Source organism: Cynocephalus volans, chromosome 8 (assembly GCF_027409185.1).
Source record: "Cynocephalus volans isolate mCynVol1 chromosome 8, mCynVol1.pri, whole genome shotgun sequence".
Taxonomy (NCBI): Eukaryota; Metazoa; Chordata; class Mammalia; order Dermoptera; family Cynocephalidae; genus Cynocephalus; species Cynocephalus volans.
This window is the reverse complement of record NC_084467.1, coordinates 124,236,756-124,300,890: the sequence shown is the minus strand read 5'-3', so window position 1 is coordinate 124,300,890 and position 64,135 is coordinate 124,236,756. Positions and strand designations below refer to the sequence as shown.

The window sequence follows — 64,135 nt, the reverse complement described above, 5'->3', positions numbered from 1 at the left end:
AAAAAAAATACCAGATATAAAGAATGGTGAGGGTCCTCTGAGAGATAGATATTGGGAGAGTGCCACAGTGCAACTAAAGAGTAGTCATTGCTTGTGGCCAGGGTTGCATATCTTTTAGTAGAGGTGCCTCTGGACAATCAACTGGGCAGTTGTGCTCCCTTCGACCTCCCCTCCCCCACACTCACACCCCATGGTGATGGTCAGTTGGCAGCCCTGAGTGATATAAAAATTCTGTGAGCTCCATGAACTTCAGATAAGCTTATAACCTACCCTTCTCCACTGTACCCACCCCAACCATCACTACAATCAAAGCAAAGCCGATAGCCCAACAGTTCGCCCCTCTCATCCCACACATTCTATAATCTCCCCTTTATCCATTCATCCATCCATCCTTTTGTCTGTCTGTTTACAAATGTTTACTGATTACCGACTATGCATCAGGCACTGTACTTGACCAAAGTTAGTAAGACACACAGCTTAAAGTTGTCTTTCTTCTTAGCGAGGTAGAACAATGCCTGCACACATTATCATTAGAACTGGCTGAATGAATGGATGAGCTCACATTTATTAGGAGGAATGAGACACAGACCAAAAATAGTTCAAGCATAAGAGGGAATGTAGTCAGTTTCCTAAAAGAGAGCCAGAGTGCTGCATGAGTTCAAAGGAGGGAGGGAGCCCTTCTGACTGAAGAAGTCAGGAAAAGCTTCCTGGAGGAAGTGGTGATACAGGAACTGCCTTTCAAAGGACAAGTTAGGTTACAACAGCAGATATATTAGGGGGAAGGAATTTCAGAGGGGATGGCATGAAGGAAGTTTTGGTGTAGGGAAGTATGACTTCTGAGTGTGAAGAGCTGTCTAAGTTGGTCAGAGCATGAGATGCATATTGTGAAAGATAATTTTTGAAAGGTAGACTGCATTTGAGAACAAAGGCTAGAATACCTTAAAGTCCAACTGAAGGAGCTGGATTTCTTTTGCTGGGTTCTACAGAGTCAGTGATAGGACCTAAGCAGACAAGTGACATCATCAGAGCAGTGTGTCGGGAAGACTGACTTGGCAATAATATAAAATGTTACGGCTGAAAAACTATTACATATAATAAGAGAATTCAATAAGGTGACTGAGTAAAATATAGTAAACAGAAAGCAATAACTTCTGTATGTCAACTAAATCTAGTAGCCACAAAGGATTGATAAAATAAATTATGGAGGAAGTTCTGAATTCATAATGCAAAGGCACACTGGGAAAATATTTGCAATACTTTTCACATCCAAAAGTTCATTTCCCTAATATATGAAGAGCTGCTAGAAATTAACAAGCTAAAGCCCAACAACCTGATAAAAATATGGGCAAATGAACTACCTGGTCTCAGAAAAGGGAATATCATAGAGTGGAATATTATCATCCATTGAACAGAAGGTAGTAGTGCTACATGTACTGATACAGAAAACTCTGTAAGATATTTTGTTCAATGAAAAATAAAAAAGAAAAATCTCCTTCCAGAACAGTGTATAATGCATACTATCATTTGTATATATTCTATCGTATATATAGAATATCTCTGGAAGAAATTGATAACAGTGGCTGCTCTTGGGGAGTTATGTTCCCCACAGCGTTATCACTCTTAAGTAGGGTGACCAGCATCTCCATTTGCTTGGGACCGAGGGAGTTCCCAGGATATTGGACTTTTGGTTTGAAAACTGCGACAGTTCCAGGCAAACTAAGAAAAGTCGATCACCCCATCTTCCTCATTTACTTGTGCCCTCACTACTTTCCTGACCAGATTATAAACCTTGAGGATGGGGGATTCCTGTCTTCTTCATGACTGTATCTCTAGCATGGTGTGGTGTGGGGATTGCAGGCAAGGAGAGGTAGGGGAACCGATCATATTGTGTCTTGAAGTGTTTCAGCGAGTGTGGGCAACACCCCTCTTTTACTAGGTTGGAACCCTACCTCTGAGATCATTTCCCTTTTTATTATGAGGCGACAGTTTCCTGTCAGTTATAAGAGGCCCACACCTTAGTGAGAAGTCAGGGACTTTGTACACCTGCTAAATAGGGAGAAGGCAGGGGAGGTGACTAGTTCAAGGGGGAAGTAGAGAAGACTCCTCCTGGGATCTTCGCTGGAGTAGGTGGAGCACGAGCCCCACAGGTGAGCTCATCCGCCAGTCCAGCTGAGGGGCGGGGCATGTGGGCCAGGCTGGGCAGAGTGGGCAGGAAGAGGGAGAACTGCAGGGACCTCAGGCTGGGCCAGGCTAGAGGCTGTCGTAGCTTTAGCCAGTCAGCCCTGACCTGTCTGGTGCCTGCCAGTGCCAGGCTGGGTTTGGGGCAGAGAGGAAGCCAGACCATGGTGAGGAAGATGAGGCCTCTGCTGTGGACACTCTGTGCAGGTGAGTAGGCGCCTTCCCTTTCCAGGGCTCAGGGTGGGTGAGACACAGGAACTGAGGGCTGAGGCAGAGGCTTTCCAGGAACCTCCCCAGGAAGGCCTTCCAGGGACATAGTTGTGTTGGGCAGAATTACACATTCTGTCGTTCAGGCAGTAGTTTCCAGGCCACTGCCCAGAATCAAAATGATTTTTATTTGCATATTAGTACATAAACTTCAGCCCATGGCTGGAATAAAGAATTCAAAGTACTCTCAAGACCATATTTTTTCCTTAATTAGGTCATAGGGTCAGACAAAGATCTGACAATGGGAACAACTTATTTCAAATCAGGGTTGTCCTGAAAAATCCAGGATGTATGTGTGGATCTAGATACATTCACTATCTAGGATTTTAACTGTTGCCTTAAAACCAGAGAGAGAGAGACAATGCTAAGAGTGTTAACATCTGTATCACATATAGGGAAAGTGTGGGAGAGAGACAATGCAACTTACCCGGTATCATTCACAGAGCGAGAGAAGATTCAAACCCTTCGAAAAAAACCTAGAAGGCCCTTTCCAGAGGCCAACTCGTCAGCCCTTCTACTCTGGTCGTTGAAAGGTCTGAAGAAGGGAAACCCCCCAAAATAGAAACCAGACATTCATGGATATATGGTTGAATCCAAATCAAGTGCTAAATCAGCAAAGTCGTTGTGTGGGGACTCACAGAGTGTCTAAGGTTAGAATGGAAATCTTGGCAATAGGGTGTCTGGGCATGGGAACGAAGCAGAATGGAAAGGGGGAAGTTGAGAGGTGGGGATTTGGGAAATCTTAGCAGTATCTTTAGTTCAGTGTATTTGGCCCATCAGCTTGCAATTCAGAAACTGTTGTGGGCTTCAAGGATCTACAAGAATGGGGTGGAGGTGATGAGCTATATGAGGACTCCCAAGCTCTGGGGAAGTAGAACCAGGAGGCTTTGGTTTAGAGCTCATCTTTCAAACCTGGCCTTGGAGTCCCAGAGCGGAGTAAACCTGGTGCTGAGGAAGGGCTGGAACAGACAGTTTAGAGGTAGACCCGGAAAGATCAATCAGCTCAGGCAGGCTCACCCTCTGCCCGGAGGTCCATCTGACTGGGAGCAGAGGGCCCTCAGCAGCAGCTTAGGTGGGCTGGCTGGTTCATTCCTTCATCAACAGCTCTTTACTGAGCACATAGTTTGTGCCGGTGCCATATGAATGAGGAGTCTGGAATGATCACAGTCATGAATGAGTTTGTCTCAGCCATCAGATCTAGACAGGAGGTGGCTGACACCGCTCCCCCAACCTCCCCCCTCCCCCCACATATCCTTTCATTTGTAGTCTGGCTGAAACCCATGCATAAACAGAAAGAAGTAATTTTGGTTTAGGAAAAAAACAAAACAAAACAAAACAAAACAAAGTGCTCACCTGTCTTACAGTGAAAAGTGGCCTTAAGTCTGAATTGCCTGGAGCGGGACATTTTGCTTCTTCCTGTGAAAAGGCATGTGACCCTTGGGTGAACTTATCCAGCAGAACCAGTTCTTGGGCAAGTTTTCAGACCACTGATGAAGTGTGTCTTCTGCCCCCACCCCCTTCTCTCCACCCACCCAGCCAACTCATCACCATCTTTCCTTCCTCCATACCTTACACTAAGGGAAGGGGCCAGAGCAGTCCGGAGGGGAAGACAGCTCGAGATGCAAGGACAGAGTTTGCCACGTGGAAACATTTAGTGGTGAAATAGCCATTGCTAACCACAGCTGCGTGAGGAAGGCCTTCAGAGATCAAATGTGAAAGCAACCAGGCAGCCCTCCCCAGCATGCCTCATGAGAGGACACCAACTTTGCATACAAAGAGGCCCAGGCAGGAGCAGGGAAATTAGAGAAGGCTTCATGGAGGAGGTGGAGCTTGAGTTGGGTTCTGGAGGACCTACTGGCCTTTTCCCTTCTTCCTTTCTCCATCTGAACTTGCCCAGTAGTAACTTCAATTCTGCTGATGGCCTGAGCTGGGAAACACTGAGCTGATGAAAACAGGTCCCAGGACTCACTGGACTTTAGGAAAAACAAGAGGTATCACATAAGGTTATATGCAAGGAGTGCAAGCATAAGTTGGTGCATTAGAGAATTTAAAAATAATAAAAACCAACTAAAAGTTGGTCTGCTTTTTATTATTACCATATGCAGACAGTTCTGAACACAGTCAGTGACAAAATACATGCTCCCACCCTCCATCCTGGCACTCCACTGCCATCACAGGTTCTCAAGGGAGGCTGACCCCAGCCCTGCTCCATTAACTGACTGTAGCATGGACAAATTTCTTCATCTTGCTAAACCTGTTTCTTGGTCTGTGAAATGCAGAGGGTAATTTACAATGTGTAAAAATGCACATTGTACATCCCATAGAGTTATTATGGATAGCAAATGAGTTTACACATGTAAAGATCTTGAAACAGTGACTGGCACATAATAAGTACTCAATAAATGCCAGTTGTTATTATTGTTATTATTACTGTGGGCAAGTGTAAGTTACAAGAAATTAACTAGACTTTGGTGATTGATCATCTGATAGCTCTGATCTGGCAGATGTGCCAAGAAAGGGAGTCAAAGGTCACTATGGATGAGTCCTAAGTTATCACAAAGAAGCCACCATGTGCTATCCCCCTCCCAAAGGCTGCAGGAGAAAGCTCTCCAATTTGTGCACAAAATCAAGGCTCTTCCACCACTCTGAGAATTTCTGTAGCTACCAGACTCCATGAAGATTTGATGTGATGGAAGGGGTAGCTACATGAAAAGAGATGCATAAAGAGGAACCCACCAGGAAAGCTCCAAGGAAAAAAAAAATCTCCAGCAGCTCTGCCTGGAGCCACAGAAATCTTTGAAGACCCAATAACACACATATGCACACACACCCTTTCTAGAAGTAGAAGAAATCTTGTTTTTCTGAGTTAAATTAGAAAAACTTAAGAAAATATTACTTACCACAGAGAAATAAGGAAATCCATCATCCCAAAATAGTGTAACAGATGAGAAAAAACATTTTTCTCCCCCCATCTAAAACAGTTTCAATAAACCCATGGATGCCTGATCTAAGACTTTTTTTTTTTTTTTTTAACAAATTACTATCTTTATTATAATCTTTATTTTTTTATTTTAAAAAAATTGTGGGAAAATAAACTGAACAAAATTTACCATTTTAGGGAGGGGACAAAAATTTTTTTTTTTACCATTTTAACCATTTTTAAATGTACAGTTAAGTGGCATTAAAAACATTCACACTGTCCTGCAACCATCACTGCCATCCATCTCCAGAACTTTTTCATCTTCTCTAAAAGAAAGTCCATACCCACTAAACATTAACTTCCCATTTTCCCCTCCTCCACCCCCTGGTAACCTCTATTTCTTTTTATTATTATTATTAAGTTCAATTTTATTTATATTTATTTTTGTAGGGTACAGTGTTGTTTCAATACATGCAGAATGACTCCCTTGGGGTAGACAGCACAGTTTTGTCCCCATTAGTCCACCCCTAATCTTGCCCCCTACCCCCCACCCCTCCCAGCCTCTGGTAACCATTATTCTACTCTCTGCCTTTTTGTTGCTTTAAACACACAAACATCCTTATTTGCAAAAAGAACTCTTAAAAAAAGGATTAGAAAAATCTAAGCAGAAATTTGGTGAAGGACAAAAGCAGATCCGTCACACACCCGAAAGAAACGCAGGGGTTAATAGGTACAGTGCAGGAGCTGGTTGCGGGTGGGGGCGTCTCGGGATCCCAGGCGACGGCGGCTGGTTCCAGTGCTGGCCCGGATGTGCAGTGCGGGCAGGGCTAGGGCCCTCGGCCCCATCTCTAAGGACGGGTGTCGGGCTGACTTCATTGCTGGCGGGTGGCAGGGGCGGAGCTGAGGCCCAGGCTCCTGTCTCAGGATTCCTGGACAGGCGTTAGGCTGGTTCTGTTGCTGGCCTGGATGTGTGGCAGTGGGGGGCGGGACTGAGGCCCACGCCCCTGTCACTCAACCCCCCCCCCGCCCCCCGGCGGGCGTAGATGATGAGCTTTTTATGGGAACTAAATTTCTACCTTGCTGACTTTTTGAGCCTTCCCTGGCATCTTTGTTAGAGGCACAATTCCCAGCATGATGATTTTCCCTAAATGTGTCGCTCTACACTTGCCCACTCTGAAGGGGCCACATTCCTGTTGGTCACACAGGCTTGGTTTGTTCCCTGGGGTCTGCCCTATCAGAGTGGCATATCTGAGCCCAGGGTCCCGTACATGTCTAAGCTCTATGCAGTGGCCTGGCCCAGGCTGTGTGGTTTAATTATTCAGGTTCAGAAGTGCACATCTGATGTGAATCAGCTGAGAGAGTGGCCTTGGGTCCAGTTAGTCTGGATCCTAAGAGAGTGGGATTCAGGACAGAGCCAGGGTGGATCCAGCCTGCCAAGTGCACCTGCAAGATGGGCAGCCTGCACTCCATATGTTTGGTGGCCCTGGGTCCTGTTGCCATCCAGTCCGCAAGACCCACCTGGGGCCTGGGTACCACCTGCTGGCACCTGAGCACGAGTCAAAAGCCATGCTAGTGGGAAGGGCTCATGTGCCTGGGGCAAATGACATCGTCTGCCTGTTGGAGATGCTATCAGGATTCATATGTTCTGGTCCAGTCCCAGCTTCAAAGGGGAAAGGCTGTAATGAATGATCAGTTTAAGGGGGGTACATGTCAAAGAGGAAGGAGTGATAGTTTAGGTAGTTTAAGACAGTGGCTATCAACTTGGTGGCCCATCAGAATCACCTGGAAAGTAAAGATACAGATGTCCAGATTCCCCCAAACCTAATGGATCAGAATCCAAGGGGCAGGATCTGAGCTTCTCTCTGAGCTTTGTAAAGTTACCTAGATGATTAACAGAGTAACCATTACTCTTTCAGAGGGAGAGAAGAAATCTAGGGTAATTAGAGGGGGGAGGGGGAATGAGAGGGAGAGGGGGAGAGATTGGACAAGGGGCACAAAGAATAAGTACAATTTGTAACAATATATATCCTAGTAATATTGATTTGATCAACATATATCAACATTGAATCCCCAAAATATGTATAATCAATTATGATTCAATAAAAATAAATAAATTAATTAAGAAGAAAATTTACGTAGATGATTCTGATGCGAGGTCTAGGTTTAGAGTTACAAATTGAAGTTTGCGGGAAAGGTTTAATGAACACCTCTGATGCTCTGCATGTGACTTTTGGCTCAGTTTGGTGTTGGTGCCTCAACTCAGGGGGCGCAACTGCATGTATTCTCATGCTTTAGCGTGCATGTAAGTCGCTTGCCTGGGGATTGTGTTAAAATGCAGACTGATTCAGCAGGTCCAGCGTAGGCTTGAGATTCTGCATTTCTAATGAGCTCCCAGGTGATGATGCTGTGGACCAGGGATCCCAGTTTGAGAAGCAAGGCTCTAGGGACAAATTGGTGCATGGGCACAGGTGTGATCCTCATCTTGCCTTTGCCCTTCAGAGTCCCATCCTAGGGCTTCTTGGTAAACCAGCCACACTGCTCACTGTGAAGTTGGTCACCAGAAGACCTGGGGGAAAGTGCACCCGGCCTAGCATGTGCCTGTATCCTGGCAGTGTTTGACCCTGCTAGTCTTTCTCTCCTTCCTGAAACACTCTGCTCTGTTGGTTTCCACACTAATCCTCTTCTTATTCTCCTTCTACACCTCTGGCCTTGTTCTTTTCATGTCTCCTTTGCAGCCTCATTCTCCTCTGCCCTGCCATGAAATGTCAGAGCTCCTCATGCTCATCCTAGACTCTCTTCTGGTTTTACTCTACATCACAACCACATCTACAGCTTTAGTTGCCACCCACTCCCAGCTCACTCATAAATTTGTCTTCAAACCCGACCTCTTTCCTGAGCTACAGTCCACAAGTCCAATAGCTCACATGACTTCTCAACTTAGATATCTCGAAACACTTCAAACTCACAAACTGAAAACCAAACTCATCATCTTTGTCCCCAAACCTGTGTCCTTCTCAGTGATCTCTCTCTCAGTAAATGACACTCCATCCATCCAGGAATGAAGGCCAGAAACCTAGCAGTCATCTGTTACTGTTTTCTACTGCTATGTAATGGACCATCCCCAAATGTAATGACTTAAAAGAATAATAATCATTTATTTTGCTTGCAAATCTGCAATTTGGATAGGACTTGGCTGGGACAGCATGCAACATCCACTGGAGTGACTTAACTGGGGTTAGAAGAGCCACTTCCAAGATGACGCCCTCAGTAACTGGCAAGTTGATACAGACTCTGGCTCCTCCCTCTGTGAACCTCTCCACAGGGAAGCTTGGGCTTCCTCACCACATGGTGGCTGGATTCTAAGTGCAAACATCTAAAGAGACAGGAAGTGGAAGCTGCCAATTTCTTCAGGCCTAGGCTCAGAAACTGATGCAGCCTCGCTTCTGCCAAATTCTACTGGCCAAGCAGTCACAGAACCCAACTCAAGGGGTGGGACACGAACCCCACCTCTAGAGAAGAAGAGTTTCAAAGAATTTGGGGGCCATATTTTAAAACTGCCACATCACCCTTGATCTCTTTATCCCCCACCTACAAATTCTAGTTATCATTATGCCCTGAAGATTTTAGCTCTCCAACATCTCTTGGATCTCTCTACTTCCTCTGCCACCTCACTGGTCTAAGCTGCTCTCCTAAGCTACTGCCATAGCCTCCTAACTTGTCCTGTGAGCCTGTTTGCCCCTTCTCCCATCTGTTCTTCATTCCCATCTGTTCAGAATGAACTTTCAAAATAAAATCACAACCGTGTCCTACCCCTGCCTAAAACCCTTCAATAATTTCCCATTAGCATTAGGATAAAGACAACTTGTTATCATAAGGCTTGGGCCCCACCACATTTCTGGCTATGCCAGCAGTGGTGTAACTCCAGAGCTGCTTTGTAAAAGGATCTTGGGGAAGGTACGTGGGCAGGCAATCTGGCTGAAAAGAGAGCAGATAGCGGGATTTGTCATAAACTGCCCTGATAGGACAAGTTCACAGTTTTTACTTGGCCTGCATGTTTATTTGGAGTGATAGTGGGATGCTAAGGGATATTACACAGGGGGAATCACACACCCCCAAAACACCCCCTTGGTGCCTTTGCTACACACTGGCTTGTCTTCATTTCTGGTACACACCCCACCTCTCCCCAGCCCCTGACCTCAGCACAATGCTCTTCTCTCCCCCTGCTTGCCTCCCATTTTCTCATGGTTCACTCCTGCTCATCATGTGATCTCAGCTCAGAAGGTCCTTCCTCAAGATAACCTCTTCTCATCCCTCAATCCTCTGTTATATCCTTTCATCGAACATGTACCACTTGTTCCCACAGTGGTTCTACACTTATTTCTGTGATTATTTATTTATCATCGTCTGACCAACCCAGAGGACTGAACACTGTGACAGCAGGAGCTATGTCTGTCTCTTCCTGCCATTGTATCCCCAGAGTCTGGCATGGTGTCTGGAACACAGGCGCCCAGCAGCCACTTGCTGGATGGATGTTAATGCATGAGGACTTATGCTTTTGAACCTCCCTAGGCAGCAAGCTGGCTTGCTGTCACACTCCTATCCCGTCTCTCCTGCTTTCCCTCCTTCTCCAGGCTGCTCCTTGCTTCTCTCCAAGCTCCATTTTCCTAATCTCCCTTCCTTCTCTCAAAATTTGCCTGTCTCATATCCCTTTCCAGGGTTTGATGGATAAGAGAAACTAGCAATGGAAATGATTCACCTTGCAGGATAAAGGGAGAGAGTCACTCAACGTGTCTTCCTCCCTCCCAGATACCACCTGCACTTTAGCAGGTGCTTTAGTGCCTTCCCTCAAATGTGGGAATTTCAGCGTTGTCATAGCTGGTGGAGGACATGTTGGACATGGAGGTGAAGTTTACTTGCCCCTCCCACTGTCCCATGTTGGCAGCTCTCAGGCTTTGTCTGCATTGCCTTCTCTCTGCCTGCTCTGCAGGGCTTGTCTCTGTTCCAGGGCTTGACCCTGAGGCAGCTCTCACCAACTGTCACACTTGTTACCCACCTCCTTCCCGAGGTGTTTCCCACTTACTCTGCTATCCAGTAACCTTTGGGCTGCTTCCTGGTTTTCTGCCCTGGTGACTCAGGGATGCTATAAACACCTGGCATGGGCAGAACCTGTCAACAGACGCTTCCGATTAGGATTGTCACAAAGTTCACTGGGAGAGGGTCATAAAATGGATTATGCTCTAGAGCTTGCTGCCCCATACCTGCTCACTGATTTCTTTCCATCTGCACCCAGGGGAACAGGCGACACTTGCTGTGAGCCAGGCTAGTCCTTCACCTGTGCCCTGACCCGACCCTCCCCTACTGTCCCCATCCAGGCTGAGGTTTTACTTCACCAGGCTTCTTCTCTATTTTCAGTCTCTTTCTTCCTAGGAGCTCCTTCCCTGTAATCTACAAGCCTACCCAAGTCTTTCCATCTTCAGTCCCAGAGGGGAATAAAGGAACCTTCTCAAGATCCTTTGTGCCCCTCTAGTTTCAGCTTTCTCGTCTTCCTGTGTTAGGTGAGCTCTTTGACAAAATAGGCTGCCCTCACTGTCTCTACTCATCTCCTACTTGGCTTTAGAGGTACGAGAGTAGCTGGCCACTTGGTGAGGGACAGTGCCCACACAGAGACCCGCATCCTGTCAGAGTCATGTGTGCGTGGGACACATGCTGCCTGAAGGGTTCAGGACAGCCATGGAGTGGTAAGGGCTGGGGTGGTCCCAGTGGGCTTCCAGAGAGGTGGGGCATGAACATGCCTTGCACTAAACTAGAACTTTAGGAGAAATTTATTGAATGCATCTGAATTTGTAGATTACTAAAGATCCATGTGGAGCAAACAGTTCGGCAAGCATTTATTGGGTTCTAAACCACCCCCTTCCTGCCTCTCAATCCCTCCTCCCCCAGCTGCCAGTTTGAGAGCCCGCAGGGGCTGTTCCCACCTAAGGAGATGGGGAAAACCAACCTGCATGTGTGAACTGCCTCATTCTCCCTAGAGACCAGCACCTTCTCAACACTAGAGCATGGTGTCTAGTCCTGGGGTAGGCTGGGTCCCTTCTGGACTCCAGCATCTCCTCCCTAACTAAGGATGTGGTTTCTCTGTGCAAATGGCTTGTCCTAAGTGCCCGCATTACTGCTAGTTTCCCAAGGGTTCCCATAATGTGCTGTGTGTGCCTCAAGCAGCCAGTTCCATCAAGCATTTCATTATCCTCCTCAGATCTATTACTTTCAGTTTAGCTCTCAAGAGACTGTTTACTATCTTCTTAACAAAGCTTAATTATTTCCAAGCAATCATGGAGGCCTCAAGCTGGGTCTCCACACCCCACCCACTTAGGGAGGTTGAATGACCTCTTCTGTTTCCATCTGGGGTGTCTTGCAGACTCAGCTTCCTCTCTCTGGGGCTCCTTTGGTCCTTTATTTTATTTGGGGGCAGTTTCCAGCAATCCATGAGATAGGTTCTTCCACCAAGTTTCTGTGGTTATACATTCTACCCATCTTTTAAGCTTAACTAGTTCCTTTGCTGTCAAACAGCACTTATTTGAGCACCTGCTCTCTGTTAGGCACTTTGCTGAGCCCTGAGGACACGAAGATAAAGAAAACACAGTGTAGCAGAGGAGAAAGATGACAGTGTGCAATGCATGTAGAAGTCTTGCTCATATGCACTTTATGTTAAGTTGTTCAACCCTCAAAACAACCTTGAGTTAGATAATACGATTATTCTCATTTTACAGCCAAGGAAACTGAGGCACAGAGAAGTTAATTAAGATGCCCAAGGTTTCACAGCCAGGAAAAGTAAGAAGGAGGATGCTAGCCTGAACAAGTTGGCTATGGTGTTTGTGCTCTTGGCTAGTCTACCATATTGAAGTACAAAGAGGCAGGTACTCATGGGTAGTAGACTCCAGAGTTATCTATCTGCTCTGCTTGGGAGAATTAGGGCGGTTTTTTTTTTTTTTTTTTTTTTTTTAGGGCAGTGCATGTGCTCAAAACATCTTCTGAAAACTACTATAGTGCTGGAAAATTTTATGATTCTACAGGTGAAAGCACTTGCTCTTTCAGTGTGTACATCCCTGGAAGTGAACACATCAATCCATTATTAGTTATTGACACCTTATAGTAAAGTACCTTGTCGAATGGATGCTCTTTTTGAGCATCAGGAGAGCTTAGCCTTGAGAAGAGAGTAGGGGAATGAGGAGGGAAGAAAGAAAAGAAAACTTCTGGAGCATGAGGGGCACAGGCCAAAGGAAGCAACAGGGTGGGAGAGCTGCCAGTGTTGGGAGGGGGTGGGTCCTGGTCAGCAGAAGGGTGATACCCAATGCCCACGACGTGCACACAAGGAAGTAGAAGGGAGGGAGTTAGAAGGCTCTAGAAATGAACTTCTCCACTTCCAAATTTTTCTAACCGCAGATTAGATGTCCTATCTAGGGCTTTCGTCTCATCCACTGCGTAGGGATACAAAGATCCTATAGCAGTGAAAGTGGGAGCCGCAAAGCTGGTAAACATAAGCCTATGGAAAGAAGTGAAAGGAATCGTATTTATTCCGGATGGAGGTGAGAGAGCTGGAGATTTCAAACACTGGAAGCCTCTGAGCGTATAATGGAACATTTTTAAGAAGTCCTGCCAGATGTCTTCGTTGCCAGTAACATCAGAACAAGGGGATATTGACTGGATCAGTGGAAGGGATTTAGGTTAGCTATGGAGGATTCCCAAGACGGCTGCTGGCATAAAGTTCTTAAATATGGGATAACTTCTCATCTAGGATTATGGAAAATGCAAGTGTGCCTCGGAGCACAGGACCTGCCTTATTAAGATCCTTCTCAGGCTTACAAATAACATCTGAATAGCACTCTACATTTGTGGAAGGTTTTCTTTCTACATAAGCTCTTTCTCATCCATTCATTTCTACTTCTCTCACAAATCTATTAATATAAAATGATTTTAACTCACTGTGATTATGATCTCTAAACTGATCCATTGTTCAGTGACATCATTGGCAATGACTATTCCTTTTTGACAACTCGTCTATGGTGATGGTGGGTGGTTGTCTCTTGTGATTAACTTTTACCTACCAAGGATGCATCTCAACAACAGACTATGGGACGGGAAAGTAGAAATGGTTCTATGTGAAAAAAAAATGTAATATGTAACAGTAGCTATCATTTGCTGAGCACGGATTATGAGTTAGGAACCACTCTAAACAAAGTACACGTTTCATGTCACTTAATCCTCACATCACCCATTTTTCAAGTGAGGGTTCTGTGGCACAGAGGCTTAAATAAACTGCTCAAGGTTACACATTTAGTAAATAAAGCAACTGGAATTGCAGTGAACGCATTCTAGCTCCAGAGCCTGTGCATTAAACTCTGCACTGTGCTACTCCTTCCTGAGATGGCCATGGACAGGTTGTGCGATAAGTACAGAGTGATACAGATAAAGGAATTGAAGTTTTCAAGGGACATTTCTCAATTAGAAGAAAGGAAGAGTTGGGAGAGGGACAGAACAGGTGCTGGGAGTGGCTGATTAGAACATAGTGCCCTCCTGGGAGGGATATTCAGAGACTTTCTGAATCCAGCCAATCCAGACTGTTCCATTTGGCAGAGGCTCACCCCAAGAATGTGAAGCACCTGGGGACCGTGAGGTGCTGACAAACAGTGGGTGTTATTTCTGTGAGGTTACCAGCCTAGTTCTCCTCCTGCACAAGGCCCACATTGATTCCTCTTCTGCAAGCAAATATTGTACTTAGAGTTTGGTGACGAAGACTCAGCTGTGTGTATGAGTCTAGCCTATGTCCATAACCTCTACCAGGGTAAGAAGATGACTTTATGGGCAAATATCTTATCTCCCAGAACAGAGGAGGGAGCTGGTTCTATATAGTAGGCACATTTAAAATACTTGGTGGTGGACTGAAGAAACGTAAGAGTTTATGTGACGGGGTGAGGGGAGTGATGTGGTCAAGGGATAACATAGGAAATGGATTCTCTTTGCAGCCAGGACAAATGCCTTCCAAGGCCCCCCCCCCCCGCCCCGGGCCTTGCAGGCAAAAATTAGCACTTTGCTCTGATAGTGGGGCCACAGCATTATACCGTCAGTGGGGCCGCCTATATCAGACGGACTTGCTGGCAGCTCTGCTGTTTGTTAGCTGTTATATCTAGATAAAGCAAATTGCTAAACTTCCCTGAACATTTTTTTAATATATATATATATATATTTTAATTGAATCATAATTGATTATACATATTTTTTGGGATCAATGTTGATGTATGTATATTGATCAAATTAATATTAATAGCATATATATTATTATAATTCATAGCTTTTCTTTATGCCCCTTATCCAATCTCTCCCTGTACCCCTCTCCCTCCCTCCTCCCACCCTGATAACCCTAGATTTCTTCTCTTCTTCTGAAAGAGTAATGGTTACTCTGTTGATTTGTTGCCTAGATGGTCTGTCCGGTGCTGAGAGAAGTGTATTCAGGGCCCCCACTATTATTGTAGACTAGATGCTTCTTCTGTCTCTCTGGAATGGGCTTTGTGGACAGAGACATCCTCTTCTTTTCTTTGGTCTCTGCTGGTGACTCTCCTTGTGTCAATACACCTGAGTGACTGGCGGGCCATCTGCATGGTGGTTGTGGAATCTAGCTGCTTTTGTGGCAGCTGTGGCTATTGTGGTGGCTGTGGTGGGCCACCCACATGGAAGTGGTGTTTTTGGTATGCTCCTCCTTACCTGGTTGTGGGAGCAGGGGTTGGTCCCCAGCTTCATCTGTTTTTACATTCTAAAATGTTGTTGCAGAGCAGTTGGGTGGGAAGGGAAGAGGGGAACGGGGAAGGAAATAGGGTTGGAGAAGGAGGAAAGGGGGGACATGGTTGAGGCCCGTGGCACCCCCTTCATTCAGGGGAGACCAGGGGGCTTCCAGTGGTGGCTTGGTTGTTGTTGGGCTGGTTGCAGATGTCAGGGGGTGTGGTCAAAGCCCTTGGCTTCCCACTGTCTGGGCTTGGGAGCCTGTGGTGTTTCCTGTGGTCATCGCTGGGCTGGTTGTGGGGGGGGGGGTGTGTGGCCGATGCCTGAGGCCCCCCTCTGTCCTGATTTCGGAGCCTGGGGCACTTTCTGTGGCAGCTTGGTGGTTGACACTGGGCTGGTTGTGGGTTTGGTGGGGCATGGCTGAGGCCTCTAGCCTTCCCCTCTCCATGGCTTGGTGGCCCAGGGGGCTTCTGGTCCTTCTAGGTGTTATAGGTGTTCTTTGGTGAAGTGAGACCTTTACTAGTTAATATCAAACTTTGTCTCCAGGCTGCGGGTATTTTGTTTTTTCTTTCATTTCTTTGTTGGATTATTTGCTGTTCCCACTACTTAAACTCTGCACTGGAACTAATTTGTTGTCCTTTGCTCACTTCTAAAATGGGGGAACTTCCTGTGGGGACCAGCACTTGAGCCCTGTGGTTGAGCTAAATTGCTGCTTTGCTGTTGGTTCCCTGGGGATGGGTTTGCATGCAGCTCAGGTTTTAATGGTTGTCTTTGTAGATCCTTCCAGGTCTTGTGAGATCTGGTACACCTGGGTTGTGTCTGGTCTGGGCCTAAGTATTTTCATCAAACTGCACCTCTGCAGGTCTATATTCCTGACCAGTCTCCACTGAGTAGTCCTGTGCTGACTGGGGGGCAGATCAGCTGTCCATGCTATGTGGGAGGCAGCTTCTGGAGCAGACATCAGCAACTTGGGAAGCCAGCATTTGAACTAATTCTCAGTGGCTCCTGGCACTGGGGTCACCATGAGGAATCTGCAAATGCCAAGGAAGAGAAAGCTGGCTTTTGACAGCTTCCTGCTCCTCTCAACCCCAAGATCATCTGACTTTACCAACTGGCCCTAGGAGCCGGCATTGTCCTCATAGCACAGTGCCCATTCTGAAAAGGTGGCTGATTTTCACTTTAGGAAATACTTTTAATGAAGTACTGCATACTAAAATATGAACAACTCAAATGCTTTAGCTGTTCCCCAAGAGCTATTTGCATTTTAAAAGAGAAGTGTGTTAATCCAATTCAAACATTGATGGGATAGTGGAGTGTTCAAAGCTGGGTGATGGAGGCTGGTCTTCAGCAGGACATTTTCCTTCATTATGCTGCAACCTTATCATAGGAGCACTCAGAAAGAACTTGACCACGCTCCTACCACCAAACCTACCAACACACCTGCATCCACAGCCACGTCCTGTCACAGTGGACGTATAGCCTGGGGTTCTTTCCAAGGTCCGCCTCCCTTAGCTCCCTACCTGCAGCCCCATTTGCCCTACAAGGACATCATTTTTGTCCCCATTCTCTCTTGGCTCATTCTCATCATCAACAAACACAGTGTCAAAATATTTTTTTTAAAAGGTACAAATCTCTCCTGACCCTACAGCTTCTTTTAGCTTCTACAGCTCATTTTCTCTTTCCTCTTCCAGCAAAAGCTGTCCACTTCCTCTTGTCCCATTTACTCTTGAGCCCACTCCATTCAGGCTCCATCCCCACTGCAAAGTCACCTCCAAGTCACCACATCCCCGATCGTTTCTCAGTCCTCAATTCCCTGGTCCGACAGATCAGCAGCATTTGAGCAGTTGATGCCCTTCGCTTTCATGAAACATTTTTCCTGCTTGGCCTCTGGGAAACACTTTCTCTTGGTTCTCTTCCTATTTCTCTGGCCCGTTCCCCTTCTCTCTTGTTAGTTCTTCCTCATTTTCTCCACCACTAAGCACCAGTGTGCCGCAGGGTTCAGTCCCAGATATCCTCCCCTTCTTCATGCACTCCATCAGCATCCTCTGGCCTTAAATGGCAGAGAGCTGAAGACTCCCAAAAGCTGTATGAGGGGTCTTCAAAAAGCTCATAGAAAGATTTGTATTGCCTTTTAATTCTGTTTTTCCATGAACTTTTTGAAGTACCCTTGTATATCCATTCCACACTTCTCCTTGGAACTCCAGACTTATACAACCACCTCCTCAAGATCTCCACTTGGATGTCTAACAAGCCTCTCTAACTTATACGTGTGCAAACAAACTCCTGATCTTCCCCCTGAAACCTGCTCCTCCCTCAGCTGTCATCATCTCAATAAATGACAATTTCATTCTTCCAGTTGCTCAGACCAATCTTTGTATCTACCCCTGACTCCTCTTTTTCTCTAACATGCCAAATCTAGACTGCAATCAAATTTTATTAGCTCTACTTGTAGACTCCTTCCCACTTGGACCACATCTCACCACCTCCATCATCCTCACCCACATCCAAGCCACCATCAGTGCTCATGTGGGTGACTGAAGTCACTTCTCGCATGGTTTCCCTGCTTGTTCTCCATTTCCCCTCCTGTCTATTCACTTCACCTCAGCCAGAATGATTTTGCAGAAATGAATGTCAAATATATTACCTCTGCTTAAATTATTCCAGGGGCTTCCCGTCTCATTCAGAGGAAAATATAAAGTCCTCCGTAAGCGCTCAATGTGGTCTGAGACCGCTCTACTCTGCCTCCTCTCTCCTCCTCATTCACTTCCCTCCCACCACACTGGCTTCCTTGCTGTTCTTTGCTCATGGGCCACGTTTACTCTTGCCTTGTGTCTGTCCCTTGCTGTGCCTCTGCCTGGAAGGGATCCACGTGGCTCTCTGTGCCAATCATCCATTGCTGCATAACAAACCACCTTAAAACTTAGTGGCTTAAAACAATTGCAATGTATATTGTACTCATGAGTCTTCAATTTGCACAGAGTTCTGCAGGGATAGCTCAGCTCTGCATCCTTTTGCATCAGTTGGAGCCACTAAACAGCTGGGCCTGCTCAGTTCTATGTCTGGGAGTTGAAGTTGACTGTCCAAAGGACCTCAGTTGGGGTCCCAAACACCTATACTGATCTTTCTGTGGCTACTTAGCATTCTCACAGAATATTGACTAAGTTCCCAGGGTAAGCATCTCAAAAGGACCAGGTGAAGTGTATGGCCTCTCTGATTTAGTCTCAGAGCCATGTAGCAGCACTTATACTGTAGGCACAGGTCACCCAGACTCAAAGGGTAGGACATAAACCCCACCTTCTGTTGGAGGAGAGTCACCACCCCACGGAAAGAAGAGTACGTGTGATGGGAGGTACTGGTGTGGCCACACTCTTTTTCTCACCTTTTCCTGATAAACTTATGTAAAATAACCCCCCCTGGGAATACTCTTTATCTCTTTACCTTGATTTAATCTTTTTCATCAAATTCATTACCACATGTGTTTCATAAATACTTGTTAAATAAATAAATAAACCATCATCACAACAAAAAAGATGGCAGGAGGTTATATTTATTGAGAACTTTCTATGTGCCAGGCAATAAGAGAAAATATTTATACATAGCATGTTCTTTAATTTTGCCAACAACTCTGGGAAGTATTAGGACTCCTGTTTCACCAGTGAGAAAACTGAGGCTTAGAACAGTTCGCACAGCTGGTAAGAGGTGAGGCTGAGGTTCAAAGCCGGGCTGTTAGCCACCAAATGTGTGTAACTTCTTCGTGGTACTGCAAGATGGAGTTAAGGTGAACAAGGTATGTGTGTCCATTCTCACCCCAGTCTTGGAGGAGAACGCTGGCGTGTCTTGGCTAAGACCACTGTTGCAGCATGCCTGGCATGTCTAGCTGTGACCGGAGGAGCAAGGACGTTCCTTGGCATTCGCTCAGAGGTCCCATGAGCAATGAGTGGGTATGTCCATGTCATTTACTTTTCCCTCCCACTTCCTACTTTCTTTTCAGTCTGGGTGACTGTTGATGCCATCTCTGTGGAAACCCCACAGGACGTTCTTCGGGCTGCCCAGGGAAGCAGTGTCACCCTTCCATGCACCTACCACACTACTGCTACCGACCGAGATGGATTTATCCAATGGGATAAGCTTCTGAAGAGTCACACGGTAAGAGGTCATAAAACGATCGGGGTACTGATCACGGGAATGATTATCCCCTGATCGTGACCTCGTGGATGGCAGCACTATAGAGTCTTTTAAGAAATGTTAGCGACAGCAAACATGAGCACCACGCTGGGTGGCCGGGCGGGGCACTGCATGCTGGACCCAGGGAGGGCCGGATGATACTCCCTTTATTTTGAAAAAGTCACCCGCCTTAAAATACCTTTCTGTTGGCCAGTCTCAAATGACCTAAATTGTACCATGTGAGTCAGTTACTCCTTTGCATTAGCATAGTCCTTACTCTGGGGTCAAATTTAATTTTATGGAGTGTTTTTCCCGGTTTGGGATCTTTTGAAGAGTGCAGGGGAGGTTTGTTTTATTTTCTTTTCCTATTTTTATTTTTAGGTAGATAATATAATCCCATGGTTCAAAAATCAAAACATCATAAAAAGTGTACAGTGAGAAAGCTCATTCCTGTCCCAGCCACGCTGTTCCCACACCCTATCCCTGTATTGTCCACTCTCCTCCCCCACCCCCAGGCAAGGCGTATAGAAACACAGATATAATCTATACATATGCGGGTACTTCAAAAAGCTCATGGAAAAATGGAATTAAAAGATAATACAAAAATTTCCATGAACTTTTTGAAGACCCTTTGTACATATGAATATGCATGTTTACATTATACATATATGAATATGCATGTTTGCATAGACTGCATACATACTGTCTGCACTTGGCTTTTTTTCTTTTAATATATGTTGAGCTTTTTCCTTATATGAGTATATTTATATCTATCTTATTTTTCTAAACATTTGCATAAAACATTTCATTTTATGAAGGTACTCCATGTACCATCAATGGAAATTTGGTTTGTTTCCTATATTTCACTGCTACAAATAATGCTACAATAAATATAAATATCCTTATATGTATGTCTTTGGGTACATATACACACACACACACACACACACACACACACACACACGTACTTGAGAGTACTTCACAAAATCCATGGAAAAATAGAATTAAAAGATAATACAAATCTTTCTCTGCACTTTTTGAAGCACCCTCATATGTGTGTTTATACATATACATGATAGATTTTTAAAAGTGGAACTTCTGGGTCAAAGGGTATATGAATTTAAAATTTTGATACATAATGTCAAATACTTTCATTAAGTGTCTTACCCGTCTTCATTTTCACCAACAACAGTGAGGGCACCAATTTCTTCAACATGGTGTTCTTAAGCTGTTTGATATCTGACAATTTGATAAGTGAAAAAAGTATCAAATTACTGGTGAAATTCACATTTCTTTAATTGTAAGAAGTGGAGCATTTATTCATAAGTTCAGAAGTGAGGTCTCCTGTTAAAACACAAACAAACTGTGCAGAGGTAAGCATTAGATCCTTGGCCACTCCAAGTGAAAGGATTTGGCTTTTTCCTTGACAGGAAAGAAGGGGTGGCCCAGGGCAGCCAAGTCCTAGAGTGGCAGGCAGATGGGGTAGGAGAGTACGTCCTGGCCTGATGCACCAGGGGACCCTGAAGTCCCATAGCTATGTGTCCTGTCTGCTCCCAGAGCCCCAGAATGGAAACCTGGAGAGGAAAGCTGCTGCCTTTTGCCTGCAGGAACTGAAGGACACCTTCTCCCACCATCACATATATTCAGCAAACCAGATGTAAGGTCTATGCCTGACTCTTTTCTGGGTGCTGAGGTAGATACTAAAGTTATTTTCTTCAGAAACCAAACAGTAAATCAGAAAGCAAGGAACAAAAGACACCTAAGACAACCAAACAACCAATAAAATGCTAGGAATAAATCAACACCATCAATAACAACCCTTAATGTAAAAGGCTTAAATTCCCCAATCAAAAGACACAGACTGGCTGACTGGATCAAAAAGGAGGACCCAACTATATGCTGCCTACAAGAGACTCACCTCACCCATAAAGATTCACATAGACTAAGAGTGAAAGGATGGAAAAAGATTTACCATGCAAACAGAAAAGAAAAACGAGCTGGAGTAGCTATTCTTATATCTGACAAAATAGACTTTAAACTAAAAACCATAAAAAGAGACAATGAGGGACACTACTTAATGATGAAAGGACTGATCCATCAAGAAGACATAACAATATCATAAATATGTACGCACCCAATGTTGGAGCAGCCAGATTTATAAAACAAACTCTATTAGACCTAAAGAAGGAAATAGACACTAATACCATAATAGCAGGGGACCTGAACACCTCACTGTCAATATTAGACAGATCATCTAGGCAAAGAATCAGCAGAGAAACACAAGATCTAAGCAATACTCTAGACCAATTGGAATTGGCAGATATCTACAGAACATTCCATCCAACAACCTCAGAATATTCATTCTTCTCATCAGCACATGGATCATTCTCTAGGATGGATCACATATTAGGTCACAAATCAAGTCTCAATAGATTAAAAAAAATTGGAATTATCCCATGTATTTTCTCAGACCACAATGGATTAAAACTAGAAATTAATAACAAACGAAACTCTGGAAACTATACAAACACATGGAAGTTAAACAGCATTCTACTTAATGACATATGGGTCCAAGAAGCAATCAAGCAGGAAATCAAAAAATTTATTGAAACTAATGAAAATAATGATACATCATACCAAAACCTGTGGGATACTGCAAAAGCAGTATTAAGGGGGAAATTTATTGCATTAAATGCTCACCTCAGAAGAATGGAAAGATGGCAAGTGAACAACCTAACACTTCACCTTAAAGAACTAGAAAAACAAGAACAATCCAAACCTAAAGTTAGCAGATGGAAAGAAATCATTAAGATCAGAGCAGAACTGAATGAAATTGAAACCCAAAAAACAATTCAAAAGATCAATGAATCAAAAAGTTGGTTTTTTGAAAAGATAAATAAAATTGACAAACCATTAGCATGGCTAACAAAAAAAAGAAGAGAGAAGACTCAAATAACAAAAATTAGAAATGAAAAAGGCGATATTACAACTGATTCATCTGAAACACAAGGAATCATTCGAGACTACTATAAACAACTATACGCCAACAAATTTGAAAATCTGGAGGAAATGGGTAAATTTCTGGACACACACAAGCTCCCAAAACTGAACCATGAAGACGTAGAAAATTTGAACAGACCAATAACAATAAAGGAGATTGAAGCTGTTATCAGAAGGCTCCCAACAAAGAAAAGCCCAGGACCAGATGGATTCACAGCAGAATTTTACCAAACATTCAAAGAGGAATTGACACTGATTCTTTACAAACTATTCCAAAAGATTGAAACAGACGCAAATCTCCCAAACTCATTCTATGAAGCAAACATCATCCTGATACCAAAACCAGGTAAAGATATAACCAAAAAAGAAAACTACAGGCCAATATCCTTGATGAATATAGATGCAAAAATCCTCACTAAAATACTAGCAAACAGAATACAGCAACATATACATAAAATTATTCACCACGATCAAGTGGGATTCATCTCAGGGATGCAAGGTTGGTTCAACATATGCAAATCAATAAATGTGGTACACCATATTAATAAAGTCAAACACAAGGACCATATGATCATCTCTATAGATGCTGAAAAAGCATTTGATAAAGTTCAGCACTCATTCATGACAAAGACCCTCTATAAGTTAGGTATAGAGGGAAAGTATCTCAACATAATTAAAGCCATATATGCCAAACCCACTGCCAATATCATCCTGAATGGGGAAAAGCTGAAAGCTTTTCCTTTAAGAACAGGCACTAGACAAGGATGCCAACTCTCACCACTCCTATTCAACATAGTGTTGGAAGTACTAGCCAGAGCAATCAGAGAAGAGAAGGAAATAAAGGGCATCCAGATTGGGAAAGATGAAGTCAAACTGTCCCTGTTTGCAGATGACATGATCCTATATATCGAACAGCCTAAAACCTCTACAAAAAAGCTGTTGGAATTGATAAATGATTTCAGCACAGTAGCAGGATACAAAATCAACACACAAAAATCAGTAGCATTTCTTTTCTTCAATAGTGAACATGCAGAACGAGAAATCAAGAAAGCCTGCCCATTTAGAATAGCCACCAAAAAAATAAAATACTTAGGAATTGAGTTAACCAAGGAGATGAAAAATCTCTATAATGAGAACTACAAACCACTGCTGAGAGAAATTAGGGAGGATACAAGAAGATGGAAAGATATCTCATGCTCTTGGATTGGAAGAATCAACATAGTGAAAATGTCCATACTACCCAAAGTGATATACAAATTCAATGCAATCCCCATCAAAATTCCAAAGACATTTTTCTCAGAAATGGAAAAAACTATCCAGACATTTATATGGAATAATAAAAGACCACGCATAGCCAAAGAAATGCTGAGCAAAAAAAATAAAGCTGGAGGCATAATACTACCTGACTTTAAGCTATACTACAAAGCTATAATAACCAAAACAGTATGGTACTGGCATAAAAACAGACACACTGATCAATGGAATAGAATAGAGAATCCAGAAATCAACCCACACACTTACTGCCATCTGATCTTCGACAAAGGCACCAAGCCTATTCACTGGGGAAGGGATTGCCTCTTCTGCAAATGGTGCTGGGATAACTGGATAGCCATATGCAGGAGAATGAAACTAGATCCATACCTCTCACCGTATACAAAAATCAACTCAAAATGTATTAAGGATTTAAATATACACCCTGAAACAATAAAACTTCTTAAAGAAAACATAGGAGAAACACTTCAGGAAATAGGACTGGGCACAGACTTCATGAATACGACCCCAAAAGCATGGGCAACCAAAGGAAAAATAAACAAATGGGATTATATCAAACTAAAAAGCTTCTGCACAGCAAAAGAAACAATTAAAAGCGTTAAAAGACAAGCAACAGAGTGGGAGAAAATATTTGCAAAATATACATCTGACAAAGGATTAATATCCAGAATATATAAGGAACTCAAACAACTTTACAAGAAGAAAACAAGCAACCCAATTAAAAAATGGGCAAAAGAGCTAAGTAGGCATTTCTCTAAGGAAGACATACAAATGGCCAACAGACATATGAAAAAATGCTCAACATCACTCAGCATCCGGGAAATGCAAATCGAAACCACACTGAGATACCATCTAACCCCAGTTAGGATGGCTAAAATCCAAAAGACTCTGAACGATAAATGCTGGCGAGGTTGCAGAGAAAAAGGAACTCTCATACATTGTTGGTGGGACTGCAAAATGGTGCAGCCTCTATGGAAAATGGTATGGAGGTTCCTCAAACAATTGCATATAGATCTACCATACGACCCAGCTATCCCACTGTTGGGAATATACCCAGAGGAATGGAAATCATCAAGTCGAAGGTATACCTGTTCCCCAATGTTTATCGCAGCACTCTTTACAATAGCCAAGAGTTGGAACCAGCCCAAATGTCCATCATCAGATGAGTGGATACGGAAAATGTGGTACATCTACACAATGGAATACTACTCAGCTATAAAAACGAATGAAATACTGCCATTTGCAACAACATGGATGGACCTTGAGAGAATTATATTAAGTGAAACAAGTCAGGCACAGAAAGAGAAATACCACATGTTCTCACTTATTGGTGGGAGCTAAAAATTAATATATAATTCACACACACACACACACACACACACACACACACACACACACACACACACAAAAACCGGGGGGGTGGGGTAGAACATATAACAATCACAATTACTTGAAGTTGATACGACAAGCAAACAGAGGGGACATTGTTGGGGGGGAGGGGGGAGGGAGGAGGGAGGGAGGTTTTGGCGATGGGGAGCAATAATCAGCCACAATGTATATCGACAAAATAAAATTAAAAAAAAAAAAAAAAGTTATTTTCTTGACTGATGGATCCCTTAGTTTCAAAAGGATTTGAGGCGATTCCCTGGAGAGGAAGCAAGGGTGCAGAGAAAGGGATTAAATCAGTTCCCTCAAGGAGATTATTGTGACAGGTTGTAGCAAGGGATGTGGCCAGGGGGAGATCCAGGCAGGAAGCCTTGGGATATCTTTGAAGGGAGGAGAATTCGGGGAGGAGAATCCTGGGCACAGCTAGCCAGGGTCAGAAAGGAGCTGAGCTGGGAAAGACCAGCATCCGTGGACTGGTCCCCAGCCTGAGACACCTGCTCGTCTCCCGCCATGTTTCTCTTCCCCTTCTCAGCCAAGCTTCCTGAAGGACTTGTCTGCCATACCAGGGCTGTCACATACCATGTGGTTGGGCAGACTGTGCCTCTCACAAGAGTATCCAGCAGGGGCCTGTGCTCCGTTAGCCAAGTGTGTGCCCTGACACAGGCTGTGTTTGTCGGAAAACCATGCTCTCATTCACACAAAGGGCACTGCTTGTGCAGGCATCAGACCTTACACAGTGTCTCCGCATTCTCCTCTCTCCCCACCACCAGCTGGCTTCTGCCCCTAACACCCTGCTGAAATCACCAGCAGTTTCTCTTTTGCTCAATTCAATATACTTTATTCAGTCATCTTATTCCAGTTCTTGTTAGCATTTCACACTATCAATCATTTTCCAGTCTTGGAGTCCTCCTGCCTGGGCTTTTTGGCAGTCTTGTCTTGGCTTTTCCTCTTATCTCTCTGACCCTCTTCTTGACCCTTCAAATGAAGTAACTTGGGGACTTGCCATTTCTCTACTTATTTACCGTGGGTGGCTTCATCTAGCCCATGTCTCAGTTAACATCGACATGTCGTTGACTCCCAGACCTTCACCTTAGTTACACTCAGCTGATCCATCCAGCTGCTACTGAACTCCTCCACCCCGGTGTCCAGGGACACTTCAGGCACCCCGCACGTAAACAGAACACATCGTTTTTTCTTAAAATATTCTGTTCCTATGTGTTTCCTCCCTTGGAAATGATATCACCCAAACATCCAAGCCAAAAACCCTCTCCCTTGAGATCTACCACTCCCTAACTCTGTACATTTAGTCCATCTCAAGTCTCACTGGTCCTACCTCCTCATACTCCTCAAACTCTTTTCATTCTGTCTGTCTGCACCGCCACATCCTTATTTGAGAACTCATCGTTTCCCACCTGGATTGCTAAACTGATTTCATAACAGGTCCCCTTTCTCCTTCCAATTCATTTTCCACCCTGTATCGAGAGCTAACCTCCTGAAATACATGGCTCTCTAGTGCCTTTGGGATAAAATGCAAGCTACTTGGTGCCACATACACAGTGTCTGATGTCTGGCTTTGTGGAATCCCCAGTGTTCAGGCTCTGGAACCAGAGTGCCCAGTTTGAATCTCAGCCCTGACATTTATCTAAATGTGTGAACTTGGGAGAGATACTTAATCTCTTGGTGCCTTGGTTTCCTCATGTGTAAAATGGGTATAATCATAACATCTCCTTCAGGGGTGCTGTGAGGATTAAATGAGATAATTCCATGTGCTTAGAATGGTGTCCAGCACATAGCACACGCTCAGTAAATAGCAGCTCTGATCTTTACTGCTGCCTACCCAGGCTCACCTCTCACCAATCCCCCACTCACATACGCGCCTCCATTCATACTGAACCACGTGGGGTTGATATGTTGCTTCCCACTTCTAGGTCTTTCCCTGGGGTTCTCCCTCTGCCTAAATCGCCCAACACATTTATCCTACTCTGACACTCATGGCCCCAATTTCCCTAGCTCTGGCCAACTCTTAGTTGTTTTTCAGGATTCACCTCTTCTAGAAAGCCTCCCCTGACTTCTCAGTCTGGAAGTGATACCTTTCTTCCAGGGCTCCATAGCTAATCATAAGATGTTGAAACGTTTGGTTGACTATCACCTGCATTACTCTTGGAGTGCAGAACACGTGAATAATTTATCCTTGAATGTCAGACATTTAGTAGGTGCTCAGTACTTACAGAAACTTACCATGTCAGCCAGTGCCCTAAATGCTCTGCAGATATTATGTACTTTAATCCTCACTACGATCCTATGAGACGGGTGTTATTATTATCATCATCTCCATTGTGTAGAGGAGAAAATAGAGTCACAGAGTGGTCAAGCATTCTGCTCAAGGTCATACAGCCAGTAAGTGGCAGAATTGGGATCTGAACTGAAGCAGTCTACCTTGAAAGTCTGTGATTTTAGCCACTGCCATATGCTGTTGGATAAACAATGACTATGTTAATGAATAAATAAGTTCCAAAGGCAAGATTCAAGTAAATAAAGTGGGCTTGGAAGCCAAGCGTGGCTGCTGAACATGATCCTGGTGCGTGGTAGGTGCTCAATAAATACTGGTTGACAGAATGAGTGAGAATAGACAATGGACTGGAACAGAACAGACAAGAGAGATGCCAGTGGTTACAAGAGGTCACAGTGTTGGGATCTGAGACAGTTTCACTTATCTACATGGGCTCCTGTGGTATGAACTGCCTGCCTGCTTTCCTGGTCTTTCAATATTTTCATTTTAAAAATAAATAGAAGAACTCCACAAGAGGGCACCACGTAGCAGAACTGTGTGTTGGGAGGGGTTGGTGTGCCCGTGCTTCTGGGCTCTGGTGATGGTGGGTGACAGTGGCCAGGAGAGGCCTGAAGCACCATGCCAGGGCCTTAGGGTGAAGGCCATTTCCTCTTCCTCCAGGAATCGGTGGTCATCTGGAAATTTCCCACCCAAAACTACCTCTACGGTGACCTTTATGAGAACCGCGTCAACATATCGGGCAATGCCGCGCACTCAGACGCCTCCATCACCGTCAGTCAGCTGACCATGGATGACAATGGCACCTACGAGTGCTCCGTTGTGCTGATGTCAGACCTGGGTGGCACCTCCAAGTCACGCGTCCGCCTCTTGGTCCTCGGTGAGTGTCTCCATTCCTTTCATGAGTTGGAGGAAGAGGCTGGGGACGAGTGGCTGGGCAAGGAGAAGTCCCTGTGGTAAGATAAAGTCAGAGGCAGCAGCAGCCACAAGAGCCAAGACTCCTGGCCTCGTCCCATCTGTCTCTGGGCAGGGCACTGTCCTCCCTGGGGAACTGAAGGCTCTTCCGAGTTCACCAATGGCAGACAGATCCCCAGGGCAGAGGAGAAGGCTGATCTGGAGTGGTCCCTTGCTCTGTCTCTTGTTCTTTTCCCCACACCAACTCTTCTCTTTTTCATGCAAAACTTTTTAAAGAGAAGAAAGAGGAAAATCCTAAATCCTATTGCAAAGACTCTCATTGTGCCTTAATTGGGTACCTGAGGGCCACATCATGACTCTCTTACAAGTCACCCAGTGGAAACCCCACATCACCATCTCCCCACCCCAGCCCCCAACAGACAGCACTGGGCAGGTTCAACTGCCTTTGAAGTATGTCCCAAGATAACATTCTTTTCATAGGAATGACATCTTATTACTGGAATTTATAGTTTTGAAAAGATCTAAAAGATCATATCTACTTTAATGTTCTCATTTTGTAGATGAGGCCCAGAGAATGAAGGCAACTTGCTCAAAGTCAGAGTTATTGGAAAAACTTTGGTGAGCACCTAGTCTATATCCAATATAAGAAATGGCACCGCCCTTGGGGGGGGTAGCAACAATTTAAACCAGAACAGTGGATCATCCTTCTGTTTTCCTTTTTCCCTTTACATTACTTATCGGGATTTTATTTTTAATTGCATAAGGTGGTTGCCTGTCTTTTTGAAAGCGTTAGAGTGAGTCAAACTGCACAACTACACAAGCTTTAGCTCTGTGTAAGGAGTAACTAAGACTGCCTCCTTCCACCCTCCTGCCAGTGAGGCAGCTCCCGGTAACGTAGGTGCGTATTCTCGCCACGTCCTTTTAACACACATACACATTCTAACATACTTTTTTTTCTTTCTTTCCTTTAAAAAAATGGGATCATATTATAAAGATCACTCTGCAGCTTGCTTTTTCTTAATATTTCGTGCTCATTTCTCCAAATCAAGACTTATAGATCTACCTGTTAAGAGCATACATTCCATCTCGTGGATGTACCTTGATTTATTCAAGTGCTCCATCCTGATGGATATTAAAGCTGTTCCTGTTTCTTTGTGGAAATAAGACCACAATACATCCCCCTCTACAAACACATACATACATATATACACGTCCACATACGTGTACATGTTGGGAGTCCCTTAAATAGCTCCCATTTCCTTCAGGGAAGGCATTTGAATTCATTGTGGGGAAGGTCCCAGGACCCAAGTAAGTATGAATGCCCGATCCACCCCCCATCTCTCCATCCAGGGCCAGATTTTACAGGGAACGAGTTAACCTGAAGGGTGAAGAATACAAGTTTAACCTGAGAATATGGAACTCGCTGCAACCAGCCCTTTGCTGTTAAAAAAGAGAGATCATTTTGTATTACATCCAGTAAAATCTTAAAAAAAAAAAAAAAAAAAAAAGTTTTTTTTAAAAAAAGCTTTTTTTCCAAATGGCTTTGCAGGGGAGCTATTTTTAAGCAAAAGGGCTTCAATTATACGGGGTCGGGCGACCCCACAGTAAACGTGGGCGAGCAGGAAGCTTCCAGACGGGAGGCAGCCCCTCACCCTCGCCGGGGGGCAGTGCGTTGTTTAGGTCCTGGGATCCCGGACGCTGCGGGATCGGTGGTCTTTCCGGCCTCTGGCGCCCCCTGCCGTTTACAGTAGGAATCGCAGGCTTCGGAGGGGTCTGGAGCCCAGCGCGTTCCCTCTCCCCCTCCCTGCCCCTCACTTCTCCCTCAGTAAATGTTCGGCTAACGCCTAGGGCCACCTTCTGCTCGGGAGGAGAGACGGGCCAGCTGAGAATCAGAGACCAAGACCCCGGAGGTCTCACGGCCCCCACCTGTGTGGAAGGGCTGTTTGAACTAGATCTGTCTGATTCAAGGTCCTAACTTTTTGGGGGTGGGGGGCTGAGGAGAGAGACCTTCAGTGAGGGATCTGGGCAGCGTGAGGGCAGGGGGTACCTGAGGTGAGGTGAAGTGGGAAGGGAGTTTGGGGGCTGAGGTTAAGAGCCAGGGGACAAAGAACCCGACAGATTCCTCCCGACAGCTGATCTGCTTGGGGGTGGCTGGTCCCTCGTTTGCCATTATCTCTGTTTCTGCCTCTGGAGAGAATTAGGATTTGCTTTTCCTAGTTTTCCCTTAGTAAATGGTGGGATTAGTAAAATGTAGACTTTGGATGCATTCAGATTGCTTTTTTATGCTTCTCTAGATGCCGGTTGGCCGCAGTCACTTTCCTTCCCTTTTTGTCCTGTATCCCTAGAAAGGCTCTGCTTTCGGTCATGTGCACTTAGTAGGTGGGACTTCCTTAGTATTTTAGGCCAGCTCTGTAATTGTGAAATAAAGCCTTAGCCTACCTTTCAAGGCACTCCTGGGAACAACGGTGAATGGTTTGGACTGGTGATGGGTATGTTCCTGTACCTCTGGAGAACTCAAGAGATAAAGCTTGGCTCAGCGAGCCTGTCCTAGATGGGGGTCCTCTGGGATGTGGTGTCATCCCTCTCTTGTCGCCAGGTCCCTGCTTGCTGGGCCTGCAGGGTGGGCAGGAGGGCTGCTGGTTTGAGTGTTCCTCAGGCAGCAGCTTCTGCCACCCACACTGCTTCAGTCCAGGGGTCTGGGCCAGGATATATGAAGCCCGACCTTGAATTCTGAGCCTCTTAGGTTTAGGGACTATCCCCCTGGGAGTGTCAATAAGGTAGTGTCTCTAATTTCCCCCATGCTCGCCCCCCACCTGGCTGGCCCTCATTATGGCAGCAGGAGATGTTGGGCACACCCAACAACAGCCTGCTTGTTTCCAAGAGGAAAAACTACCGCTGCTGGGCTGGGGAAGAGGTGTGTCCTGGATAGCCTCGCCCAGCACCTTCCGAGAGGGGATGAGATTGGAATTCACTCCAATCTCATGCTTGGTGACTGTGCACCCGGATTATAGAGCAGGCAGCACTGTTTATTGGACAAGCAAGCCATCCAAGGGGCAAGAAAAGAAAGAAGTGGAGGGGACAGGCCTGCCACCCAGGGATTAACCCTCTCCACTGTGTGTCCTCTTCTTCTCACCCTGAAGTACACTACCTGAAGTCTCAAGCTTACACTTCATGCTTCTTCTTGCCTTTGAGCCTTAGCACATGCCGATCCCTCTACCACGAGTACCCTCATCTCTCTTTTCCTGACCATCACCGCCACCTCCACCACCGAGCTCGTTTACTGTCACTTTTTCTTCAGGTCACAGCCGATGCTGTGACTGGGTCAGTGTTCTGGCCATTCCTGCCCCAGCAGCCTTGCCTCCTGCCTGCTCCTTGTCCCATCTTGTCTTTTGCTGCCACTGGATTCCTTGACTCACGATGTCATTCCAGTGCCCAGCACTGTCAGGCACACAACAGGCACCGATAAGGTTTGTAGAATGAACCACTCTACACAGTGGTATGTTAACAATGCGGAGTGAAAGGCACAGGCTTAAGTTCTCCAGGAATCTGGGGAGATCGGGTTAGGATTGTGAGGGGGGCCTGCTGGGTTTCATCACCTCCTTTCTGTGGCTTTCTTTTCCTTATCTCTGCCCCCTCCCATCTTTTCAGCCCCCATTATCTATCCCATGCCGTCACTTGCGGCGATTGCATTTTGTCAGCAAAGCATGGGAAGAGGGTAATGCTTAAAGCAAAGAGAATATTCCTAAGAAGTTAGAGCTGAAGGGCCTTAGAGATCATTTAACCCAGGGGTAGGTAAACTGTCCAAATCCAGCCCAAAACCTCTTATTCTTAGTCTTTTATTTATTTTATTATTATTATTATTATTTTTGTGTGTAGCTGGCTGGTACAAGGATCGAACCCTGGACCTTGGTCTTATCAGCATCACATTCTAACTATCTGAGCCCGCCGCCCGCCCCTGCCCACAGCCTTTTACATTTCTAAAATGTTCTAAAAAAAAAAAAAAAGAAAAAGAAGCAGCAGCAGAGACCATATGTGGTCTGCCAAGCCTAAAATACTGCCATCTGGCCCTATACAGAAAAGGTTTGTTGTTCCCTCATTTTACGGATGGGAACACGGAGGTCAAGAGGGATTAGGAATTTACCTAAAATGGACAGATGCATCCATGGCAGAGGAAGCTTATATGGGTTGGTGGAGCTGCACTGGGTCTGGAGTCAGAAGACCTGGTTCTAGGCCCAGATCTGCCGGGACCCATGAGCAGGTGTTCTCTCAGGGTCTCAGTATCCCCAACTTTATAATGGCCATGTTTGAGTATCTTTAAAATCCCATGACACTAAACTAGAGAACATGAGAAACCACACCTTAAGCTGCTGCTGGCCTGTGATGCTTCCCACTGTATGCATTGCTGCTCTGTGATGGTGACAGGCCACTAAGGAGATATTTTGGGGCGAATTGATTTTACAGTGTTACATCTCACCATGGAACTATGAATTTCTCTGCCTGTGAACAAACAAGGCAGTGTGTGTGGGGTGGACTGTTCAGGCTTCAGGGGCTGTCACCAAGCCCCACTTGATTGATGCCTTCTCTTTGGTCCCTTCTCTATACAGTGCCACCCTCCAAGCCAGACTGCAGCATCGAGGGAGAAACTGTGATTGGGAACGACATCCAGCTGACCTGCCAATCAAAGGAGGGCTCCCCAGCCCCTCAGTACAGTTGGAAGAGCTACAACACACTGAACCAGGAGCGGCCACTGACCCAACCAGGTACTGGGGTCAGCAGGGAAAGCGGGCCCCCACATCAAGGTGCAGCTGATTGGCTAGGGCTGCCAGGGGAGACTCTGGAGCTGACCAATCAGATCCCCCTGAAGGCTGCCCCAGTTCCCGACCTTGCAGTTGCTTCTGATATCTTGGGCCATCTCTCTAAGAACCGGTCTCTCATAATGATACCTACCTCATACATAGGTCATGGTGAGAAATAAAAATGATTCACGTAAAGCACATAGCAGAAACACGTAAGTGTTGCCTTGTCTTCTTTACTCCCCACACCTCAATTCTCTTGAATAAGCTTGGACTGATAACCACTCTGTGCAAAAGCACTGGGTGGGATTTTAATTTTCATTATGATTATGTCCTAAAGTATACATTTGAGGCCCCAAGTCTAACTCTGCTGCTCCACCCATGGCTGGGGAATTTCCTAAACAGGCCAGTCCATCTCAGACTCCACTGACCCTCACCTCCCAAAACACACCACCCTTCTGTGTGGCCCCACCCAGTCACACCACCATGTGGCTGTAAGGGCCCCACATTCTCAGGGAAGGAGATGGGAGAGTCAGCTAGAGTTGCCAGGAAACCAGTTTTGAACTGGACAGCTTGGTATTTGACCTTTCAGTCAGGAAACAAACTGGAAAAAAAAAAAATCTATGTAAATATCCTGCTGTTCTTTATGTTGGAGCCAACTGGTGTGGAAATGCCCTGGTGGAATCCCTGGGACCCAGAGCCCACCAGCTGCCTGGCCGGCTGCACCCAGTGTTCCTGAAGATCAAGAAAGAAGGCAAGGCCTGCAAGGTGTCCATTGGACCTAACTGCTAGGAGGTCTTTCGGTTCAGTGTGGGTTGGGAAGGAAGCGGGAGGTAGAGAGTGAAGCCAGCGGTGTACACACTGTTCCCAGAAGGTGGGGTGTGAGGCGGGAAGCACGTCTGGTGTCCTGGGTGGGCCCGGCTGGGTGAATGCACAGACTGGGGCTTCAGTCAAACCAGGGTGAACTTCGTCACTTGACCTTTTACTCGTCTGGAGACAAAACAAGAGCTTCTTAAAAATAAAAAAAGAATTAGTAGAACTCACTTGATCTAATGTAAAATAGAAGATGTAACGTGAATTCCACCAAGCTTGCAGTTTTGTTTACGTATTTCCGGCTGGTAAATTTTTATTGAGTGTGTCTGGAATTTTTGTTGAAACCACCTGGCAGCTCTCCCTGGGCTCTGTGGCCTGCGCTCTGTGGCCTGTAAACAACCCAGTGACTCCAGTGATGGTCATGGTAGGTCTGCTGTGGATGTGACTGACCTTCCTTCCAGCAAAGTGTGTATGGGGGGACCCAAAGCTGAAGGTGACAAGGTGGGGAACACTGCAATAGTCGTACCCGGTGGTGATGTAACACAGAGGTTGCATAAGAGGATCAATGAAGGGGGGCATTTGAGCAGGCTATCTAGCATGGTGGTTAAGAGCATGCCGTGGGCTTGAGTCCTGGCTCTGCCACTGGTTAGCTGTGTGACCTTGACATGTTACTTAGCCTCTCTTTGCCTTAGTTCTACATCTGTAAAATGGGCACAATATTAGTGTTTATAGGGTTGTTGTGAAGGTCAAATAAAAGTACATGTAAAGCACTGAGACCAGTGCCTGGTAGATAGTAAGCTCTCAATTCATTCTAGGTCTTATTAGCATTTATTCGATCTAGGTCCTTCAGGATGAGTAGGCTGGCCGTGGAGAAGAGCACAGGAATCTATTCGATGTGGCTGAGGGGAAGGGAGGACGGAGGTTCAGGATTGATGGGAAACTCCATCGGTCAGAAAAGCAGCGATGAGAGTCATGATGTGCCTTTGCCTTGTAAGCCTTGGGCACCTTCTGAGGGGCCTCACCAATGGGCACCCTGCTTACAGCTCTAATGCCCTGTCAGGAAAGACTCCACTGGCTGTCAGAAGCCAACACTTAGTTATTCAGCCATCCAAAGGGGGAGGACATGAAAGGAGGTTAAGGGAGGATTTGCTTCTTTGCATTGCAGAAGCTCGATCCTGCCTCAAGTTAAGACTTGCTCAGAGTCAGAAGTGGGACCTGAGGGTGACAGAAAAGAATGTGGTTAATGGTAATAACACAGCTTGCATCTGGATGGTGTTGTGTGGTGGGTGTAGGATCCTCAAAGCCTTTTGTCTCCAGCCTGCCTCACAAAGCCCTAGAAATCTACCAATCTTCTTCCTCTGTAGGTCAGTCCAAGCCCATTTCTGACCTTTAACACATTTCAGTGCTCTGTGGATGGTTTGGAGAGGAGGGTTCCTCTGCCCTTTTACGTCTGGAGACAGAATTTCCACCGTTAACAATTGGTTCCTTTGACTTAGCAATCAGTGAAAGCAGGAAAAGAACAGAGAATCTGCAATCAGAAAACAAGGAGTGAGTCCTGACCTCTCCACCTTGTAGCTGTAGGTCACTCACAGCCTCTCTGACCTTTAGTACCGACATCTTAAAAAAACTGGAATTATCATAATACCACAATTCCCCAAAGCTATGGAAGATAAGAAGAGATCACATGTGTGATAGCTCTGGACATACTTTGCAAACTGTTCCAGTCAGCTGAGTTTCATGCATCAAAGGAATAGGAATTTGGATGTCAAGGAAGCAGGGAGGGGTAACGCTGGGGGCTGGAGCCCTCTAGGGGAAGAGGTTGTGACGAGTGCAGATGGGTCCAGGGAGGATTTTGAGGGCCCTGGTGACAGGTAGAAGCCCAAGCTTGTTGACAAGACATGGGATGGGTGGGGGAAGGGTAGGGGAGGCAGAAAATATTATCGACTTGATGTCAGTGTCTTGGAGGAGACCAGGGCTTCTCTGGAGGGGAATCTCTCCACAGCTGGAGCAGAGGAAAGATGGGGGGCAGATGGCTGTTCTTGCGTTTTCCTTTTTAACCACAAGGTGTCGCCATGACAGCAGAAACATTAGCTTTCACCAGATTACAGAAACCGCTAGCCCCTTTCCAAAAGGAAAAGGGGCTTGGGAGCCCCAAGTCAGAATCAAAGCAGGTCCTGTGGCACAAGGTGTGCACTGGTGCACCCCAGAGCAACTTCTAATGTCCGCTGTTTGCTTCGGGGAACTGGGGAAGGACAGTGCTGACTCACTGGTCTAGGAAACCACATGTTCACCCACCCTAAATAAGGCATAGAGCTCAAAGCTGGGCTTTGATAAGTGAGAAGGTCCTCGAGCAATCTGCAGTGTGCTGGGTACACCTAACAGAGACTGAGTTACACACTCTGTAGTACTGTTAATCTGAAAAGAGCTCAGACCTCCTAAACATGCCCAGGGTCCTAGAGCAGTTCCAAAGGGAGTTCCGTCAAGGTACCTCTTAAAAATAACAAAGTCCAATTAGTTTAGAAAATAGGATCATTAATACCATAGCAACCTATCCGAGATTCCCAGTGCTCATTAGCATATTAGGAACTCTGAGAGCTCTGCCCTTAAAAACTTATTTACCCCTAAATCAGGGATTTCTAAGTTTAATTCAGTCACGGACCACTTTTTCAGTACCAGAAAACACACTGAGGTATGGAATTCCAGGACTGAAGGGATAATGTATTACAGAGAATCCAGGGAAGAACTTGAAGAAAATATTTGTGAAAAGATTGGAATAACCCCAAACCAAAGTGCTATTTCTAGATGGTGAGATTACGGATGACTTTTTATCTTATCCTGTCTTCTTTATAGAGGCTTTCCCTGGCCCTTCAGATGAGATGAAATCCCCTCACTATAAGCTCCCATAGCACCTCCATTCTGAACTGTAACCATCCTTGAAATCCCCACTGTTTCATGTGTCTTCCTTTGTAGATTGGAAACACCAGAAGGACAAGGACTCACTTCATCTTGTTTATAGCTGTGGTCAGCATATAAAGATTTTCTGGATTTAATTGAAATAATAGTTTTATGTCATATGTAAGTTCTTATAATTAGCATACATATTGCTTTTATAATATAATTCTTTTTAAAGAACGTCTTCTACAGCTCCAGGGAGTTCTAGACCTAAAACAGGATTTTTGTTCCAGCTTTGTCATTTTTTTTTGGTACTAAGGTAAATTATTTGTTCATTTATTTTTATCTTTTTTATTGAAGCATGATTGATTGGACATATCTGTGAGGTACAGAGTTGCATATCAATACGTGTGTGCAATATGTGATGCTCAAATCAGGATAATTAGTATATTCAGTATTACACAATGCAGTCATTCTTGTGTCCCTTTAGCAATTCGTTCCTTACCCCCCCAATTCCCCCTCCCCCTTTCCCACCTCTGGTAACCTCAGTTCTGTTCTCTCCTTTTGAAAGTTCAGTGTATTATTGTGATTGTCTTTCCTTCCTTCCTTCCTTCCTTCCTCCTTCCTGTCTTCTTTCTTTCTTTCTTTTTTTCTCCCAGTTATGAGCGAAGACATGCAGTGTATCTCTTTCTGTGCCTGGCTTATTTCACTTAACATAATTTTTTTAAGTTCATCTGTGTTCCAGCTTTGCCATTTCTTAATTTTGTGATCTTGAGAAAATCACTTAACTTCTCTAAGATTTCAGTTACCTCTATGAAATTGGAGATTGAAATATTTGTTCCACCTACCATGCAAGATTGTTGGAAGGATGAGAGGCCATCATATTTGAGGACATGTACTGAGTAGCACGTCCAGACAAGGAAAATGCAAGCTGCAATACAATCGTGCAAGGGAGTGGAGGTGGGGTGGAGGGAAGGCTGCTCCTCTGGCTTTGCCCCAGGACACCAGGGTAAGTGGCAAGAGATAAAGCTGACAACCAGGGCCAGACCTGCAACCTGTCACCATATTGTGAAGCTTGGACTTGTTACTGAAATGTCTGAACAGAGCAGTGACAGGATTTTATTTGCAGTTTAGAACATCCCCTATGGATGGAGGGTAACCACCTGGTGGCAGCAGGGATCAGCCAAATTAGAGGACACAGATCTCTAACTCTTTTCTCAAAATAGCAGTTATGACAAAGCATCTCTGAGGACAGGACATATAAGTATGTCTAACACAAAGTTCTGCCGTTCAAGGTGAAGAAATTCATGGGATCATAGGTTTAGGGGAAAGTTCTCTCATGAGGACATCTGGTCCATTTCCGTGGATTCAGGAGGATCAGGTGTTTTCACTCCCACTTGCCAGATGAGGCAGCTATGTTCAAAGAAGTTAAGTGGCTTGCTTAAGTGGTGGGAGATAAAGCGTCTGGACTGACAGCCTGCCTTCTCCCCTCCAACACCACACATGTACAAACGTCCACACTCACACACTACACACTCACAGACCACACACACACACACACACACACACACACACACACACCACACATACACCACACCAATACCACACACACATCATACACTCTCATACATACTACACACGCACACTCACACATACACACCACACACACACCCCCTCCATAGCAGTAATCCAGAGATCAGAGTTCTTGATTTCCCAAGACTTCTTCCACATGAGTCCAAGCTAAGGGGATGTAGTTTCTGAAGATCATAAAAGTGGTAATAATATCTCCTAATTATAAAGCATTTTCCTGTAATACATAACATATATTATATTTCCTGAGCACTTACTACATGTTGGACATTCTGCTGTGGGCTTATATGTATTATTAGTACCTCATTTTGTGCTCACAGCACCCTGCGAGGCAGGTACTATTATTTTTAACTATAGGTGAAGAAGCAGACATTCAGGGAAGCTAAGTTACTTGCCAAGGCACCAAGTAAATGTGCCAGAGCTGGGCATCAAACCCAGGGAGCCTGACTGGAGTCTAAGCACTCTGCATTGTGGGTCCTGACTGGTGTAAGGTGTACAGCCCTAGAGGTGGAGATTTCTTCCACATCAGGGGAGACCACGGCTTGGAGAAGTTCGGTGGCTGTTCCCTCCCTAGGAACCCAGGCCTCCCGATTCCTCAGGCCTCCCCTCTGCATGGTGCCCTCTCCTCAGCCCAACTGTTCTTCCTTCCCAGTTTCAGGCCAGCCCGTCTCTCTGAAGAACATCTCTACAGACACATCGGGTTACTATGTCTGCACCGCCAGCAATGAGATGGGATCGATGTCCTGCAACATCACTGTGGCTGTCAGACTTCGTAAGAGCAGTTTTGGGGTGGGGGACAAAGGCCAGACAACAACTGGCTGGGATCCAGAGAGCCAGCTGAGACCACCATGGAGATGAGCTGGGAGCCTCTTTAGGGCCATCCACTTGCAGGCTTGCTGCAAGAACCTAGACAGGACTAGTCAGTACAGTCCCACTTGTTCTTTGGAAATAGGGCAGAGGACTGACTTCGGAGACCTCCTCAGTCCTGCCTGCCTGTGGGTCACCTGCTGAGCATGGGAAAGTTTCAAAGCCAGCTGTCACAGAATCACCCCATCCCTCTGGGTGGGATGGCACGTCAGCTCAGGGGCAAGCTAGAGTAGAAGCTGGCAGGGCTGACACCTGAGGACTTTCTTGGAGCCTGGGTATCCCAGAGAGTGAGAAGATGCAGAGCCACTGTCTGTCTGTCCTTGTCTATGCCTCCATCCTGAAGAGCACTGGCCGGCCCTGCCTGGTCTCACTCCTGCTACCCGAAGCCACAGCTGCTGCTCCCCGGGCAGGGAGGAGGCTCGGGAGGTGCAGCTGCTCCTCTGTCCTCTTGCAGCCTCCATGAACGTGGCCCTGTATGCAGGCATCGCGGGGGGTGTGGTGGGGGCCCTCATCGTCATTGGCATCATCGTCTACTGCTGCTGCTGCCGGGAGGACAAGGACAAGGACAGGGAGGACGCAAGGCCGTGAGTGTCGGGCGGGCAGCCTGGGGGAAGGGGCTGAGCAGACTGGAAACGTGCATCCCAACCAACTCCTCACAGCCTCTACCACTCATGACACCCCTGGGGCACAGCGCCCCATTTTGTAGCTGAGAAAAGAACCACCTGCCCTAGTCATAAAGTGCGTGTGGTGGTCCTGGGACTTGCCTCCAAGGCCGTGGTTTTCTAGCCTCTGTCTCAGGGCAGGGCTTTCTGTGGTGTGCCCAGGGCAGAGTGTGGCCTGGAGCCTCTGTCACGGTGCCAGTCCTTCCTCGGCCAGTGGAGCCAGCCTGTTCCTGTAAGGCCCTCAGTTCACGAATGGAACAAATTCGTGACACCTTCCTGTGCACTCTGAGCCCAGCCCTCCAGCCCAGTGTCCCTCTGCAGCTGGGGGGTGGGATGGCAGGTCTGCTGGCTGCTCTTCACATAGTGTGCAGTAGGCCCAGCCCCTGTGGGGGCCCAACAGGGGGCAAACCCTTCCCCTCTCTCCTCTCCTCACTGCCCTACAGGAATCAGGCTGCCTACCAGGAGCCGGCCGAGCAGCAGAGAGAGCCTTCCAGAGGGCGGGAAGAGGAGGACAGCTACATGCTCGAAGAGCAGAGGAGCTCCGGGCGTGAGTCCCCTGACGACGCTGGCCAGTGACCGGGCCTGCTGCAGGCTGGGGTGGAGGAAGGATTCGGGATTCATTCCTCTGTTTCTGGGTTCCCTTCCCCTCTCTAACCCCATGTGTCTGCTGCTGGGGAGCTTGGCCGGTCTGGCTGAGGGGATCCTCCTGTGACTGACCTTGTCGACCGTGCTGTTCTGTGAAGTGACCGCCACCCCACTGCCACACCTAGTCCGCGGCCTGGCCTTCACCCCGGCCCAGGCCTCAGCCTACACTCCCCTGGAGCTCCTGGAGGCGCAGCGTGGACACTCCTGCTCGTCACTCTCCAGGGAGCAGTGCCAGCCTCAGAGGGCAGGAGCCTGCCCTGCTCACCTACACGCCCAGGCCCTAGGGATCAGCTGGCAGAGGGTCTGCACTCGATGGTCTGTTGTCGAATGGATACAAGAATAAATGAGTATGCGAAGGACTCCCTACTATGTGTTCAACTTAAGTTCAGACTCCTTGCTTGGAGACACACATTGGGGTCTGGTTTCCTTAACAGCCTCATCTCCCACAACCACCCCACGCATTCCAGACATGCCCTCACCTCCCGCCCCCAGTGCGCATGCCCTCATGGGGCTTTGGCCCACGCGCTTTCCATCTCTGCCTGTGAAAGTCCTACCTGTCCTCCAGGCCCATCACAAAGCACAGTGATTTCGACAACATCATCCTGATCGCCCATGTACATGGCAACAGTCCTGTCGCTTTGTCCCACATCTGTTCATGGGCCACATGGCACCGTCATCTGAGTGGATGCCTCTTGCTCTGTTAGAGTATGAGCTCCTTGGGGCAGGGCCTGGGCCTCGCTGCTCCTGCCTCCCCTGGAGCCCTCGCAGCTGAATTTGGGAAACTAGTAAGGTTGGGCCTTCTCCTCTGTGGTCTCCCTGATGTGATAGCAGATACAAGGATGGCTTCCACCCGGAGCCACTTAGTTGAGTAAGTTAAATATGAATTGATTTAAAATGAACATGCATACAGGAGCTAGCTTGCAGGTGGTTCAGGGTTCTCATGTCCTGCTGATTCCTCTCAAGGCCAGGATAACTGGCGAGCCCTCCCCAGTCTGCGCCATATGCCTGGTTCCTGATACCTCACCCCCTGCCCAGCCCAGCCCATTCAGCTTGGGTTTGCTGGCTGGGCCATCTTGTGGCCATGGCTTCCCCTGCGTGTGGAGTGTTTCTTCTGCTCTTGTGAGCTCAGCAGTGTTACGGCTGCTTAGGTCTTGTGGCCCAGTGACTGGTCTCGCCCAAATGCAGTTTACTATGAAATAAATATTGTTGTCTTTTCTAGATGACCAAAAAAGCAATTTCAGAAATCTATTGTCTATTTGTGATTTTTTAAAAAATCTATATTCTTATATATTTTGTTTAATTCTTTGCTTCCTTCAAATTGCTTTCAGTAATAAAATTGATGGTGGAAATTCTATTTCTTTTTTAATGTGGATTTTGTTCAAGAGCTATGTCTAGTGGGTCTGTGTCTACTTACCATAGGCCTCTCTGCTTCCTAGGAGAGGCAGGATGAGGGAGTTGAGAATACTGGGGCCTATTGCTTGTGGCCACAGCAGGGTCATGTGGTGTCTTTTGTGGTTGCTGGGGACAGGACAGAGCCCTGCCTGGTAGTGGAGGTGTATTACAGGAGCCTGCAGTGTCAGGAAGACCCTAGCGGCCCAGGAGTGAGTCCACGTGCTTCAAGGAAGGTGGCGGAGATGTTCTTCTGGTTATGCCCCCGGTGGTGGAGGGAGCAGGGAGTGATCTTCTTGCCCTTCGGTCTGAGAGGTCTGTGACTCTCCCTCCCCCAAAGCAGCTCGGCTGTACAGTTGGCTCTTGCCTCTGACATTGACTCTCCTGGAATGCGTTCAAGGTCCTCTCCTCCGTGTCCCACTCCACATGCCCTGTGCTCGATCCTGTCCCAGTACCTGTCACACGGTACCACCAGGACCTGTGACCCTCTGCCTAGGCCTGTAAGATTCATGAGTATAGGAACCGAACCTTACTCATGGCCTGGCATGTGTTGACGTCTGATAAAGGCTTGTGGAATAAATAATATTTGGTGTCACAGTATCTTGCCCAAGGACATCTCCTAGTCCTCCAGACACTTTGAGGAGCCTTCCAGCCCTCACGGGGCAAAGTTCTACAAGCACGTTCTAGCTGTGGGAGTTGAGGGGGCAGCCACTTTCCGCCAGGGTTAGCCTGACTCTCCTCTCTGCCCCTCAAAGGGCTTTGAAGTTTCACCTGCCTTAGGTCCAGGCTTAAGGAAGAAAATGAGGAAAATTGGGACCCTTTGCATCAGCAACAAATATGAGGAGTCTTAAAAAATTCATGGAAAGACTCGTATTATCTTTTAATTCCATTTTTCCACGAACTTTTTGAAGTATCTTTGTATTTTGTGAGCACGTACTATGTGCCAAACATTGTGCTGGTTGCAGGAAAGATGAAGGTCACTAACTGCTGTGCGTACTACTCAGAGGAGCTAACATCTAACGGAGGGTGACAGACCTAGGAACATAATCATGCGGGCTGGAGAAGGTGTTACAGGAACGTAGCCGAGGGCCTGAATAACTCAGCCTGAGAAAGTCTGAGAAAGCTCTAAAGAGGAGGTGACGTTTGGGCTGCATCCTGAATCAAAGGAGTTTTACAAGTGGGAAAGGGCTGGTGCTGACATTTCTTCTGTCCTCCGCTGCAGATCTCTATTGCTTGGGTGTCAAATTGCATTATCGGTTGGTAAGACTACAGTTTCTTGCTGAATTTATTTTAGTCCAAAACTCAGTGGGAATTAGATTGTTGTAGGTTCTCCTATGGTCAAAATTAGCCCCGCAATACAGTCTCCTTTGACCGTCAGGCATCACTTCCCAATTCCCTGTTTCCAGCTGACAGTTCAAAGACTCATAGTGTCTTAGAAGAGAGACAAAGGCTACCATTGACTGAGGGAACATTGTATACTAGACAATTAGGCACTTCAGACAGTTTCTCACATAAGCCTCTCTTAGAGTTTCAGATATTTCAAATATTAAGGCATATGGCAATGTAGTGTGTGCATGTTATCACTTAAGGAAGGACTCCGGATGCCCAGAGAGGTCCCCGCAAGGTAGTGTGTAGTTTGGTAAATTAGCCACTCTTCAAGGTCTTGTTCTGAAGTTGCTTTTGTGGCACAGGAACAGGGCATCAGCTGTTAAAGGCAGAGTCACATTAACCAAGCTTTCAGAACCTGATGTACAATACTCACAGCAAACACTCTGCACTTGCTTAGGGCCAGCCACTGTTCTAAGCACTGTCCACATAACATAATCCTCATAGTGACACTATGAGATAGGTGCTATTATTATTCCCATTTCACAGACAAGGAAGCTGAGGTACAATGAGTTTAAGCAGTTTGAATAAACACAGTCAACTTGCTACTTACATCTGTCAAGTAGACCAGTCTTTGTGTCCACCTGACTCCGGACATCTCACCCCGTGGGCACTGTGCCCTCTGTTGCTTACTGGGAGTGGAATCAGAGCAAGAGAAGTTGGCTACCTTCAAGGAACTCTCATCCTCTACAGCAGTATGCATAACCAGCGTCATATCACCTGTGGAGTTCTGGAAGGTCCTCTGGCCTTGGCCCCACCCCTGGATATTCTGGAGGAGGGCGCTGGGCATCTGCAGAAGTGATCCCATTGGAAAGTGTGGTCTTGCGGGAAAGGCCCCTTTGGGTACACTTGGCTATTGAGTTTGCTCATCAAGATTGCCTCTCCTCAAGTCGGTTTCCAGAAGGGCCCAGCCCTGCTCTCCGTCTGTGATGGCCCTTTTCCTGCATGCCCTCAGCTCCAGGTCAGCCCTTCCTACTCCCTTCTTTCTCATTCGTACACTTTGCAAAAACTTTCCTCAAGTTCCAATTAAGTCTGTTAGGTCTGAGAACTGGTCTTTCTTCTTAAGGGGATACTGGATGTTTCTGCTTTGATCTAGGATGTATTGATTTCAAAGTTTATCTCTAAGAAAGCAATCTTATTTCCCTGATTTCCACGTTGTTGAGTGGAGTTCTGTCTTAATTAAGATAAACTAAACTGCTGGAAAAAATGAACTGAAAATATAAACAAATAAATAAACAGACTAAAAATGTATGCGGCACAAATACAACACAAGTTTCTTTCTTATACATCTAACAGTTTTTGAGACAGACTCAGGGGCCCAGTCTTCTGTTTATCTCCAACTGTTTACATCGGTGGGTTCTTCCATCCTCAGTGGCCCAGAAATTATCTGCAACCAGCCAGCAGAGAGGAAGGAGAACCTGATGAAGGCACAGCTGCCTTCACACTGTGACCCGGGAGTGGCCACACCGATTCTACTCACGCAGCACTGGTGAGCATAGTTACATGGCCGCGCGTCATGCAGGGGAGGCAGGGAAATGCAGACTCATGACCTTGCTATATGTGCTCAGGAAGAAAAAGAATCAGCTATTGGCTTCTGCCTCAGTTGCTCATTCTAACCTCCACCTGCCCTCTTCATTTTACAGATGAGGAACCTGAGAGATAATACAAGATAATGTCGTCGTCACTGGAGTTAACAGGGCTTGTAGGTGGTAGACTCAATTCTGTCTGATTCTAAAGACCTCGGTCTTTGCGCTCTACCACTTTCCTCCTGACCTCATGCATATACACAGGATGACTAGATGGGAAAATGTGAGAATGGAGGCAGAGTTAGGGTTTTTTGCTTTAAATTCGTATATGGTGGTTGTTAACTATCATAATACAGGCATTGCAGGTATAATACCATATATTCATTTCTGAAAAACCTTGCATTCTGCAAGTCACACACTAAAAACAATAGGACTTATGGGAAAATTAAGACTAGATGCAGACCACTTAAATCCAATGGAACTTTAAAAACCAATGGGACTTTTTGTAACTAGATCACTTTTAAAACATTGACCAACCTAGTGAGAATACAAATGACATTAAATCTGTGCTGTTAGCCCCAAGCATCACAGTCAGTCAAACTTAGTGTGAACGTTCATTTCTATAGAGACCTAAAATGATCCAGACAGTTCATCTGACTGTAGAGTTGGGAGGACTTTCTTTTAAAACTTTGGCTTTTATCATTGAGTTGATTTTTAGTTATGTGCTTATCTTTGTACTTGAGGGTTTTTTTTGTTAGTGTATCGATATATCCCGCTTTTGCTGGCTGTGGATATATTGCAGCGTGGGGTGTACCATTAGATCATCTTTTTGAAAAGAGATACAGAGTGGGAACTTCTTTATTGATTTATATATATACACAGAGAGAGCACTTCTTGCATGAAAGGAAGACTCTTGTGGGAGAATATTTAGCTTTTTCCTTAAGGCCATCATATATTGCTTAGCCTTTGCTTTTCATTGTGGGAGAACATGTTCCTAAAACATTTACGTGCTGGGAAAGCCAACACCTCCCCCAGGCCTGAAGGGGCAAAGGGTGAGAAGGGGGTGAGCCCTTGCAGAACCAGGGAGAGCTGGAAGTGTGGAGGAGGGTTTGCAGCAGGAGGTGGACTCATGGAGAGATGCAACTGCCAGGACAGCAGCGCCCAAACTGGGAATGGGCAGGGGAGAAGACACCACGGCCACTTTCTCCTCCCACTCTCCCATCCTGCCCTGCCTCCCATTGGCAGAAGCCAAGCAGAAGCCAGAAGGCAGGGAATCAGAATCAGCCTTGCCCACTGTGGGGTCTGCCTCCTGGAGTGTAAATCAGGGAAGAAAAGGAAGAATAGAGGGGGAGGTAAGAGGAGGGGTGCAAATGAAGAACCACCAACACCTCTGCCTTCATCTGTATGCAATTGTGAGGATTCTGTCATGTGCTCCTCATCCCACCCCACCCCCTTCTCCTGCACCTTTTTAAGTGTGTGTGCGTGTGTTTGTGTGTGTGCGTGTCTGTGCTGCCTTCTGAAAGAGTTAAAGCTCATTCGGAGGTGACCCAGTCTAGGTTCCAAAAAGGAATTTCAGAATCATTCATATCCTATTCTGAGAGCCTAAAGAACAAATGCCATTCAATGTCTTTTCAGTTTCAGAAAACGGGGATTGATTCCTCAGGTGGCTGGTCCTGCAACAGGCCCATCATAGGTGGCTGGGCGAGGCTGGACGAGAGGCACATATTCGTATGCCAAACATGCAGGCAGGAGGTGTGATTCCACAGTATCCCTCACCTAGACTTTGTTCACTACAACATTTCTCTTTGAAACAATCTCAAACTTCCACAAGATGTATACATACAATACAAAGATCCTTCTCCCTGAACTGTTTGAGAAAAAGTTGACAACACAATGTCCCATTACCCCAAATACTTCAGTGTGTATTTCCTCTGTATAAGGATATATAACTACAACACAGCCAACAAAATCAGGAAATCAGCAGCGATATATTATCCTATCCTCAGAACCCATTCAAGTTTCACCAATATTCCAGTAATGTCCATTAGAGCAAAAGAAACTGTTCAGAATTACTCACTGAATTTAGTTGTCTTATGTATTTAGATTCCTTCAGTCTGGAACAATTCCTCAGTGTTTCCTTGATTTTCATAACTTTGACATTTCTTAAGATGACAAGCCAGTTATTTTGTAGAATGTCTCTCAATTTGGGTTTGTCTGATGTTTCCTTATGATCAAACTCGTGCATTTTTGACAAGAATATCACAGAAGTGATGTTGTGTTCTTGTCATTGCATCTTATCAGATGGCACAGGGTTCAATTTTCCCATTATTGATGATGTTAACTTTGATCACTGGATTAAGATGGTGTCTGCAAGGTTTCTCCACTCTAAAGCTAGTCATTTTTCCATTGTAATTAATAAGTATTTTATTGGGAAGTTCGTAGAGATTATATCAAGCTTTTAATTTATTCATTAATTTGTTGAATCTCTACAGACTCTTGCATTTCTATTTTATTCACTTGGTGATAATCCATTGCTATCATTATTTATTTTGACACTCAGATTGTCCCAACTTGGCAATGGGAGCCCCTTTCCAGCTGGATTCTTTGACCTTTTGACACGACTCTATAATTCTTTGTACACTTCCTCACTTTCTGGCATAAAATATTCCATGAGGGTCATTTTGTACTTTCTCTCTTTCAGCTTTGAAATCAGCTCTTGCTCCAAGGAGCAACTTGTCTTGTTTAGTGGAGAAGGGTATTCGAAATAAAGATCTGACAATTAGGTGTGCTCATTGCTATTAAGAAACCGTTATTTTCAGGTCTCCCGAGCAGTGGAAAGATACAGAGAATGAAATACACACAACACACACACACACACACACACACACACACACACACACACACACACGCATGCACATATGCACACAAATATATTCCTGACCTCTATGTTTATTTCTACATTCATTTCTACATGTTGAAGACTATTAGTTCACACCCGTGCCTCCAATTCCAGTCCAACACACCACAGGCTTTATTTGAATCTTCTCTGGCAGTGAAAAATTGGACTCTCATTTTCTTTCATTTGTTTACTTATTTGGTCAATTTCCCTGTGTATGACCAATTCCCTTCACTGCAATTTTTCTCTCTCCCATGCGGATAACCTTCTAATGCTGCCCACTCTCCGACTTTCTTGTTTAGGAGACTAACTTGCTTATGAAGATATTCTTCTACATCTCTTCTAGAAAGCATTGCAGTTCCAGCTTTCACATTTATATATCTGATTCATGTCATATTGATTTTTGGGTGTGGTATAAGGTAGGAGTTGAAGTTAGTTTTGTCTATATGTTCATACAATTGTTCCAACACCATTTTCTTTCTTTCTCTTTCTTTCTTTCTTTCTTTCTTTCTTTCTTTCTTTCTTTCTTTCTTTCTTTCTTTCTTTCTTTCTTTCTTTCTTTCTTTCTTTCTTTCTTTCTTTCTTTCTTTCTTTCTTTCTTTCTTTCTTTCTTTCTTTCTTTCTTTCTTCCCTTTCTTTCTTTCTTCCCTTTCTTTCTCCCTTCCCTTCCCTCCCCTCTCTCTCTCTCTCTCTCTCTCTCTCTTTCATTTATTTATTGGCTGGCCAGTATAGAGATCAGTCCCTGAACCTGGTGTTATCAGCACCACATTCCAACACACTGAGCTAACCCATAAGCCCCAAACTATTTATTGAAAAGATTTTTCTTTCTCCCATTTACTTGCCTTGTTACGTTTGCAAAAAATCAACTGACCATATATGTGTGGGTCTACTTCTGGACTCTATTCTTTTCCATTGATCTATTTGTCTGTCTTTATGCCAACATTGCACTGCCTTGATTAATATAGGTGTATAGTGAATCTTGAAATCAGAGCCCTCTAACTTAGTTCTTCTTCAAGACTGTTTTGGGTATTCTAGACCCTCTGCTTTTCTACATAAATTTGAAAATCATCTTTTACATTTGTAAAATAAATGCTTATGATTTTGATTGGGATTGCATTTAATTAATAGATCAAGTTGGGGAGAATCGACATCTTACCAATCTTGAACCTCCAATTTATGAACATGGTATATCCCCCCTATAATTTAAGTCTCTTTAATTTCTTTCAGAGGTATTTTGTAGTTTTGGAGGTTTTGAAGTATTTTCTTAAATTTAAGTGTTTTATGTTTTTAATACTATTGAAATGGAATTGCTTTTTAAATTAAATTTCTATCAGTTTTGCTTACTTTGAAACTCTGTTATTAGGCACGTATGTTTAGAATAATTATGTTTTCCTATTGAATTGACCTTTCTGTCAAGAGGAAGAAATGTCTCTTTATCTCTGTTAATACTCTTTGTCTTGAAGTTTATCTTGACTAATATTAATATAACTTTTTCTGTGCTAACTGAGTTCATGGTATTTATTATTATTATTATTATCATCATCATCATCATCATCTCACATTCAACCTATGTCATTATATTTAAAGTGATCTTCCTTTTTAAATCCAATCTGACAATCTTTGCCTTTTAATTTGAGGGTTTGGTTTACTTATATGTAATGTAATTATTGATATGGTTTCTTTTAAGTCCACCCTTTTGCTATTTGTTTTCCATTTGTTCTACCTGCTTGGCTTTGGGTTTTTCTGGTTACAATTCCACTTCTCTTCTTTCTTTAGGAATATTTAAAAACATCCCATTTAAATTCCTCTATTGGATTAGAGATAATGCATCTAAAAGTGTCTGTGACATATATATAGTACGCACTCAACAAATTATATGCTTTAGTTTTTCTCTCAGGAAAATGGGGTTTGGCATATTAATCTCATACAGGCTCCAGTAAGAGCCTAGAGAAGATTTGGCTGAAAAGGTAGCTGCTGTAGCTCACATGAAAGCCTCTGGGGGCCTAAAGCCTCTGATGGGAATGTGGAAACTCAAGGATCAGGATCTTTCTCTTTGCAGACATAAGAGAAGTTTGGAGACAATTTCCCACAGCAAATTCAAGGAAAGTAGCATGTCCTTGATCTCCTCTCTCAACAGAAACTGCCCCACCCCCCAAAAAAAGAAAGAAAAGAAGAAATTTGAGAAAGTATTCCACTTGGGTCTCAGCAGTAGTCCTGAAGTCGTTTGCCATTTTTATGGTACGGGGAATATACCCAGAGTTGCAGAGGAACCATAAATAATGGGAAGAAGAGAAAAAGAGAGAGAGGAAAGTGACATTGAGCTGGTGTAGACACGAAGTGAATGTTATGATTTCTGAACTCATTTTGGTGCTTCTGACCCTCAGTGGGTTGGCATAACCTGAAGCTCCTGTTTCTAGATAACCAGCACTGAACTCTCTGACATTTCCAGGGGCCACACAGTAGGAGAAAAACAGCTCCAGTTTCTCTTCCCTTCATGGAGGGAGTGCCCATCCAGATTTTCACCCTTACTCTCTCAGAAAGGAATTCCCTGTGATGACTAGAGGTTGCTGTAGAGTGGGTTACAAGGACAGGTATTGTACAAATGTCTTGCCAAACAAGCCAATGAGTTGAGGTAACCGAAGGCCAGCAGCCATGGTGTCTTAGCTGTAGGACAGAGAGGTGACCAATTCAAACTGAGGTCTGAGTGGCTTTGATCATCAGGTTCCAAGGGAAATGACCCAAGGGCAACATGCCTGACCCATTTTGATTATCTCCTGTCTACTTCCTTTGCTGAAAGGCAGGAGAAACTCAAGATAAGGGGTTATGAGAAGGCAATTCATATCTACTTAATAATGTTAAACAGAGACAATCTAACTTGAACTATTGTAATAATCTTCTTGTCTTCTGGAACTCCTCCTAGTATTTTAATAATGACATCCTACTTACAGTAGTCAGATCTCTCAACACTTCTTTTATATTTTCCATTACTTTGTTTCTTCCTGATGCCTTTTGGGAGTGTTCCTTAGTCCGATCTCCTAGCTCTCTAATTCTGAGATAGGGTCTTGTCCCAAGATCAGGGTGCCTGTCTTAGGAGGTGGTATCAGGAGGTAGAAGTGATGGAGCAAGGAGAGTGTGATAGAGAAAAAGTCAATACAATATGTGATGCTGCTTTGTGTTGCTTTGCCCCCCATGGATTTGTCACCCCACTTCCCCTTGGTGATGGAGATGCAAAGGATTACTCAAAGCCCATCTCTTCTGAGCAGTGAGAGGCAACCCTTCCTCAGGAAATTAACACTGAATTGGGATTCTCTTCCTGCATTTTTTTCCAGACCAGGAAGTTACAGGAAGAGACATAGGTGGGGTTATAGTCTAACAATATAGGCTGGTAACGTTCAGTGAAACAAGCCAGATGACATTCCAGTAGACAGTTAAGTGATCTTATCAACACAAGCATGATCTTAGCAAACATTCCTTCTTACAACAATTTCTCAGTATCTTTACATAACAATCAGTAACTAGTCTGTCCTTGAGCCAGCAACCTGCTGTGCCACAAATCTTTGTCTCACACCAGAGACTTATAGCCTGAGGAAAATTTCCTGTCCTTGCAAGGTCAATATTTGAAACTGCAAGGCTTTGGAAAACCAGGTCCTGTGAAGTACGTATGCTTTATAGTGTATTCCACAATGTGACATTTAGCTGACTACTGCTGTGAGCAACTAGGACTCAATTCCACTTGGGACCCTCTGAGAAAATGTAGAATGTGCCTCAGGATTGTCCCACTGAAGGGATGAACAGCTGGGGCATTTACCTACCAATTTCCATCCCATATAGATTCTACTGGCTAAGGGTTAAGGGTTGGTTATGGGACTGTCACCTTCCCCACAGTTCCCAGCTACCCCTGCATAGGTGGGCGGCCTCCTCCTGAGGCAAATAGAAGAGAGATTATAGTATTCCTTTGTGTTATCAGGCACAGGTCTGGCTGCCTGCCCCTTTTCAAAAACAAAAATTCAAGGGTCAAATATTGGTGAAAATGGAAGTCAGCTCTTATTCAGGAATACTGGTGATATGAGGAGAGATGCTAGGCTAACCCATCTCTCCAGTAAACATGGAGGAGAATGGCCAGACTAAAGCCATCTCAAAGACTCAGACTTATTGAGGGGTTTTTTAAGAGGGGGTTGAGGGAATGGAACGTGGGAAATGAAAGCAGGAAAGAAGGGAAGTGGACTGTGATGGCTCCATGTAAGGCGTCAGGTACAAGGTCTCACCAAGGACTCGTCTGCTTTCCGTTCTCATCTTCGCTGGTATCTCAGGGCCCTGCAATACTTTGATTTGCTCCAGAGTGGAATCAGTTTCTTTGCAAAGTTTCTGTGCAGCTTTGCAGGGCTCTGGCTGACTTGGCTTGTGCCCAGGGTCAGCTTCCAGACATTTGGCCTTGATCACGTCTCAAAACCCTGTGGTCTCAAAGAAGTACTGATTAGCTTCCCAGTCTTGTTTTTCTATTTTGCAAGTAAGATAAGAGAGTCAGGGGATGAGAAGAAAGGAGGAAAAAAACCCCTGCCCTTTGTTTAAAATCCACCCCCCCCCATCCCCCGCCTCCTTCAGCCCAAGCAGTTTTAGGTCCCAACATGACTTCAGTTCTGCTCACTCCAACATTTGGATTGTTTCCTGTTTGTTGGTAGCTCCTCAGGCCAACTCCATGCAGAAATAGGTGGAGAGGCTTCTACTCAGGCAAAAGTCTACATTAGGAATTTCAACCTTCATAGAAGGATGTCACTCTTACCCCCATCACACCCCCTCTTGGCTGGCTTTTAAAGCAAGTGTATTTGCACTTAAATCCAACAAAGAATATTTGCACCCTGGAAACTTCAAGAGATTGTAACTTTAGACTCACTGTCAATCAATACATTTCAAAACTTCTATAGAAAGAAGTAAAACTTACAGAGAATTGTACAATGGATATGTGAGGAAAATGGCGTAGTTTAGTCAGGCCCCCTCACCTCAGGTCTGGCTGGGTGTGGTGCAGCACATCCTTTGTAAACAAGCTGTATGGGAGTAAAGTTAGTGTGCATGCAGCCCATGTATCTTTTTGATTGTTGGTATTTTTGTGTGCTCTTCAGTGTGTATGAGGCAGCAGCTCTGAATTTCTGGTTGGCAGAGCTCGTGTCTAGAAATAAAGCCTATTATTTCTTCACCCACAGCTCCAAGGACCTTTTCCTGTTACCTAGCTCATAGACCTGTGTGTGAAGGGTTTGTGAATGGGCTCGAGGGGTCTGTGAGACCTAGCCCTAGCTCTACAGGGTATAATATCCTTTACTTTACCCTTATTTCAAGCCAAGCCTTCAGATTCACAGATCTGAGGTTGCACCATCTTGACTCCTTCTGGAATTCTTTTACATAATCACCTTAGTGTTATTCCACTGGACACTCTTGTAGGAAATTGTTAGAAACAGTACCAGATCTCTTATTTTTGTATTTAAAATTGGGGTGTTGTTGAGGACACTGCTTACTACAGTGCAAATTACTTGTTAATGAGAATCTACCAGTAAGTTTTCTCTGAGGTCTGCTTACTAGGAAGGTTCTAGCTACTCATGAACAATAAGTTTGCTATAGACATATTGCTTTAATTTGACACCATGAACTTGTGTTTTCCTCTTTGCAATGGCTGCTAGGAAGCTCAAAGTCAAACTTATGCTGCACATCAAGCACCTGTGTAGAGTTTTTCTAAATGGATTTGGTGAACTAACTTTGTCTATGATTTCATCTCCCTCTTTCTCTCTTCTCCTTCTTCTTCTTCTTCTTATTATTATTTTCTGGCCCTCATTTTTACCTTCACATTGATTTTGCCTTTATTTAGTTTTCATCTTTTATGTATTTCCAGAATCCCTCTTAGGTCTTTTTGAGAACAAGATGGGATTGAGTAGCAATGAATAAGAATAATAAAAACAGCTGTGGGGAGTGAGGAATAGGTGCCTGGAGCTCTGGACAGAGTTTCAGCTGATTCTGTGCTTTGGGGTTGACAAACATTAAGGAGGAAGAAGGAGATGGGTCAAGTCCTGGGCTTGGAGGAGATGTCCCGGGTGAGGGTGTGCGTTGCGAAAGAAGCCAGGGACGAGTTCTGAGGACGTCTGTGATGGCAGATTGTTGAAGAGAACTCAGCAAAGGAGATGAACTTGAGAGGCCTGCAGCAAGTTTGGAGGAAAGTCCGAGAATGGTTCCACAAAGCAGTAGAATATAGATTCTTCCCTTTTAAAGTATTTTAAACAAACCCATCATTTTTCTATTCCACCCTTTTCCTCATAAAGTCAACCAGAGGAATCCCACAGTTGAAAGACTTAATTGGGTGGAGGTTATTCAGTGTGACAATCTTCTATGACTATTTTTTCTGAATCAACAAAAGGTGACCCAAGGAGAGACAAGCTTTCCATGGGGCCAGCAGCCTTGACAGACCCCTGTCAGTCTGGTTCATAGCCAGATGAGAGAGTCTTCCCGCCCTTTCAGCATGCCCTGGACCACACGCGGACCTCACAGGGAGCCAGGCAAAGCATGGGAGGCCGCAAGTGACATCAGCATTCACTGCGTGTCCCCCAGCAGCAGCGAGGCGGGAGTGGATTTCTGTAGGGAAGCACCTGGCCTCAGAATTCAGATTACTTTCACTCCCTCCCTCACTTGGCAATCAAAACCGCGGATGCTTGTGAACATTCTTTTGTGCAGCCCAGAGAAAAGATGGGCTCACCGTGCCAGTGGGCAATTATGTCCTATGGCTCTAGGAAGAGCACAGACGCAGCTGTCTTGCAGCAGGAGCTTTGTGAGGTGGATTCAGAGTGTCTCATCTAGCCAGGCATCCAGGAAGAAGCTTCAAACACTCTTCTGGAACACTTACTGAGCAACTTTCTCGAAAAATCATTCTCAGTTAATCACAACTAGTCTCCCTATCTAAATGTCTTGTGGTGTATACATGCTAAAGATTGTCAAGAGTAGGAACAGTGTATCAAGATACATGAATAACAAGCTCAGGAAATGAAAGAAGTATTGAACTTTATAAAGCATATTCAAAGATATGACCCATTTTAATCTTCACAGGCATGCTAGCATCTAGGTATTGTTAATCTCGATTTACAGATGAAACCGAAGCTCAGAATGTTGAAGTAACTGGTCAAGGATCATGCAGGTGGTTAGTGACAGAGATGGGGCTCAAACTCAGACCTAACTATTTCAGTCCTGGGCTTTGTTATAGAACTTTTTCTTTTAGAGATCCAGCACCCTTGAATAAATATGTTAGCTGTTTAGGTATAAGTTTTTGTATCATGAGCCTTAGTTCTTCCCTTCAGTAATAATCTATATGGTTTATCAGCTCAAAGCAGCCTTCCTTCTCTACCAGCATGTGACTTTCATCTGGCTTTCATTGTCTTCTTCATGAAATTAAAAACTTCCTGCAGTCCCTTTGAACCTGTTCCATGACCTAGGAGAATTCTGTGGCTTGGCCAGGGAACAGAAAGCAGAAACAATGCCACCACTAAATATTACCCGGGTTCCCATAATAAGAGTTGTTCCCTAGACCAGACAGGACCAAAGAGCAAGGTTGCATTTGTGTTATTTTTGCTCCCTTAACTTCTCTACAAGGTCAGTGCTGTGGAAATAACCCAGGAAGACCTGAAAATCAGGGGCCCAGGCTCTGTGTGACTTTGAGCAGTGACAAGATCTCTCTGGATTTTTCACCCTTCATTGATAAAAGAGGAGAAGACAAGATGAGGTTGAAGGTCCGAGCACTAACAGTCCTCTCTACAGCAGAACCCAGGATTTTTACCTCTGCTTTTGACTAACTAGTAGGGTTGATCCCCAATTTCTGGATAGTGCAAATCAAAACACAGGGAAAATCCCATGAAAGAGCACTATATATTCTTTTCGGAATGATCTTTCAGTTTGAATCAGGAGAAAAATGTGATTTCCTTCTCCATTACTCCATGAGATAGGAGAATGAGTTCATCATTGTATTTCCAGTGCCTTAATGGTGCTGTGTGTGCTCAATAAATATTAGTTGAATTAATGAATTAATGAAATAAACTTAAATACCCAAGAAATCCAATATTTCCTGCCTCATAATTAAAAATTCTAATCAATATTTGAAAATATTTGGGCTTTTGTCCACGTGCTAAGGACAGATCTGTGATATTCCATGGTCCCCATACTAGCCACCAACTGCAGTTTCAACAAGATCTGAAGTTTCTTTGGCATATCCCATTCTTTCTAGAATTTGAGGCTCTGTTAGTTAACAGATATATCATAATATGAAACATAAGGAAAAGCCTCATCAGAGACATGAACAGGCAATGCACAGAAAAATAAGTGAATGTTACCCTTAACTATGGGAAAAGACGATCACCATCATTTATTTATCTTATTATAAAGTAAATGTATACAGGGTTCGAGCCCTGTACTGGCCAGCTGCCCCCCCCAAAATTTTTTTTTTAATAAATGTAAATTAAAACTGTAGTAATATACCAAAATTCCACCAGTAAGATTGGCAAAAATCCAAAATTTGAACGACATATCTACTGGTGAGGCTATGATGAAACAAGCACTCTTTTACATTGTTGGTAGGAATGAAAAATGGCATAATCCTGATGGAGGGGAATTTGGCAAAGTTTAGCAAAATTATATATGCATTCACCATTTGACCCAGCAATCACACTGGAAATTTATCTTTCCGGAGTCTAGATTCTACAACACTGTTCCAAAGACACACTAGCAAAAATATGATGAGATATATGCACAAGGTCCTATTACAGCACTATTTGTAATAACAGAAGACTGGCAACAACCTGAATCAATGGGACAACAATGAAATAAACAGTGTGTCAGCCACACAATGAAATACAATGCAGTGTAAAAAGGAATGATGTGTATTTCTATACTACAATGAGTAATCTCTAGGGTATATTGTAAAGTTAAAAAAAAGCAAAGTGAAGAAAAACATGTGTAAAATGCTACCATTTACATGAGAGGGAAGAATAGAATCTATCAATCTATCTATCTGTATCTGTAGGTGTGCATTTGCTTATGTTATAAAAACCAATAAAAGAATAATAGAAAAATGGTTTTATAGAGGAGGTCAGAAACATTTTTGAATATTCCAAAGATTTGTCTTGAGACACATAAATATTTAAAAAATCATAGAACAAAATTAAATAAAAACTTAATCCCTGAAAAGCAAAAATAAAATTAAACTAGTAATTCTGTCTGTGTACGGCATTATCAGAATTAACAAACAAAGAGAAACTATTTCAAATGACTTTAACACAGTAATTTGGCCATATATTCCCACTGAGATCAACCATAAGGACAAAAATATCAGCAAACACAAAAACGAAACCTTAAATCATCCTCAGTAGTCATATTGCTGGTGGTAGAGTTGGTTTGCTATTCTGAGGTCACTATATTATAGGATAAAGAAAAGTGATGATTTGGTATCATTGAGAAACATATTTTTGGTGTGGTTGAAAGGAGATACAGATGCAAGATTAGTGAGTTTAAGCAAGAGCCTATAGACCTGTACTTCATTTGGAATATCAGTATGAAATCTTTATATATTTCATCTTAGAAACACATACTTTCTAGTCCTGCCTACTGAAGAGACCTAGACACAGTTTCTGAGTTTGGTCAGGGGTCCCCAAGACCAACCCGAGGTTCAATGATTCTCTAAAATGTCTCACAGAACTCAGCAAAGCCATTGTACTCACGGTTACAGTTTGTTACAATGAAAGGGTACGGATTAAAATCAGCAATGGGAAAAGACACATATGGCAGAGTCTAAGAGAGATCAGATACAAGCTTCCTGTAGTCCTCTCCCAGTGGAGTCACGTGGATAGCACTCAATTTTTTCAGCAATGGTGTGTGGTAGCGTGCACGATGTATTGCCAACCACAGAAGCCTTGGAGTCAGGTTTTTCACTGGAGGTCAGTCATGTGGGTGTGATACTCCAGAGGTCATCTGATATGCGTGGTCCAAATCTCCTTCCACAAATGACATTGTTAGCATAGACTATCTGGTGTGTCCTGAGGTCCCAGATAAAGTAACTTTCTCTTGTCAGGAAAGTTACTTCAAGAACTTAGAGGTTCTCTTCCAAGAGTCATTCAAGAGCCAAACTTTTCTTTGGAATGTGCAGGGTTTGGACAACCTACACCTGCTGAGTTAATCATTTACTACAAACTGACCTAGTAGCAGTGAGGCACCACTAGTACACAGATTGTGGTCTTTAAATACCATTTCTCACAAGAGAAAATAGGGCTCATTGGAGAAAAGGCTGAACCCAGGACTAGGGCAGGAAATGTACAAGATGAGCCCAGAACATATTGTCATACCAGAGAGTAATGAAGTTACCAATCGAAATTAAGTTCCCACTGGCTAAAGATGGGACAATTTGAGAAACAATAAAGATAATTATTACAGTATATTAAAACACTTAAAAAACATATCCATTTTTATAATGATATCAAAATAACCATAGCAACTCTTTGGTCCCCTTTGGAAGATGCTAGGAACAATCCACATCATTATATCAAAAATAAATAAAACATTTGTCTTCTCTTTCTTAAATGATTGGGGAACCCAGATAGTTGATGTGGGGTGGAGGTGGAAGGGCTTTTCTTTCTAAAAGTATTTCAACTGAAAAAAAAAGAAAGAAAAAGAAAAAGAAAGACAGAATGATAAAATTAGAATATCACTATTTTTCAAATGCTACTAAACTAGTGGGTTTTGGCAATGATCATCACCTTGAAAAAAGAGAAACAACAAAGACTGTTCCTCCTATTAGAAGTACAAACACCTCCTGTAAGGTAATGTATTAGTCTGTTTCTGTTGCTTAAAACAAAATATCTGGAACTGGTTGATTTATAAGAAAATGAAATTTATTGCTTACAGTTTCAGAGGCTGGGAAGTCCATAGCCCAGGGAACACATCTGATGAGGGTCTTCTTTGGTGGTGGCTTTACAGCAATGCAAGGGTCTCACATGGCAGAAAATGGTGGAGCAGAGAGAGAGATACTCTCACATTCTCTCCTTTTAAAGCCCTCAGAATCAGACCCCTGACAACCATTATTAATCCGTTTGTTACAGCATGTTCCTACAATCTAATCACCTCTTCAAGGCCCCACCTTCCAATTCCCATAATGGTATTCCCCATCCTCTTACACTTTCACAGCCAATTTTCCAATACCTGGAACTTTGGGGGACACAATTTAAGCTTCAATGAGTTTGGGTGAGGGGGAGATTCAATCCACAGCAGGCAGGCTTTGGGAAAAACAAACAAACAAAAACAAAAACAAACAAAATATGACCATATGTCTATATCTAATTACAAGTTTATAGGTGATACAAGGGAGAGAAGAACATGTTAAATGACCCAGGAAGGCAGCCATGCCAGTTAGCACAGTCTAGTCTATGGAAGATTACAGTGCTTGTTTTTCAACCCCAAATTTTTTAGTTTGCAGAAAATAAAGGGAGAACTTATAGAATAAAAGAGACATATCAGCAAATTAGAATGTGTGATATTTATTTGTATCCCAATTCAAACTGTTGAAGTGTAAAACAAAAAACAAAAACAAAACCATTTTTAAGACAACCAGGAAAATGTGAACACTGACTATTTGATGGTATTAAAGAATTATTATTAATTGCTTTTAGGAGTGATACTGAAAAAGCCTGTTTTTTGGGCTTTTTAAAGAGGCATTATCTATCAGAGATGAAGATTGAAATCCTTACAAATTAAAATGATACAATGTTTGGGATTTGTTTCAAAATAATCTGGTTGGAGGTACAAGGAATGAATGAGGGTATAGATGAAACAAAATTGACCATACTTGCATTAATAATTTCTTAATCAGGGTGACAGGTATAGTAAGTTCTTTACATGTTCTCTCTACTTTTGTATGTTTGAAAATTTCTATAATAAAAAGTAAAACGAACAAAAATCAACTAAAGAGCCCTGTTCCAAATAATATGATGGCTCCAGTAGTTTGATTGAAAAAAAAGAATAAGTAATTTCATTCACTCATTCATTCATTCAACAAATATTTTTTGATCACTACTCTGTGCCAGGCAATGTAAAAATGACAGTGGACAAAAAGAAATAAAAATTCCCTTCCCCATTAGAGCTTACATTCTAGTGGTGGAAAAAGGCAATCATTAATAAAATTTATGAGTACAACAATATATGTCATATGCTTATAACTGCAACGGTGAATAATAAAGCAGGCTGGGGGTTAGGGAATGTCAGGGAACTTATCTTGATGAAGGGGTCCAGAAATACCTCACTGAGAAGGTGATAAACACTTGAAGGAGATGAGGAGAGAGCCACACACATATCTATAGAAAGAGTTTTCCAGGCAGATGGACCAGCCAGTGCAAAGGCCCTGAGGCAGATGTGTGCCTGGAGTACTTAAGAAAGAGCAAGGAAAACAGTGTGGTCGCAGCAGAGTGAGCAGAGGTGAGGGTGGGAAGCAAGGCCAGAGAGCTAATGCAGGCTCTTGGTGACTACAGATAGACTTTGAATTTACATGAATTGAAATGGGAAACCATTAGAGATTTGTTAGTTTTTAAAGCAGCTTTATTGAAGTATGTGTTAGTTTCCTGGGGCTGCCATACAAATTACCACAAACCGTGTGGCTTAAACAATGAAAATTTATTCTTTCACAGTTCTGGAGGCCAGAAGTCTGAAATCAGGGTGCTGGCACAGTTGATTCTTTCTGGAAGCTGAGCTCTGGGGAACTATAAAATTTTGAAGAAGAGAGATAATGAAGAAGCAGTGAAGACTAAGGAGCAAGACTAAACAGCACGACAGGAGAGAACCAAGAGAATGTGGTATTGAGGGGAGCGGGGCAAGATGATGGGCTGGAGGTGCCCAGGGCTCATTTCTCCCACAGAAAGGTACAGAGCAACTAACAGCTAAATATTGATGGAAGCATCTGTGAAAGAGTATAGAAATGCAGCAGGAGACTGGTGAGATCCCCATGGAGCATAAAAGCTGAGGATGGCAACACAAAGAGGAGAGAGAGGCATGAGGCTTCAGCTGCCATCTCTGACACCAGGATTGGTACAGAAGAAAATTTCCCTTGCTGTGGAAAGGTAGGCAGAGGGCTCACACCAACCCTCGTCCTTACCACAGAGGCCTGAAAATCCCCAACTATGGGGAGCTGCCTAGAATACAGGCACTACATCACTCCAGAACAGAAGCACAAACTGCACACCTCCCCACCAACTGACCTGAGCCAATGCTGGATGGGACCATCTTGAAACCAGAGCACTGTCTGGGAGTACAGCCTGTGCTATAGCCAGTAGCCACAGTGCTTTTCCAGCCTTAAGGCTCTGTCCTCCCAGCACACTCACATGAGAGGCTGCAACACCCTGATCCCAGCAGCTTGAAGCCTGGGCTCATAGCAGCTGTGACTCTACTTCTGGAGTCTCCAACCCTAGACCTATTGAACTGATGCACACCCACATCTCTGATGAGAGATCAGACAGGCAGACCACTTCCCATTCCTCCCCTTACCCCCCAGCCCCACCACCCTACTGAGTTGTGTGTGCCTGAGTCCCCAACCTGGAAAAACAGCTCATGGGTCTGTTTTTCCTAATGAATATGCCCTTGCACCTGTGGAAATAAAGTGTATCTGTGCTCTCCTGGAGAATCAGCCAGGCAGTTCCATCCTGAACAGTCCTGCCTAGTGACCTTGCCAACAGTACCAGAAGTGGCTAGACAGGACCCCTCATTGCAAGCTTGCCTAGTGGCCTCGTCCACTTCCTGGAAAGTGGCTTAGCAGCTCCACCCTGGCAGGCCAGTTCCTGAAAGACTGAGGGAAGCACAATTTTGCATCTGGCCCCAAGAAGTGGCACAGTGGAAAGGACACCAGCAGACCTGCATTCAGTTAGCCCAGCCAAAGCACACATATGCCCTTAGCTCAGAGAAATAGCTCAGCTATCACAACCCTGGAAGACCCACCTCTGAGTCCTTGCGCTTCACAAGCACAAGTATCTGAGTAAGAAACAGCTTGGCTGATATGTCCCTTGTGGGCCCACCCTTGGTCAGAGAAGCAGCACGGTGACCCTGCCCCTGGCAAACTAGTCCCAGGAACCCTGACACACCTCCAGCCTGTGATCAATCCAGCAACCACATCCCCTGTGTGTCTCAACCACCACAAAACTCCCAAGCATAGGTCACTGAGTCACTCACAGACATAGTGAAAGTGGATTACACTTGAAGAAGCTACACAGAGTCTACACTAGTGCATCCATCCTGAACAAAGCCATTGCACTCAATCAGCACCCTAGGATACGTTTGTGGTGGAAGCCTTTCCCCATGCAAGCCACTCTACAAAACTCAAAGAGGTGACAGTTCCACCAGATGCACAGATATCAATGCAGGGAAACAAGAGCCATAAAAAACCAACATAACATGACACCACCAAAAAACCAAAATAATGCTCTGGTAACTGATCCCAAAGAATTGGAAATTGCTAACTTGCCAGAAAAGGAATTACAATTAATAATCTTAAGGAAACTCACTGAGATACAAGAGAAAACAGACAAACATTTCAAAGAAATCAGAAAAATAATACACTAACTGAATGAGAAATTCAACAAAGTGATATCATTAAAAAAAAATCAAACAAATTCTTGGAATTGAATTCATTGAATGAAATTAAAAAATAAATCTCAGAGTCTCAATAACAGACTAGATCAAGCAGCAGAAAGAATTTCTGATCTTGAAGAGAGCAGTTTCAAAATAACTTAGGAAGACCAAAAAGAAAAGGAGAGAAGAATAAAATGAATAAGCAAAGGTTACAAGATCTGTGGGATACTATTGAGCCAACAAATATTTGAATTACGAGCGTTTCAGAAGGAGAAGAAAACAAAAAATATATTGAAAACCTATTTAAGGAAATAGAAGCTGACAGCTTCCCTAGTCTTGGGAAAGATACAGATATCCAAATCCGGGAAGCTCAAAGATCTTCAAGTAGATTCAACCAAATAGGTCATCTCCAAGATACATTGTAGTCAAACTGTCCAGAGTTAAAGATAAAGAGAATTCTAAAAACAGCAAGAGGAAAAAAACTGAGTCACTTATAAGGGAATACACATTAGACTAACAGCAGACTTCATGCTGTTCTCAGCAGAAACCCTACAGGCCAGGAGAGAATGGGAAGATATATTCAAAGTGCTGAAAGAAAAAAATTGCCAGCCAGGAAAGATATACACAAAGCAATCCTTCAGAAATGAAGGGGAAATAAAGTCTTTCTCAGACAGGCAAAAATTAAGGGAATTAATTCATCACCACCAGACCAACCTTACAAGAAATGCTTAGGGGAATCCTACATCTACCAGAGAAACAATGATAACAACAATCATGAAAACACCTGAAAATATAAAAGTTAGTGGTAGAGTAGATACAAGAACTAGAAAGAAAATGGAATCAAACTTTACCAATACAGAAAACCACCAAACCACAAGGATAAACAATAAGAGAGGAAGAAAGGAACAAAGGATACACAAAACAATCAGAAAACAACCAACAAAATGACAAGAGTAAGACCTCACATATCAACAATAACCTTGAATGTAAATGGATTAAAATATCCAATTAAAAGACATGGACTGGCTGAATGGGAAAAACAAAAACAAACAAAAAAACCCATGATCCATCCATATGCTGCCTACAACAAACACACCTTACCTACAAAGACACACATAGACTGAAAGTGAAGGGATGGGAAAAGATTATACTTATATCAGACAAAAAACAGACTTTAAACCAAGTGTCATACTAAGAGACAAAGAAGGGCACTATATAATGATAAAGGGATCAATACAGCAAGAGGATATAACAATTATAAATACATATGCACCCAACACTAGAGAACCCAGATGTATAAAGCAATTATTATCAGATTTAAAGGGAGAGATAGACACCAACACTGTAAGAACTAGGGACTTTAACACTCCAGTTTCGACATTGGACAGATCATCAAGACAGAAAATCAACAAGAGAACACAGATTTAAATTACACCATAGACAAGATGGACCTAACAGGCATATACAGAGCATTTCATCCAACAGCTACAGGATACACATTCTCTTCATCAGCACATAAAACATTCCCCCCCTGCAAAAAAATTAAATACAAATAAAAAATTAAAATAAAAAAATAAATCCAAGAAATTTTTAAAAAGAAAAAAAAATTCTCTAGTTTTGACCATATATTAGGCCACAAAATAAGTCTCAACAAGTTAAAAAAAAAACCCCACAAAATTATATCAAGTACTTTTTTCTGATTAAAAGGGAATAAAACTAGAAATTAAAAACAAAAGGAACTTGTGAAACTACACAAATACATGGAAGTTAAACAACATGCTCTTGAACAACCAATGGATCAAAGAAGAGATTAGGAAGGGAATTTAAAAATTTGTTGAAACTAATGAAGACAGAACACAACATACCAAAACCTATGGTATACAGCCACTGCAGTATTAAG

At 44.2% G+C, this 64,135-nt stretch overlaps 1 protein-coding gene across 1 annotated transcript; it reads left to right on the top strand.

Annotated features, from left to right (window-relative positions):
• Positions 1–18,475: 18,475 nt before the first annotated feature.
• GPA33 (glycoprotein A33) lies at positions 18,476–40,350 on the top strand. The gene is made up of 7 exons (XM_063105903.1): positions 18,476–18,482; positions 19,125–19,279; positions 27,906–28,122; positions 32,762–32,917; positions 38,898–39,017; positions 39,567–39,696; positions 40,218–40,350. The coding sequence occupies exons 1-7, from the start codon at positions 18,476–18,478 to the stop codon at positions 40,348–40,350; spliced, it is 918 nt and encodes a 305-aa protein (XP_062961973.1).
• The last annotated feature ends 23,785 nt before the right edge of the window (positions 40,351–64,135 follow it).

What these genes read in the sequence shown, in the direction of transcription:
- GPA33 (XM_063105903.1), top strand. An exon ending in AGCTTCTGAAGAGTCACACG is followed by an intron (nt 19,280 to 27,905) that starts GTAAGAGGTCAT and finishes CTCTTCCTCCAG; the next exon opens with GAATCGGTGGTCATCTGGAA. An exon ending in CGTCCGCCTCTTGGTCCTCG is followed by an intron (nt 28,123 to 32,761) that starts GTGAGTGTCTCC and finishes TTCTCTATACAG; the next exon opens with TGCCACCCTCCAAGCCAGAC.